Here is a 72089-nt window from a genome sequence, read left to right on the forward strand (position 1 = left end):
ATATGGAGTTACAACCTTGTGGGCTACTCCATATTTTTTCATGACATGTTCAAAGAATCAATTACAAAAATGTGACCCACCATCACTAATGATGGCTTTTGGAACACCAAATCTTGAAAAATGTTTTCTTTTATAAAAGACATTACAATTTTGTTATCATTGTTACGACATGGTATGACCTCGATCCACTTGGATACATAGTCTACGACGATAAGGATGTAGATGAAACCGTGAGATGTGGGAAAGGGTCCCATGAAATCGATGCCCCATACATCGAAAATATCCACTATGAGAATGGGATTTAAGGGCATCATGTTATGTTTAGAAATACAACCAAGATGTTGGCAACGAAGGCAAGCTTTACAATGATCAAAGGCATCACGAAAGAGTGTTGACCAATAGAAACCACATTGCAACACTTAAGATGTGGTTTTGTTAGCACTAAAATGTCATCCACAAAACTGTTTGTGACAAAAGAGAGAACAACAGATTGTTCCCAATCTGGAATGCAACGTCGGATAATCTAGTCAGGACAGTACTTGAAAGGGTAAGGATCATCCCAGTGGTAGTACTTTACTTGGGCTAAGAACTTCTTCCGCTGATTTCTATTCCACCAGGGTGGAGTGTCTTCAGTCATCAGATAGTTAACAATATTAGCATACCATGGTGCGGACAGAATAGCATAAAGGTGCTCATCAGGAAAAGAATCTGAAATGGACTCAGAATCACTGTCGCTATCATTTGTTAATCTAGAGAGGTGGTCAGCCACCACATTTTTAACTCCTTTTTTATCTTTAATCTCTAATGTGAACTCCTGTAGGAGAAAGATCCATCGGATTAATCTCTGCTTAGCATCCTTCTTTGCGAGAAGGTACATAAGTGTTGCATGATCGGTGTAAATTATGGTGTTTGAACCTACCAAATAAGGACAAAACTTGTCTAAAGCATAGACAATGGCTAAATTTTTTTTTGGTAGTTGTATAATTCCGTTGAGCTTCATTTAACATTATACTTGCATAGTAAATAACTGTCTGTGCATTATCATGTTTTTGACCCAGTACGGCGCCAATAGCATAGTCGCTAGCATCACACATGAGCTCGAATAGGTTCCACCAATCGAGGTTGAATTATAGGAGCAGTTATTAAGGTGATTTTCAAAGTTTCAAAAGCCTGTATGCAATCTGAATTAAACTTAAAGGGTGTATCTTTTATAAGAAGATTGGTTAAGGGTTTAACAGTTTTGGAGAAATTTTGAATGAATCTTCTAAAAAAACCAGCGTGGCATAAAAAGGCTCGTATATCACGGATAGTCTGACGGATTAGGTAGAGTAGAAATCTTATCTATTTTAGCTTTATCGACCTCTATACCATTTTTAGACACAATGTGACCTAACACTATTCATTTTTTTACCATGAAGTGACACTTCTCCCAATTGAGAACTAGATTCTTTTCCTAACAACGCGCCAATACTTTAGAAAGGTTGGAAAGACAATCATTGAAGGAATCCCCATAAAGAGAAAAATCATCTATAAAAACTTCCATGAATCTCTCCACCATATCACTGAAAATATGTAACATGCAGCGTTGAAATGTGGCAGGTACATTGCAGAGACTGAAGGGCATACGTGCATAAGCATAGGTTCCAAAAGGACAAGTGAAGGTGGTCTTTTCTTGATCAGTTTCATCAATTAAAATCTGAAAATATCCTGAGTACCCATCCAAGAAACAATAATAAGCATGTCCTGCTAGGCGTTCAAGTATCTGATCAATAAACGGTAGGGGAAAATGATCTTTCCTTGTGACAACATTCAATTTCCTGTAATCAATACAAATCCTCCACATGATAGGAATTCCTTCTGGAATTAACTCCTTATCTATGTTACGGACCATTGTAATCCCAGATTTCTTTGGTACTACATGGATAGGACTAACCACTCATTGTCCGATATAGGATAAATGATTCCGGCATCCAGTAATTGTAAGATCTTTTCTCACACTACTTCTTCCATAGCTAGATTTAAACGACGCTGTGGTTATCTAGAAGTCTTAGAATTCTTTTCTAGATGAATTTTGTGAGTGCAAATCTTTGGAACAATTCATTTTATATCATCAGGAGACCAACCAATTGCAGAACAATGTTTTTGAATTACCCTAATCAGACATTTTTCTTCCTTTTTTGTTAACTGGGATGAGATGATGATGGAATGGGTGCCATCAGAATCAAGATAAATGTATATTAAGTCAGGAGGGAGAGTTTTAGGTCAGATGTGGGTGGTTTAGGTAACAGGGTTTCCACAGGGTTTTGTTCTTCCATAGTGAACACTTGGGCTGGTGGGTTCTCTTTATGTTTGGGTAGATCATCATCCGAATTGTACAAGGGAACAGATGCCAAGTTGTTACTGGTCTCTTCCATATAATGATCCATGTCAAAATTAGAGTCTCCAAAGGATAAAAATTGATGCACATCATTTTCTGGGAAGGTCTTGTCGCAATATTCTTGGACGATATTATCTATCATACTCACTCTGCCTTCTAATTCCTCTTCCATATGCTGCTTCATCATCTTAAAAACATTCACTTCCACTAAAATATCTCCGAAAGACATGGTCATAGATCCATTGCGGCAATTGATAAAGGCATTGGCTGTTGCTAAAAAGGGACGCCCTAGAATGATAGGTATGAAATCATGAGCTACTTCGGTGTCTAGGATGATGAAATCCGCAGGGTAGTAAAAATCTTTTATGTTGACTAAAATATTTTCAACTATGCCTTTTGGGTATTTAATGGAGAGATCGGCTAATTGTAATATCATAGTTGCAGGTGCAAACTCACGGAAACCGAGTTGTTTGAATAGATAGTATAGAAGGGGATTAACACTTGCTCCAAGATCGAGTAAAGAAGTAGTTGTGTACTTATCTCCTATAGTGTAAGGAATGGTTAGATGACCAGGATCTTTATACTTGACGATTCCATTGGTTTCTGTGAGGGATGGAAATTGTTCTATATGGAAGGCATCTTTTAGAATGTTAGCTCTTCTTTTGTTGGTGCACATGTCCTTGAGAAATTTGGCATGTTTGGGTAAATGTTTGATGGCATCTAGAAATGGTAGATTTTTATGGTTAGATTCTTGAATGTCTCTCTGATTTCATCAAAATTTTCATCATCCTTGGGTGTCATTAGGCATGCGGGAAACGATGCCTTTGGTTTATATTTCTTCACTAGGTCAGGTGTGGGAGATGATAGTGTAAGAACTAGAATTGCTATAAGGACATTAGGAGGTATCAGTTTTTCAGATTCTTGCTCTGGTAATATAGGTACTGCAACGGGTATTTCTATAGGTGCAAGATCTTTAGGCAATACTACTCTATTGTCAACTATTTTGCCAGAATGCAAGGTTATGACTGCGTTGATCTCTTGTGTTTTAGTGTGATCATTGGTAGCGTGTTTTTGTCTTTGATGTAACATCTGGATTGTTTGTTTTATGGTTGCCATGATATGTGTTTGTTGTTTCATAAAAAATAGCATCATCTCTGATGTTTTATCTAATGGGACATTAGTAGGTTAGGCAACTAGAACTAAGTCTCTTTGGTTATTGATTGGTGGATTTTGGTAGTTTTGGTTAAAGTTGGATGGAACTATTGCTCTATTCTAATTATTGTAGGTACCTTGTCCTTGTCTAAACTGATTGAATGTATTTTGTGGTTTGACATGATTTGTGAACCATGGAGGTGGTTGGGTTTGTGGATTAGTATTCCATTGAAAATTTGGGTGTTGCCTCCATGGTGCATTTGGTACATTGAAAGCACAAACTTCTTCTAGTTGAAGTGATGTTATGTTGTTGAGCAAGGGATAGTGGGTAGATATGTGATTTAGATCGAGATAGAAAGTGCATGGTGCTACATTGATGTTCATGACTGGTTGGGGAGTATGGTCTTTTCGTTTGGTTGCAAGGCCATTTATCTTTCTTGTGAGGGTTTCGATTAGTGTTTTCATCTTTGGATCAGATTCTACCTCAAAGATACCATTGGCTTTAAAAGTACTGGGCTGGGATGTTTTGGAATTATTTGTGTCGCCCCAATAAGTACTCTTTTATGCTTGGTCTTCAAGAAAGGTTAGAGCTTCTATAGCACCTTTATCTAAAAAGTTTCCAATACTCATGATATCTAATGTGATTTTGTGTTCTTGGAGAAGACCTTTGAAAAAACATTGGACAAGAGTGGATTTTTCTAGTTTATGGTGAGGACATGAATGGAGCAGGTCAGAGAATCTATCCCATGCTTCGGAGAATGTCTCACTCAGACTCTGTCTGAATAACTGTATCTTGCTTACTATCTCCTCTGTTTTCTTCGGTGGAAAGTACTTTTCATGAAGGAGAACACTACCTTTTCCCATGTATCGAAAAATCGAGCTTCTGCGATAGAAGCCATGCATGGCTCTTGCCAGCTAGAGTGAAGGGAAACACTCTCAGTTTAACCTCATGTTCGAGACCGTGAAAAATGTGTAAGAGATTGACCACGTTTGGTGGGATGCGGAAATCGCTATTAAGTTGTGTGAGTCGTATACAAGATGGTCCATCTTGTAACGGTGTGTAGAAACTAGAGAAAGGCTCTTCAGCTTGAACTACTTCATCCGCCATCCTAGTATTTGGGGGATGAGAAATAGGAGTATGTCGAGATCGACGTGCTCTCCTACGTGGGTAAGTTTTAAACGTACTAAGCTTTGTACAGCCTGAGCGTAGTCTCATGCACGATTGCGAGACTATTTAGAATCTACTTATATGCGCACACAAATATATTGGATGCTCAAACAGCGAAATTCGTTTGTAGCTTTGAAGTTTTTGAAAAGTTTGCATGCAATGTATGTAGATTAGATACTATGCCCTGTTTGAATTTAACAGTGGGCGCGAAGCTGGGTTTTAGGAACTACATGCGTCAAGGGAGAAGATCAATACTTCACCAGATGGTGTCTCCAAGAATCTCACCCACAGTATTTCTGAGGGAGGGGAGTGAGGAAGGTGGTTGGTCCACTGGAATCTGGCAGTTTACTACTCTCTTTGTTCGTGCTAGATGTTTGTCCTGATAGACGTGGCTAGATTGGCTTTGCTTGATTGATTTTATCTTTTTAGTTTGGTATATGTAACAAACATTTCACGCAACGTCCGTTCTAAAGTGGGGCTTAATCCCACTTTTTGTTATTTAGGGCTCGGGTTTAGCCTTAGCGTTAATGTAAAGACGAGACTGAAACGTAAATCCCATAATCATCCAAGCATGCTTAGTAACACACAAGTATCCTCTTACACTTTATAGCGATGAGGTTTATAAATTACCACCCAAGGTGTGCGTACACAACCCTTGGGGTGAAGGCGGCGTGGTGGGGTTGACGAAGTGTTTTGTGTCTTGCGTGTCAACCTACCATTCGAGCTTTTCCTTACGGTTACAAGTTTAATCTAACTAAGACCCACAAGTCGGGTCGAAATGTGGCAAAGCCAATAAGATACAATTGGTTGCCTTCGTGGGCCTAAAACAAATTTGCCTTCGTGGGCTTAAAACTATGAAAGCAGTAAACACAAAAATTTAACTACATTTAGCTAATTAATTATTCACTACTAAACAAAATACGTAAAAGCTTGGAAAGTGTTCGTCAAATATTGAAACTTCAACCCCCAAGTTGGGTTGAGATGCGCGAGCGTGATGTTACACTATTCGCCTCGCACATCCAACAGGTCCAAGTTGGTTGAATCCCCAACTCTTGGTAAGTAAACTTAAACCAAAAGACTAAACTTCCAAAACTTAAACTATTTTGTATTTATCCTAATTAATGTTTTTGTATTTTGACTTAACTATATGATATTATCTTAATCTAATCATGCACAACAACACTTAATAGAAAATAAAAACTAAACATGCTACTAAACTAATTTTAATGTTTAATTTTACTGATGGGTTACTAATTCATTTGAATTAATAAACAATTTTAATTTTTAAATTGCCTTTTTTAATTGAATTTTTGGTTTTGAAAACTCAAAACTTTGCAAATCTATCTACTTTTTATCTACTAACAGTTGAATTAAAAAGACTATGGGGTATTACAGTAGACTTACACACGAAGATTCCGAGCCAACGGAATCTTCGTCGGAGAAAATTGAGGCACGGAATGGGTGAATAAGGCACGGACACGTGTCATATGTGGGAGTGGGTGAACGACTTGCGGGCGCGTGTCTGACATGTGTGGGCGCGTGGGTGACTGGCGCGGTGCTGGTTCTTTTGCTTCGTTTGCGCTCGTTTTTCTCCAGCAAGTTCCGGTGATTCATCTCGTGCTATTCTCGGGCTCCATTTGCGCAAAAGTGTGCTGGAAACATGCGAAAAAGAAACATCAGTAACGAAATCAAGGAAAAAAAACTAAAAAATTTGAAATTAAGATTGAGAAGGAGGGTTCAATGAGTGATTTTTTTCTCCATCTTCCTCTTCCCATTTGAATCCATGACGGCAGCGCCATTTGAAGAGGTAGCAATAATGGTGAAGTTTAAGGTTGTGTTGTTCATCTTGAATCCTTTGTTTGGAGGATGGTTTTGATGGTTGGAAAAATTAGACTTGTAACTCTTCTCTCCTACTTTCTAATGGGTATTTGAAATTACTTCTTAATGTGAAACTCTTGGTTGATTTGTAGATGGATTTAAACTTGCTTTTAACTTGTTGTTGAATCAAAACATGGAATGAAATTGGTTTTGATAGTTATCTTGCTCACAAAGTTATACTCATTTGAACTTGTCGAGTGAGTATGACTAGTGTTTTGGGATTGAATCAAAGATGAGATAAGTAGAGAAAACTTGTATTGAAGAAAAGAATGAAAACTTGTATTAAAGTTAATATTGAAAAGTTGTATTAACTCACTTAAAGCTTGAAGAACATAAAAATGGAAAACAAGTAAATAACAAATTACACTATTAAATTAAAACATTTTATCTACTCCTAATGACCAAAGATTAGCTCTAGGGTAATGTTCTTTCTCTACAACTTTGGTTTATATAGGACACCAATTACGTCTTTGCCCTTCCTTCTAGAAACAACCTTTAAGCTTTGTGGGCTTGACCTAAGCCCATACAATTGAATTCTTGATTTCGGCTTTAAGTCCCTGAGTCCATAGCTTTCAGCTTTTAGTCCTTGAGTCTTTGAGAGTTGACTTTAACTTTCCGGCACTTTTGCTCCTAAGCTAGAATCTTCCCAAGCAATGTCAATAGCAATCCTTTTTACGCTAAAATACACGTATTAGCATGTATCCTGCAAACGGTAGCAAAAGTTATAAGTTATCTGTTCATTAAGCATAAGGAGGGCATAATTGAAGTATTGTAAAGGTAATAAAACATACATTTGGGGACTGATCAGTTTCCTGGCCAAGCGGTCCCAAACCCTAAGCCCACAAACATAGCCTTTGAAGCTAGCAATACTCCAGGTACTAGTAATCCAAATCAGGGTGAGGTGAACGCAATCACCACTCTTCGTTCTGGCAGAACTGTTGACAATCAAATATGTATGCCAAAAGTTCAACCTTTTAAAGCTGAGACAGAACATGTACCTACATCTGCCGAGGAGCCGACAACAGAAGCAATACACCCTACTAAGTCTCAATCCAAGAAAAAGGACAAAGAGCACGTTGATTCATTTGAAAAATACATACCAAAAGCACCGTTTCCAGCACGGTTGGCCAAAGACAAAACTGATGAAAATTTTGATGAAATTTGAGAAACCTTGAAGAATTTGACAATAAATCTTCCATTTCTCGATGCTCTCAAACAATTGCCACCATGCTATGTTTCTTAAAGATATGTGCACTACCAAAAGATGAATGCATGTTCCTCAACAAACGTTCCTCACAGAACAATTTCCTTCTATCACAGAATTCAATGGTATAATAAAGTATAAGGACCCTTGACAACCCACCATTCCATGCACTTAAGGAGAAAAGTACACTGCTACTGCACTCTTAGACTAAGGAGCAAGTGTTAATTTACTTCCTTACTATCTGTTTAAACAGTTAGGTCTTCACGAGCTAAAACCTACCAACATGACATTGCAGTTAGTCGATCGATCTATCAAATATCCCAAAGGAATTGTCGAAAACATCCTTGTCAAAGTCCAAGACTTTTACTATCCCGTTGATTTTGTCATTCTTGACACCGAAGTTGTATGTGACTCGATTCATATCATTTTAAGGCGTCCCTTCCTTGCCACTGCAAATGCCCTCATCAACTGTTATGATGGTTCCATGACAATATCCTTCAGCAATTTCTCTATTGAGGTCAATGGTTTTAAGTTGATGCAACAAATCCCAGATGCTGACGTCGACGATAAGATTAGCATGGTTGAAGGTCTAACACACGAGTATTTCACCAGCATTTTTCCAGATGATGAAGTTCACCAATTTTTGTCTTTTGATGAATCCGATTTTGATGTTGACTCTTACATTCAAGAGGTTAACACGTTACTAGAGTCAATACCACTTTTTGACCCTACTACTGCAATATCAAGTGATATTGAAGACACTCAGTACGTCTGTTCAATTAATGACGACCCTTCATGAATCCTTGATTCCCACTTCTCCACCTCCAGATTTAAAACCACTTCCTCCCAATCTGAAATACGTCCATCTCGACACAGATGGTAGTCACCCAATCATTATTTCATCACAATTGACTGCAGATGAAGAAGTGTGTTTACTTCATGTCATTAGAGAACACCGTTCCGCCATAGGATGGTCTTTGGCTGAAATCAAAAGCATTGACCCTAGTATGTGAACTTATTGCATACATCTGGAGAAAGGAGCCAAGACATCACGTGAACCTCAACGTCATTTAAACCACCATAAAGAAGTGGTGCGGGAAGAAGTTTTACGCTTGCTTGATGCTGGTATCATTTACCCCATCTCTGATAGTGTTTGGGCAAGTCCTGTCCACGTTGTTCCAAAATAATCAGCCATTACAATTATGCATGATAAAAATTATGAATACATCTCCACTCGTATGCCCGTCAAATAGAGAATTAGCATCGATTACTGTAAACTTAATGTTGTAACTCGTAAAGATCACTTCACTCTTCCATTCGTTGACCAGATGCTAGAACGATTAGCCGGGCATGCTTATTATTATTTCCTTGATGGATATTCCGGCTACTTTCAAATTGTCATCGATCCAACAGACCAATAGAAAACCACTTTCACTTGTCCCTTTGGAACATTTGTATATAAACGTATGCCGCGCCATTCGATCTTTGTAATGCACTTGGAACTTTCCAGCGTGGTATACTTCATATTTTCAGTGACATGGTTGAACGTTTTATGGAAGTTTTCATGGATGCTTTCTCTATCTATGGAAATTCTTTTGACGACTGTCTTTCTCATATTTCCACAGTATTTAAGCGTTGTCAAGAGAAGAATCTGGTTCGGAATTGGGAAAAATGTCACTTCATAGTCCAAAAAGGAATAGTTTTAGGTCACATTGTGTCAAAAGGTTATATAGAGGTAGATACAACCAAGGTAGTTAAAATAGAATCTCTTCCCATTCCACAGACTGTCCATGATATTCGTGCCTTCTTAGGACACGCCGAGTTTTACAGAAGATTTATTCAGGATTTTTCAAAGATTGACAAGCCTATTATTACTAACTTACTGTTTAAGGATGCCATATTTGATTTCAACTTTGATTGCAAGTTGCCTTTGACATCCTAAAGGCCACTTTGACCTCAGCAACAATCATTCAACCTCCTGACTAGTCGAAACCTTTTGAGCTTATGTGCGATGCTAGCGACTATATCGTTGGTGCCGTGCTAGGCCAAAGACGAGAAGATAAGCCCACTGTCATATACTATGCCAACAAGACTTTGAATGATGCCCAAAGAAATTACACCACAACTAAAGAAGAATTTTTGGCCGTAGTCTATGCCCTTGAAAAATTTCGCCCTTATCTTGTAGGTTCTACAACCATTGTGTACACAGACCATGCAGCCTTTAGGTACCTTCTCGCGAAGAAGGATACTAAGCAGAGATTGATTCGTTGGATCCTTCTCCTACAAGAATTTAGCTTAGAAATAAAAGATAAAAAAAGGGTCAGACAAGGTGATAGCAGACCATCTTTCAAGGCTAGACCATGATTGTGATAGTGATTCCGAGTCGATCTCAGATTCTTTTCCTGGTGAACATTTATACTCCATCTTCTCCTCTCCTTGGTACGCTGACTGAAGAACTTCCTTCTTTTTGGCTACGCAATGCTCGAAAAAAGTTCTTATCTACAGTGAAATAGTACTTCTGGGATGACCCCTACCTTTCCAAGTACTGCGTTGATCAACTTATACGTCATTACATTCCCGACTGGGAACATCATGAGGTTCTATCCTTTTGCAATGAGCAATCTTGTTAAGGTCATTTTAGTGGTAAGAAAACCGCCGCCAAAGTTCTTCAATGCAGTTTTTACTAGTCCACTCTCTTTCGTGATGCGCATGACCATTGCAAAACATGCGTATGATGCCAACAACTTGGCCGCATTACTCAACAAAACATGATGCCCTTAAATCCTATTCTCATTGTCGAAATTTTTGATGTTTGGGGCATCGATTTCATGGGTCCTTTTTCCTAATTCTCATGGCTTTTTCTACATTCTAGTAGCTATTGACTACATGTCAAAATGGATTGAGGCAATGGCTTGTCAAACAAATGATCATAGAACCGTCGTGTTTTTTGTAAAGGAAAATATTTTTTCACGATTTGGCATCCCCAAAGGTATCATCAGTGATGGGGGCAAACATTTTTGCAACCGAATTTTTGAAACGTTAGTAAAACAATATGGAGTTACTCACAAGGTAGCCACTCCATATCATCCTCAGACCAGTGGACAAGTGGAAGTCTCTAATCGAGAGATTAAATCCATTTTAGAGAAAACAGTTAATCCATTTAGGAAAGACTAGTCTCTCCGACTTTGGGATGCCTTGTGGGTATACAGAACAACTTTTAAGACTCTTATTAGGATGTCTCCTAACCGCGTTGTATTTGGAAAACCTTGTCATCTGCCAGTTGAACTTGAGCATCGTGCTATATGGGCTATCAAAAGCCTATATTATAACATCAACACGGCAGGTGAGAAGTGCAAATTACAATTAAATGAGCTTGAGGAAATTCGGAGTGATGCTTATGATCTCTCGAAAACCTATAAAGCTAACATGAAAATAATGCATGACAAACATATTTTATGGAAGGATTTTTCAATTGGTCAAAAGGTTTTGCTTTATAACTCGAGGTTGCATCTTTTTCCTGGCAAACTTAAGACACGATGGTCTGGTCCTTTCATTGTCACCAATGTCACCCCTTACGGAGTAATATCCTTGCTAAATCCAAGAGATGATAGCGAATTTCAAGTCTATGCCTCTCTCAAGCATTTCCACAAGTTATGCTCTCCAGCTAGGATTGGGGGATTTTCATTTGCCAGTTGAAAATATAAGTTGAAGGGACAAGTTGGAAATATAAGTATGCAAACAAGTTGAAAACATCAGACAAGTTGGAAAAATCTTCTTTTACGATTATCATCTGTCAGTTGAAAGAAAGTATACAAAAATCAATGTTTACTCACCTGAATCATTCAATGTTGGCGTCGATTCCATCTCTCTTTATGGCTGGCGGGAAATTGGAGAGAGTTAATTCAGTTTGCTGGTTTGTTGGAGAAGTGAATGGAGGTTGTGAATCGCTGCTGGAGAAGAGAATGTGGGTTATGAAATAGAGGTTGCGATTTGATTGTTTCTTTTGGTTCTATTTCTTTTGGTTGTCGCGCGAAATGGAGAACGAAGGGTTGTTTTATTTCTTTGTTTTGTTTTGTTTTATTTCAGACCCTTAGATCTTGAGATGATCTCAGCGAGGTGAGTGGCTACGAAATGGAGTGGGTTGGGAGTGGGCAAAACTGGAGTGAGTGTATCCCTATATATATATTGGAAAAAATTGCTCAACGCCATCCAAAGCACTCTTTCCTATTAAAGAAAGGCATTGTGTCCCATGCTATCACCCTTGTTAAAGATAGGCATTGTAGGAAAAAAATTATAAACTTATGACAGTCAAGATTGGAGATGAAAGTTTGGACAACTCTTCTTAAAGTGGAGGGACTGAATAACTGCGAATGATTGACTGAATCATTGCAAACACAATATGACACACATTAGGACCAAAATTTTCTCATAATGGGACTTTGAAATGATTTTCAGTTATTGCTAGGAATGAAGGTGAATTGCAAAGCTTCTTGATTTATCACAGGTGGTAAATTTGTTACTGTATCCAAAACAGATATTCAATGATAAATATAAGATGGAACATACTAACTGAACTCATAAAATTTGAAAGCAGGAGGATGAGTAAGGATGTTTACAATCAAATGAATAAATTAATCAAGAACAAATGGATTGGAGCATCGTATAAGATTGCTGTTAAATTAAAGTTTTGTTCAAAGGACTACAATTTAAAAGATGAGTGACCATATTGTATTTATAAAATAATAAAGGGAAAGATACATACATGTTTATCAAAAGACCAAGTCCAAGCTTATGGGTTTATCTTCATCTACTAAGTCAAACACCTCCCAATGTTTCTTTTTCTTTCTTTTTTTTTCGATAACCACCACCATATCTATATATTAGAACATAGTAATATCAGTTACAGAGTTGGAAATACTAAGGGGAAGTTGAGTCCATGAGGCTCCTTTTATAGCCCAGGAAGCAATCTCATGTGCCAACTTATTCCCAGTTCGCCTAATCCAACAAAATTTGCATTCACTAATTCCTGCAACTAGAGTTTTAATATAACATACAATGGAAGAAACTTTCCAACCTACATCAGCTACATTATTATCAGCCAGTACTAGCATAACACTCCTGCAGTCACCCTCGAAAATGACATGTTGTAAACCCATCTGTATTGCCAGCATCACAGCTATCTCTGCTCCTATGTACTTGATAAGTGCTCAAAAAGTACAATTTAACCCTCGATTATGCCTCTTGTTTAGCCATCTTAGTGGACTAATAGTGTTTGTAAGTTATGTTTTAAGATTCTACAGGTGAAAAAGAGAGTTTTGTAGAATATTAGAGAAAAAGGGGTAAAACAGAGCAATACGGAGCATTAAGGATCACATGGGAAGCCTGTGGACAATCATGGAAAAGGCCAAGGAATTGAAGCTATTAAAGATGCGACTTGGACCTATTTTAAAGCCTATTTGGAAGCCCAAGGCTAAAGGATTCGTTGCTTGGACCAAAGCCCGCAAAAGAGGATAAAAGGATAGAGCAGAAGAGACAAAATAGGCTTACGCGTCTGGGACGCATAGATTGAGAGTCCAGACGTATTGATCAAGTCTGGGACGCATGAATAGTGCGTCTAGATGCATGAATCGACACTGTAATCAATTCCTTCTCAGTTTTGGAGATGAAGTTGGACTCTGGAAGAAGTCTATTTGTATTAGGAAACAAATGACGGTTTGGAATGCTTCTAGAGCTCATTGTAACCCCTATAAATAGAGGACCTAAGTGCCTCATGTAATTGGCCAATTCACTTATATTCTTGTCTCCAGAACTTGAGGCAGAGAGAGATTAATAATAAAAGATCGGTTTTAACTAGCTGAGTCTTAATAAATTAGTCTTTCTAGTCTTATGTTCTTCGACTCTTCTTCTTCTCGTTCTTCGTGTTCTTCCTTCTATATGGAAGGCTAATCTTCTCCTTCAAGGGAGGAGATGAAGCCAGTGCTTAAGGTTTAATGATTCTTCTGATTTATGGTGTTCTTCAATCAGGTTAGTTCTTTATGTTTTTAGTTATTAGTTCAATTGCCCACACCAGGGGATGGAAGTATAGATTAAGGTTTTTATTTATTATAATTGAATATTATGCTAGCTTAGGGTTTTATTTATTGCAATTGAATATTTGATAGTAACATGCTTTTATTTATTGCAATTGAATATAATGCTAGAATAGGGTTTTATTTATTGTAATTGAATATTATACTATTATTCTCTACTTTTCTTCTAGTTGTGTACTGTTTTAAAGTAAGGGAAGTATTCCTTGTGTTTGCCTTAGATGGTGATTCATTGAATAGCTGCCCAAGCTCATATAAAAGGAAAGAAGATACTCGTAACATGAACATATGAACAACCTTGAGTAGAGTTAATTGTTAACGATGTTTCATCCAAGAGGGCATCGACACTTTCGCTCGATTTGATTGGATTGTCTACTACTGAGAACAACATGAAGCAAAAGGTCATTGAATCAAAAGCATTGGTGGATTTGAATCTCTTGAATCTATCTCTCTCATATTCTCTCCCTATTTCCAATTCTTAGCTTTAGTATAAGTTTAGTTAGTTTAGTTTAGTTTAGCATTAGAATCTAAAATCTCTACAATTATAGTTTTTAATCCCTCAAACCCCCTTTCCAGTCATGTCCTTCATATAAACATGCACTTAAAAGTGGAATGATACCCTACTCATCATTTACTTATTGAGGGATAATTAGGTTTTGATACGCTTCTGTTTGTTTAACGACCATCATCTATTTACATCATCCATATACCATCTACACACACAAAAAAGAGGCGAGGTCAGTACTCAGCTTGCTCAGCATCCTCAGCAAGAAAATCACTTGTATGCAGTCCCTTGGATGCTCCCATCTCCAGAACAACAAATGGCCCCAGCAGCTCTGCGACCGGTATTCTTGTCGAAAGCACCATCAAAATTCAGCTTATACCAAGGGGGTGAAGGCGGAAACCAAATACTAGCTTCCTCATTCCGCGAGCCAAGTAACTGGCTATTATTGATATCGGAATCAAGCCTTGCATAAGCTGCTTCACATTTTGTACTTCTAAGAATTGTATTGTGTAGCATTCTATTCACCATTGGTTCATGGTGTTCCATCTTTGCCTTGTTGCGACTCTCCCAAATCTGGTACAACAATAAGAGGCTGTAAATACCTCTTCTTCTTAAATATTCTTCCGTGCTCTCACACTAGCAAATGAATTCTTGTAGCCAATCTCTGACAGACTAATCGCTATGAAGATCACCATTTATCATGGATTCAGAGACAAACCATACTCGTTTAGTCCACTCACATTTGAAAAATAAGTGCTCAGCTGTTTCGATAGCCTTGTTGCAGAGTATACATGAAACATCTCCCTTGAACTTGTGTTTATCCAGAATATCCCCAGAAGGCAACCCCCCATATACAATTTCCAGAGAAATAACTGAGTATTAGTAGCAACTTTAAGTTCCACAGCTTCTTGAGCACCTTAGGATTGAAGGAAGAATTAGTCACCAACTCATCTTGCTTAGTAAGAAACCTATATGCAGTTTTGACTGATAACTTGCCATTTTTGGATGCCAGCCATATGATTTGGTAAGTGATAAGGCTTGGTCTGATAATAATAAGGTTTATGGAGTTCTTGATTGGATCAGAAAACAATTCTCCCAATCGATTTTGATTCTATGAATGGGACAGAGAGTTGATAAGATGACTTACCGTAAGACCGGCTATAGATGGGTCAGGTTCTACGTAATCTTTAAACAAGATGGGTTTAGAAAGATGTGTAAGCCAGGGATCATGATATATAGACACCTTTGATCCGTTTCCAATTCTCCACAGATAACCCTCCTTGAAATCTTTCATGGTTCTGACTATACCTCTGAAAAAAATAAGAAGTACCCTTAGGCAACACCTTCATCTCCGTCATATTCCACCAATTAGGGTAAATACTTTTTAACAATTGCGACCATTTCGAAAGCTCATCTTTAATTAGTCGCCAACAATGCTTGCTGATGAGTGCCTTGTTCATATCTCTGCTGCTGCAGAACCCAAGGCCACCGTTATCTTTGCTTTTGCATAACCGTTCCCAACTCAGAGTGTGATATGAGTTGGACGTGTCAGTCCCGTTCCACCAAAAAGTCCTGCAGATTTTGTCCAACTTGTCGGTGATTTTACAAGGCAACCTGTAGTACTCATGGCATAAATTGGAATTGCTTGAGCTACTGATTTAACAAGTGTAGTCCTGCCTGCTTGGGACAAGACTTTAGCCTTCCACCCTGTAATTTTTCTTTGAACTCTTTCAACCAGATATTCAAAATCAACACTCTTCTTCGGACCCAAAAGAACAAGTACGCCAAGATACATTTCCTTTTCATCAAAACCTCTAACCTTCCATCTTTTCATGAGCATTTTCTTGTGTCTAGGATGAACATTTCCACTAAAATAGGCTCTAGATTTTTCAAAATTTACCGTTTGGCCAGAGGCACGGCAATAAGTCTCCACTATTCCCTTCATTTTTGTAGATTCCGCTAGATTAGCTTTACAGAATATTATAGAGTCGTCGACATAGAAAAGATGGCTTATCCCTGGTGCATTCCTCCTTATTTTTATGCCTGTTAAAATCTTTTCATCTTCAGCTTGATCTAGTAGTTGATAAGAGCCCAAAACTGTAGTTTTAACCCCTTAACAATAATACTTTTAGACCAATTATGCGAGTAATAAATAAGAGTTAATGCTGATTACGTGCTTTTATGTATTTCAGGCATTGAAGTCAATTATGTGCAGAAATGTGCCACTTTGGCGAGATAAAGGAGCAAGGGTTGGTTGCTGAGAAGTTCTATGATTAAAGGCCATGATTCAAGGAGAAAAAGCCTTTGTAAAACCCGGTCAAAAGCTGAAAAGTCAAAGTCAACGCGGGCAGAAACAACACACAAAAGTCAGCAGAACTTCCAAAGACTGTATCTTTGGACTCAAGCCTCAAAATTGGGCCTACCTTATGTCAAAACGACCGGCTCGGAAAGAGATTTCCAATGATCTAAACCTTAACCTAATCAGAGGAGCAAAAGTGGACGAAAAGCTAACTGAAGTCAGATCTAGCTGAAAAGGGCCCTGTGGACTGAAGAGATTGGGTTTTGGGCTCGATTTTCTGGCCCAAAACATGGCTCCTCAGCCCATGCACGAAAATGTGGATCTGGTCTCCTCTATATGAATAGAGAAGACTTAACTCTGAAGAAAGAATTAGGTTAGGTAGCAGGTAGCCATTAGAGATAGTTCTAGATCTAGTTTTGAATTTTATTCCATTAATTAGTTTTCAATTATTTTTTTATATCTAGTTTTACCTTTCAATTAATAAGTGTTAGAACAAGTAGATTATTATTTTAGAATCAAATATTAGTTCATAATAAAGTATTCATTTTCATCTTAATTTAGTTTATTAATTAAATTCTTATTAGTTTTAGAATTGTCAAATTCATATTTAGTTGTTAATCATTTCTTAGTTGTTAAGTTAGATTTGAATTATTGATTAGTTCAATTTAGTAAAGTTAGAATCTTTATATGATCTCTTGTTTGAATTCCATGAGAAATCCATTAGGGGGGTTTGATGAAGCCTTGATGAAAACTTGATTGTGTAGTGTAGAATCGTTGTAAGAGTCTATTCCACTCAAGAAGGTAATTGATTCGCCATGAGAATGGGTAGAACTTCCTCACATGGTAGTCATTAGTTGGTAGAGATTGTCATGAATGATTAGGGATTAGAACAACCAATTCTTATCGTAAGAACGTAAGAATTTGATTACAAAAATCTATGCTAGTTTATTAAGTTGGATTCAAGGTGGATTCAATCCCCCCTAATTCTTTATCTAGATTCAAACCTTAGTATTTCCGTCATTTCGTTATTCGTATCTTGTTAGTTGAATTCACATCATAGTATAAATTCCCACCATTACTCTCACTAACTTTAGCTAGGACTGATAATATTAGGAAACATCGAATGCTAAAGAACTAGGAGTGGATTGAATCTTTTACTCCACTCTATTTCGATAGATTCGAGAGTAAAATAAACTTTGATAACACAATCAGAATTAGTTTTAGTTTTACTTGCGACTGAGTCTTGTAGCTTATTCGTAGGTAAAACTATCATTTTTACGTTTATCAGTAGTCTGGAGAAAGCTTCAGCAACTAGAATATAAAGGTATGGAGAAAGAGGGTCTCCCTGCCGAATACCCCTCTCAGGATAAACCTTATCAAGTGGGGCACCATTTAATAACACATTATATGATACTATGTTAATACATTGTTGGATTAATCTCCTCCATTTTGCTGAGAAGCCTAACTTGCCCATAATCTGATCCACAAAGCACCACTCTACCCTGTCAAAAGCTTTTGCCATATCGAGTTTTACAGCCATCCAACCCTACTTCTATTTCTTCATCCTCTTCATGTTATGTAGGACTTCACTAGCTAACCCTATATTATCACCTATAGATCTGCCTTTCACAAAGGCACCTTGAAGCGAGGAGATAAATTTATGTAGGAGAGATTTGAGTCGAGTAGCAAGGATTTTTGAACAAATCTTATAGGTGGAGTTACATAAACTGATAGGTCTGAATTTCGATATATGGTCTGGGTTGGGAATTTTAGGTATCAAGGTGATGAAAGACTCATTAATGCAAGGGGTTAAGGTTGCAAAGGTGAAAAAATATTTGACTGCATTACTGATATCTTCCCTAATAATATCCCAATACTTTTGAAAAAAAAACCCCCTTGAAATCCATCCAGACCAGGGGCCTTAAGAGTTCCCATACTTTTCACAGTGTTCCAAATCTCTACATCAGTAGGGGCTTCAGTGAGATTAAGATTTTCACGGGGAGTGATACAAGGTTTGAAAAAGCTAAGAAGGTCTACATTTGGAAGAGGTTTATAAGAAGTAAAAATAGTTCAAAAATAGTCATTAACATTTGCACCCACCGCTTTTTCGTCAGTATGCCAATTCCCTACATCATCTTTCAGTTTTTCTATCTTATTCTTCCTTCGCCTATAAACATTGGGGAGATGAAAAAATCGTGTGTTTCTGCCTCCTTTAATCCAATTGAATCCTGCCTTTTGTTGCCAAAAACTTTCTTCTTTTTCTAGTAACTTTTGGAGTTGTTGTGTCAGTTCTTCAGCTTTGTAATAGTTCGCTGCATCATTCATATTACCAGAGCAAACAAGCTCCAACTCCTTTCGAACCTTTTTTATCTACTGTGTGATAATCCCACACTTCCACATTCCATTTTTGCAACTTGGTACTTGTGTTCTTCATCTTATAATGGACATTTAAAATAGGAGAACCAGATGATTTCTCTTTCCAAGCTAAGTCTATTATGTCCTTGCAAGTAGGGTCCATGGTCCACATATCAAAAAAAAAAAAAAGGTTTCTTTGAGTTGGTTGTGGTGCCAGATAGATTAATAGAGAGGTATAAATAATCAGAATAGTTAATATGAATGTTTTGTACTGAGGCATGGGGAAATAATTCAAACCAATCCGCATTTACAAGTGCTCGGTCTAAACGTTCAAGGATATGATCACTAAACAAACGATGGTTAGACCATGTGTAATTAGAGGCCTCTATATCCCAAATCAATGAGCCCCAAGTCGCTAATCATATCATTGAATTCAATCATGCTACAACTTAGATGACCATTTCCACCAATCTTCTCAGTTGATGACGATATGGCATTAAAATCACCGAACAAAAGCCAAGGTCCTAGAATGAGGGTGGCCATATCTCGCAATTCATCCCATACTCTCTTCCTCCGAGAGGAAACATGTTCACCATAAATGAATGAGAAAAGCCAATCACAATGAGAAGGATAAACACTGATTTTACCTGTTATATGATTAGAAGTAGCACCTAAAATGTCTAACTGCACACCGTCCTTCCAAAAGATAGCCAATCTGCCCTTCTTACCCACCGCTGGAACAATACATTGACCCCCGAACTTAATTCTTTTGCGAACCATCTCCATTTTTTTTTCTTGGACCATAGTTTCAGCCAAGCAAATCACATCCGGTTGACTTACTCGAATCAGGTCTGTTAGAGATTGAATTGCCGAGTGGGAACCCATACCTCGGCAGTTCCATGCTGTAATCATGGAGATAGAGGAAATATAGCTAAAAACTCAGCATGCTCCTTTCCTATTCCAAATACATAACTATCCAACAGAAGAAATTAATAGCCCCACCCATAGTACAAAATATCAGGATATGGCAAAATATCGACTTCTGATTTATGGATATGTATCGTGGATATATCCCCCTGTGTGGGGATATATTACATTGGGGCATCTGCAAATATCGTGGATATATCGCGATATATCGACAAATATCCACAGACTATGTGTGGGTATTTCTGACTGCAAATATCGTGGATATATCGACAAATATCGATAAATATCCACAAATGTCGACAAATATATATATATTTTCTTTGAATGTGGTCATTGTAAAGGTTGAATTTGATCAGTCCTTACAAGTGTGAATAATGGGGAAGATTGTGATGAGTCGAGTTTTGACTGAGCTTGCTTTGGGATGAGCTGCCTACATATCAAGTTTTTGTGATGAACTTGAATCAAGTCAGACGTAGTTCCTCTCCTCTGTTTTATAGGTAAGGACCCAATGCTTCCCCCCTTTCCTCCGTCAGCTCAGGTCTCTGTCTTGATGAGAATAAATGAGCTTTTAGACAGTGTATTCATGAGCACGACTGATGCTACGACTTTAACTAACACAACTACGTTGAGCGTTACTGCCCGTTGCGTGCATGTGACAGGTTGTCACCTCGTTTTGGACGAGGTGTTATGTTGTAACGATCTGTCATGAGTCCTGGAGGTTGTCACCTCGTTCTGGATGAGGTGTTATGTTGTAACAATCTTCCATGAGTTTTCCTAATTCGTGTTGGACACGTGCATAATATATATAACTATATTATTCCCTCACAGTCGTACTTTTAATATAAAGTACTTTTAATATAAATTACTCTCTAATGTTCAAAAATACACCTCAGAATTCCTACATATTACATTGACTTTTCATTCTTTAACAATGAATCTTGAATTTTTTTTCTACATATTACAATACTTGTTGCACTTGCACTAAGCGTTCAATCATATAACGCATCTATTAGATCTTCTGTTGTGATTGAATCCATGATGAGAGCGTGAAGGCATGTAACCCTGATGTCCATAGATGCCTCGCCTATAAAGTCTATCCAACACTCTAACGTCTTTAGGAGACGACCAACACAACTCCAATCCACTTCATCAGTTGTCAATATGACGTGTTCAATTACATCACTTGCCAAAACTATGCTCACACTAGTATCCTCCCCATCACTGCCATAAACCGCATCCATCATCTTGATCAGGCAATCTACAACATATTGCAGTCCTTTGGTTGAAGCCAGGATTTTACATCCTTCAATGGAGGTTGTTATTTGGGACAATAGGGGAAGCATAAATAAAACAGAATAGAATGGTCTTGGTTCATCCTCACCCTTGATGGAAAGAAGGTACTCAAGAAGATCCAGAACCTTTAGCATGCAGGCAAAGGGTGATTCCGCCAAGTACTTCCCAACAAACAACACTGAATCAAGAAGATCCTTTCCTTTTCTATGATCATGATCCTTTGCCTCTTGCAAGAACTCTAGAACCTTACCCATCGTCTCATTCGGACCATTGACCATCATTATTCCCATGCTTTTATCAATATAACTCTCATTGATTTTAGAGACGTTTTCTGTTGAGACCGATTTCATCATCTTTTCTGTTGAGACTAATTTCATCATCTTTTCTTATGATGATTCCTTCACGTATGAATCTTCAGCACAGATGCACACACACAAGAACAACTAGCCCTAGCATTTCCAGAGAGATAAGAGAACGAAGATAACAATAAAACAGTCACTGAATACCAAAGACACGTGGCATCTTTAATTATTACAAAACTCAAGACGTGATATAGACCAACTAAGCAAAACCTAAACTACACAGAGACAGAAAAATCCTACAAAAATTTCGGCAGAGTTTCCTCTGTATTTTCGACATTTCATAAATTTAAATCCTGTCATAACCTTGAAATCCAATAAAACTACACCCAACTACTAAAAGAAATACTAATTCGCAGAACCGGCTACTTAACCATCTCGACTAGTGCCAGTTAAGTCAAGTAACCAATCCTCGAATCAAAAAAATCCTACAAAAATTTCGGCAGAATTTCCTCTGTATTTTCAACATTTCATAAACTTAAATCCTGTCATAACTTGGAAATCCAATAAAACTACACCCACCTACTAAAAGATATACTGATTCGTAGAACCGGCTACTTAACCATCTTGACTAGTGCCAGTTAAGTCAAGTAACCAACCCTCAAATCAAAAGAAAACAATTTATATACAAACAAATCCCAGAAACCCTAATATAGGTCTTATACAATACAAACTAACATACATACATCTCTACGTTATCATAACAGCCTCAACAATATACATCACGTCCTCCACACTACTTATACATCAAAACCCATCTTCCAAAACAAAAGAGCTCAAATATGATACAACTTCATCATAAAAAAAATAAAATTGATCAAATACAATACCTTCTAGTCAGCGATTAGGTCTCCCATCGCTTTGTTCTCCATCCGTGTTCCAACACAGAACGCACCCCCATGCAAAAAACATATTACGAGGGGGTAAGCATAAAGCTGGTGTGAGTGATTTAGGGATAAGGTAGGTAGTTCCTCCCTCATAGGCATCATAGTTCCTTATTCCCCTTAACAAAATAATCAAAGTATCATATACGCGATTATACAAAATAACTATATTTAACTTTTCTTTTACCTTTACCCAAGTTAGTTTTTCATAGGGTAGACAGCATACCGCACAAAGAGTTAGTAGGATCTACCCTCTTGCAAATCACAATTCAATCAAGCTTAATATAACTAATACTTAAGACATTCGTAACTTAACTATATCATCATATTTTATTTATAACATTGCGGACAAATATCCTTAGCCACTTCGACCACGATAGTTACTTCTACACACTATTGTGGATCGATACATATATCCAGAACGACAATGCCGGTGGGATCTAAACATCGCCAACATTCCTGTGTACTTCCTCCTCGGTGTACCTAGGCCCGCTCTCGATTCCACTTCAATAGAAGGTAGGTCGTTTCTAGGTCCTCATATTTGTCGAAAGTTGTATGCATCCCGTGCTTTCCTTGGCAATGGCCTTGCATTTCTTGGCATACTTTCGATTCTGGCAGCCGGCTCCTCCTTCAACTTTTTGCGCGTTCAGACTGCCAATGTCATCCTCTCCAAACGCGCCATCATTACTCTTCTTCGACGTTCCTCCGCCTCCCTCTTCTCTATCTCCTGGACAGCCCGGAGATTCGCCAACTCATCCTTCACCTTTTGCAGCTCGCCACTCTCCAACTCAGCGATCCGTGCTATCCGCTTCAACTTTTGATATCCCGGTCAACAAATGTGCATAATAACACATAACATCTAAGTTCAGATCGCTCATCAAAAATAAATCAACACCTCACGAACATCAAAGCTTGCCAAGCATTGAGCCGGATCTATCGCTCTTAGATTCTCGCCTTTAAGCTCTTGGTGTCCATCTCCCTCCCGTCCCCATCCAAGATGAAACATCCAGATACCGCGGCCGCGATCGGGGCCACCTTGAAGCTGCATCCGTTTTCTTCACAGAGCACTTTCGTCCCCGGACCGCCATCAACGTAGACCAGGTGGCGATCCGGTTCATCACCGGACCGCGTGGTGTTACGCTTCTTTCCGCCTCCCTTGGTAAAAGCGGCAGCCTTCCCCCTTTCCAAAGAAGTGTCCATTCCAAAACCCGTGCCTACATCCACTCCCTCCAAGACGGGCATCCTCAAGTTCAGTCCCAGCTTGACGCTTTCTCCCGCTTTTTCCCCCGGTTAAACTCGGTGAAGTTTGCAGAAGATGCAAGATGCGACTTGGCCACCTTGGCCGCCTCTCCTCGAGGCACCCGCCTTCAAACCACTGAACTTCCAGAACAAACTTCACCTCCTCCAGCTCAAGCGGAGGCCCTCCCTCCTATTCCCCGAGGAGGGCCGAGTACCAGCCCCTCCTCTCAAGGGCAGTTAAGAAAAGCAGAAATCATAATCCCCGACAACTGCGCGTCCCCTCCAGGCTGCTTCGACGACCTCACAAATTCCACTTCACTTGCAGGACGCTTTCCTGAACTAGATGCCCCCGCATCACTACGTTCTTTCACCATCTTTTTCCTCTCCTCCCTGGTCACCAGTTCGCCACCATCCTTTACAAAATCCGATATACAATACTTTCTGTTAACGTGATAGGGAAAAGAAAATGACTAGATTACACTTGCCGGCAACATATATTGAAATAGTTTAGTTCCATTACATTCCCTTGCTACCATCAAAACCCCTCTCTTACAAACATATATCGTCAGTGTCATACCTATATTCCATTATAAATGCCCCTATGTAGGGCTGGTCATCGAGTCGAGCTATTCGTGAATAACTCGAGCTCGGCTCGTCGAAGGCTCGACTCAAACTCGTTCGCACAAAAGTATGAGTCGAGCTTGAGCTTAATTTAAAGCTCATTCTAGATAGCGAGTAGTTCGAGTAGCTCGCCAGTTACTCGTGAGCTACTCGAGTCGAGCTCGAGCTTGAGTAGCTCGCGAGCTACTCGTTTTATAAGCACATACGTAGTATATAATTTATAATTTATACGACATTTTATACTTTATACCCAATTATAATTTACAATTTATACTAGTTTTAATGTTTTATATACATTTTTTTCAAGTTTGAGCTCGAGTTCGAGTTCGAACGAGCATAACTGAACTCGAGTTCGAACCTGAGCTCGAGCTCAAAGTGTAAAACAAGTCGAGCTCGAGCTATTAGTATAACTAGGCGAGTCGAGCTTGAGCTTCAATATTAAGCTCGAATCACGAGTTTCGAAGTCGAAGCCAGATGTTGCGAAGTCGAGCTCGAGTATAGCAAAACTCGACTCGGGTAGCTCGATGACCAGCCCTACCCCTATGAAAACTACAGTTAAAATAGAGGTCAATCGGCCACAACTGTAAAGATCTAAAGCTAGTACATAAAACGGAAGGTCAGAATTTAGAAATACCACTTCTGGCTGAGTGCTTCTTCGCCGAGATATATAATAGGATGGAACTACTTTCTAACTGATAAAGATTACAGAAACCCCTTCCTCGAAGAAAATCGTCAGTTTTCCCTCGCAAACATGTCTCACACGCCGCATTCTAGCTAGTAGGAAAAACTTGTGCCTCAAAGTACTTCAAACATTGTCACACCATTTCGTAACTAATGCCGAAAGTGAATGTCGAAAACATCTAGAATGCGTCAACATAAGCATGCTGAAGTAAGTGTGCTATTTATTTTCATCCAGTTGAAACCGATACCTTAATAGATTTTTAAAGCTTTTGCAAGCTCAAGTTAGAGAACTGAATTTTGACCAGTTCAAGTTACCATCACGGTAGTGCTTGTTGAAATTCTTATTGTTGGTAAAGTGCCCTTGCCAACTTTTTGTATCAGATTGGGCAAATAGGTGCTGCAGGTATTTCACAGGTATTACTAGGTTCACTAATTACTAAACTAATTCTTTTAACAAAATTCATATGCATTTTCTCTTACTTTAAAATATTAACAATTCAATTTTATCAAGCAACAATTGAAAAGAAACAAAAACGACAACAATAAATATAGCAAAATTAATTAAAAATCTCAATTTCATTTCTACAAAACAACACATTCTAACTGATGACTAATCAAATATCAGATATTTAGATCATACAACATAAATAGCCATGTTCAAGTGTTAAAAAACAATACAATTAAACTCACTTGTTAAGTTTGAGAGGTGTGCGAGAGACCGAGAGTGGAGAAGAATGAACTTTTATAGCCATCTTCATTTCGCGTGGGAGAGGGTAGAGTCGCTCGCGTGGGAGAGGGTAGGACTGTAGGAGTAGCCTTTTTTTATTTTCCTTCGTCGGTTTGCAATCACCAGCACCAATTATCTCCGACAATATCGGGTACAAAACATATCGTCGAAATATCGTGATATATCAAAAAATATCGTCGATATTTACACTGGTATGTATCCAAATTAGTATAGTGATATTTCGATACTCTTCTCTGAAATCTCAATATATATCGAGATATTTTGTACTATGCCCCACCAATCAGTCTATTAAAGCAACCACACAGACCTCACCACAAAATTACCACCGACAACAGAAAATTTTAGAGAAACAGCAGCCACCAACTCTAATCTAGAATCCTGAAAATGCAAATTCCGTAATCCAAAACCCAAGTTGTCTCCAACAAAACAAGGACCAAGATCAGCTTAAAAAGAGGATGATCTGTACCTGTACCGACTACAAAGAAGTGATATGGAATTTTATCTGGTAAAAGCTGATCTTTACCTAAAACTCCCACAGAAGCACCACTTTAATCGCCCACAGAGAACAGGCACAAACTATTTCAAACTTCAAAACTTGAATCCCTTAACCGGACTTTCACCACCGAATTTGACTAGCAATTTGAATTGGAACCAAAATATCACAAGAGAGGGGAGGCTTCTGTAACCTAAAGTTCACTGTATCAGGTAGAGTAATACATCGAGGAGGATATGTTCTACTGAAGATGGTCGGAGTTGACCTAGATCTCGTCGGAATCACTCTGGACAGGCCGTAACATTGGGATAAACCACCACCTTAGGCAGGCACCGCCATCAAACTGGGCTCAAACACTAACCAAACTCAACTGTAAAAGATGAGAAGAATCACACTAATCAGTTTAGTTACCTCAAATAAGATTATGCTCAGTTGTCTTCTTCCCAAAGCTCATTCCTTTTTCACCTCACAAGCTGACTATCCGAGCACAAACTAGTCGACTTGAGTTCTGATCTTCTTCTCCACCTCTCAATTGATGAATTACACTCGAAAAACAGTGCCAATCGGTTAAAACTCGGTGCGTGACTCAGCCTGAATCGGCACTGACTCGGTCTGATTCAGCCCCAACTCAGTGCGTGACTCAGCCCTAACTCAGTGCGTGCTATATTTGGGTTACAGTATTTGGATAAGAGGGATGCAAAAATATCATAAAAAACTTTATGTCAAGATATTTATTAGTAACTAACTAACTCACCCTAAACTATTGAGATGCTCTTTTCTTTTGTGCCATGCTTTTTAGAGCCAGTATCACATCTCTATTCTCCCAATGTTTCTTAGACCTACCAATCTGGTCCAAGGAAGTTGCCGTTGTTTTGATCTACAATTGAATTTAGATACAAAGACATCAACCAACCTTATGAATTTGAGTTTGATAAATCTAAATTAGAAACAATATAACCTTTTTAAACTTCCGTCTATTGTAGATAAGAACAATATGACGGGTTCTGTAGTTGATCAGTATGACATTTGTGAAGCAGTAGAGCGGCAAAAACATGTTAAGAAAATATAAAATGGAAAAAGGAACATTTGGGGAACATTCTCAACAAAAGGGCGTTCTATACTTCTATCAAACACTTTGGGAACTGATTCTGAAGCAGCATAGGGGTTTTTAAGTAAAATTAAAGAGCATTTCATCGAACGTTTTATGAAGAGTTTGTCAGTCAGCATAACATATAAGAAAAAGAGAATGGAATGGAAAGAGAAGAGAAAGAGCATCTGAAGAGATCGAATGTTTTTTTTGTTCTATTGGGAGGAAACTGTCTGAAATGAAATGACTAAGAAGTTTGAAGAGTTGCAAGTTGCAACGGTTAAGAACACATGCCGTTGGTTTTGTATTTTGGGGGCAAAGTTTTAATACTCAACTTTTGGAGTAAAATTCTAAATTTTGGGTATAACTATTTTTTATTTTTATTTTTTGACGTGGAGGCTGAAGCACTGAGAAAACAGAAAAGGACAGCGTCTTTAGTAGAGTTAAATCGAAATGTCCTAGGAGCATAATTATTTCTACCCTTCTTTAAATCCGAAATTACCATTCTAACAGTACACGTCCTTTTTAATAGGTTATGGTAAATCCGGAATTACCATTCTTTAAACTCATAATAATTTTTGCTTTACCTTTGAACCTAAATGATCTCCTCTCTTAAGATAGGAACTCTCACCCCTTGTTAGCAACTAGCTAATTGGCCCGGCTATTGCCAGGCTTGCTACATTAATAGTGGATGATCTTATAATTAAGTGACCCAAAAATTGTATATCATTGATTTTGTTAGAAATTTATAGTTTAGATTAATTGATCATTTTTGTTAGCAATTTATAGTTTAGATTAATTGATCATTTTTTTTTCTATTAGTTTAGATGAAATGTGATCATTTGAGTTCAATTGTTTAATGATAATCAAGTGCGTGGGAATAAAATTTCTAGAAGTTGGATATACGAAACTTTAGTAATTTAATTTGTTGAACATGTTTTTAGTAAGTGCAAAATTAAATTGATAAGTTTTTGATTAAATCTAAACAATTCAAGTCTGAATATCTTTGCCAAAAAAACAAACTCGTACTTCGAAAACCACAATGCAAAGATATATGCTTGATCTCAAATCTTAATTGCTTAATATCACAACTATTTAGCTAGATTTGAAGTTACTCACCAACACTGAAACATCCATATCATAGGAAAGTTACATGCAACAAACAACCTGAATGACAATGTAAAGAAAACTACAAACATATGACTTGTATTCCAATAATTTTATATTCTGCTTCAAAGGTTGAGAATACACATGCACCTCGTAGGTTATGTTGCTCCTTCTCACGATCATATGCACCTCGTAGGTTATGTTGCTCCTTCTCACGATCATATCCTCCACAACCCACAACTTCAACTCCTTTCTATCACTGCTGCTAGAGAAAAGAAGTTCTATATTACACTGAATGGTGAGCTCATCATGTCTATCCCTGCCTCTTTTATCACAGACGCTTTTAGGAGTTCTTTCCCAAATTAGTGAAAGACAATTTAAATTTCCCTGGAAGAAGTATTTAGTGTGTATCAAGTAACATAAATTGCAAGATCAAATCTAAGAGAAGTAAGATTGTTACCTTCAGCTGGTAGTGAACATCACTTCCACCTACAACTTTTATTTTGATCTTAACATCATTCGGACTTGCAATCAGATCAAGTAAATTAAATGTCAAAAACACATGACTATGTTAAGTATACATGATCATGAAAAATGGTTGGATGCATGAAATAGAAGATCATATAGTTGGGCTAAAAAGAAAAAGAAAGAGAGTCAGTACATACCAACAACAGAAGGTTTGAATGGTTGAATTTTTTAGATTGTCAACACCTAGAAGCCATTCAACATTGTTTACTTCTTCAAGTACTCCTGCTTATGCAGTTGAATATCTTCTCTATTATGGTTTGTTGAACCTGCTGAATTTTGTGTGTCGTTAAACTGTTGAGGTCGAAGGATGTCAAGATAGCACTACTTGAAGAAAGAGAAATGGTAATAAAAATAATAATAAACATAACTAAGAATATATTTGTCGCCACTTCTAAGATAATGGGTGACACCTATTAGGACCTTTGCAAATTGAAATGAAAGTAGATAAATTAGTTCATATTCCTACTTTTTCTTTCTTTCCAGCAGTGTATTCAAAAATAGAACTTCAAATCATAAAAATTGAAGTTAGGGGGGGGTACCTTTAGTCTATGTCATTCAACTTTCTTGCAAATGAGTAAGCGATAGCTGATGAAGGCATGAATTGAAATGGAAATATTCAATCAAAATATTTTTAACGCATTGAAATGAAAAATTTGTAATGAAATAAACTTGAACAAAGTGTATAGGATCTTCCGCGTATCCGAGAATTCGATAGCAGTCATCAATCTACAATACACGATTTAAGATATAGCCATTTCAGATGATGAAGTAGATAAAATGAACCTAAAAAACACCAAAGCAAGGAATATAAGTAGATTATTCAAACTGGTGCAACAACTTCACACTTCACCTGATGCCCATGGTAAATATACTAAATGCAATCAATAATATACGTAGAACGTTTTTTTTTTTCCAGATTTTAGTCTAAAGAGGGGCGGGTACTCAGCGAGGGAGTTCTTGCTTGGTCATAAGGATTTGATTAAAGACGGGGTAGCTGTCTCTTTGATCTGAACAAAAAGAAGAACAACCCAATTAACGATTATGGGTGGGAGATTACCTGAGAGTAGTGGAGCAACAACTGTTTGATCTATTTGTGAAATACTTATTACATACACTGATACACGACACCTGTTCTCAAAAATTGCTTCTATATTTTATCTCATATAGAAGATCTTCTTAAATCACGCTCACTTTGCAAGAGCGTTTGCACATGGAACATGTATCAAACTAAGTAGAGTTGTGCTATCATCACTCACCTTGACACCTTCAGAAAGCCTTGAGCGCGCAAGCAATTTTTTTCAGTTCCCCATTGCATCATTGCATCATTGAAAGTGTTCCATCTACATAGTCATGAACTTGAAAAGTATTACAGTCACATGCTTCACACCCAAGTTAAGCACTATACCACCGTTAACTAATCATCTAGAGGAGTTCATGAGGTTCATTCAATTCATGGGAATATGTGGAAGTTAAGATGTGTTAGGACTTAAGGTTGGTTTTGGTGAATATGCACCAAACAAAATGTACATGCTGAAATCAAAGGAAGCTAATAATCAAACATTATTTGCAAAGCTATTTTTTTTATGTCATTGAGGAATAAGAAATAAGAAATATTCTAGTATATAGTAAGTCACTAAAACTACCAGCAGAAATATATAGTAATCTACTAAAACTACCAGGAAGGACAAAGATGAAAATAGAAAAGCATAACCGAATTAAATTATCCCCTACTAGTCACTTAAACTAATGTATCAAGAGATTCAGTTTGTTACTTCAACTGATACTCGGCTTCACTTAATCTATTATATTCTTGAGAACAATTACGTAGTTCATGGTCGAGTTGTAAGAACAAATAAAATCAAAATTTTAAATAGCAAGTAAAGACCAACTGTTATTTGATTGGAAATTCGTAATGCATCACCTGAATATGGTTCTAGTTTTGCACTATCTCTACTCATCCAAAAAAAAAATCTGCTCTATCTCTCTTCCTATTACTCGAGTCTTAGTTTATATGAACGGAAAGTGCGAAAAAAAACTGGAGTCTAAATAGAAATATGTAAATTCCAAACTGAATTTATCACTACCAGAAATCTTCCATACTCATACCCCTCGAGCAAAACATTTGAAAAAGAACAAAGTAAAAAGTAATACAGAAACATGTCAATGCTAACCATTAAAATGATAGCCTCAGACACTCGAGCTACAATCTGTAGATAAGTGTATGTACCATTCCGTCTGTAGTATTGTTACCAGCATCAAGATCATCCTTTAGGCTGGGCATTCCAGACAATAACAAACTAAGGAAGCTTACCAAGACCCAGGGACCATCTTGCTTTGCTATGTAATTAAAGAACCCAAAAGCTACAAAACATAAACATCAGTGAGAAATCACTACATTCAAAATTCTTGTAACGTGATTAATTATCATCTACTGGAATTTCTCCGATTGGATAAAAGGGGAAAAAATACAAAACAAAACATTATGACAAAAAAATAATAATGATAAAAAATTTAAGAAAGCATTTAATTGTTTTTTTTTTCATACTACCACTTTTAAGGAGGTGAAATTTGATGTCAAATTCAATATGGTTTGTTTAATCATAGAATAATGAGTGTAATATCATCAAAATTTTAGATCCACTCTGCCTAAGAGGCAACTCCTAAACACAACTTCCATATAAGTTTCTCAAATAGTGAGCATATTATGTAATCATCGTAATACTAACTACACTTAGTTATGTAGGGCTTGCTCAACAAACCACTACACTAGAAAAGGTGTTTACTAACAGCTATATCCGTTACTTATAATTTTACTAACGCTTATATCCGTTAGCTCTGTGGTGTTACAGTCACTTAGGCTAAATTTAGTAACGGATATAACCGTTACTTAAATTAATCTTAGTAATACTTATATCCGTTACTATAATTCTTTGTAACGGATAGCCAATTGTTGAATCTATTCATTTCTAACGGATGTAAGTGTTAGTAACGTTTGGCGCTTCTTTAGTTACTTTTCTAGCGGGAAATCAATTTTCATATGTCACGGATATATCCGTTAGTAATAGGTGTGCCACTTGCTATTAATATCGATTAGTGTAACGGATATATCCGTTAGTAATAGATGTGTCACTTGCTATTTATATCGATGTTTGTAACGGATATATCCGTTAGTAATAGATGTGTCACTTGCTATTTATATCGATGTTTGTAATAGATATATCCGTTACTAAAGTTTTGTTAGTAAAAAAAAATAAATATTTATTTATTTCCCCGGTCAAAATGTCAAAAAAAGTTCACCCTGCATATCTAACTCTAGCGCATATGAATATTCCATCTTATAGAGATATCACATTCCACAAACTTAATCAACATATAATAACAAAAAACAAAACCACTAATCAATTAAACATTAATCAGTATAAAAATATAGACACCAATTCAAATCCCAATTTACAAATATAGAAATGACTTCACCTAACCTAATCTTGGGATGTCTAATATGTCGTCATAGAATATCCCATTGTATTGGTCGCCATCGCCAGCCTATTATTGCTCTCTCTCGAGGGTTCCCCATCGGTTTTTGGGTGCACATCTGCAATTCCCATAACTTCTCCCACGATATCACCACTTATTTGACAAAGCCCGGCAAGAACTGAAAAAGTGAGAGAAACATTACAAAATTTCTTAAGAAACTTTTCATCGGGTTGTGAGAATTGAAGAAATGATGAGTGGGTTAGTGTGGTGGGCTAATGTCACTCTTTGCAAAGAGCACTTCCTCAGCTATTAGACCACTATTTGAATAAAGCTTATGGATAAGAACAACTAATTTCTATAGATCGAAGACATACTTTAAGCCCATACAAATCACTTCAAAGTGACCCCACAATGGTTTTTGTGACTTTACTAGCTCTAGTAAAATGTTTTTTAACAAAGGCATTAGGATAGAATACTGGTAAAAAAATGTCATAGAAGTTAACTAAACGGATGGTATTAGACAAAGATAAACACCTGGAAGAGAAGAGACCGCTGCTTTGTCTCCAGATCAAATTGCTTAGTTACCCGGTAGCCAGGCCGTCCAATTTTGACTGCAAGTGAAAGAAATAAGTCAAGATTATGTTAAGAATACAAATAAATAAAGGTTTATTCATGAACCACACAAGGGTTACAAGTATACACCTACTTATGCCGACCAATTTTTTTGCATTGGGATTATGACCTATAATCTCATTATTGTCCTGAAAAAAGCATGTACTCGATTTGAATGGTGCACTGGTAGCTCCAATAATAGTGCTGAAAGCAACATCTTGAAAAGGACCATGCTGATGGGGTCATTTTTGCTTATAAAACGTGGCTCAAGGAAGCAATAAGATCCTATGGTCCATCATAAACAGCTACTGATGCTATCTCACCGGCTGGTGACGGCGTCCCTGGTGACTATTTAATCTAAGACATAGAAAATGCACTCACCTTTAAGATCCCCAGCAAGAAGAAAACAACTCTGCAAACTATGGACAAACTTAAGGCAATCAACAGTCTTTGATGCTGCAGCCAAGGCTTGCAAATCACAGAATATTTTAGAGATACAGTGCATTAAGAATTCTGCGAAAAAAACTATCTATTAATAAAACATCAACTAGATATTAATGTATTGGTAGCGTTGATCACTGAGGCAAATTCATTTGAGAAATTATCGCTGCCATGTGCACCTTATGCAAAGAATCACTAAATCTACTACTGGCTCACTATAGTTTACTAGATATATGTATAGTATTCTTCTTCTATTTTAAGGATCTCTTTGTTTCTACCACAAATCTTTGGCGGATGATCTAAAATGGATGTTGTTGTAGATAAAAGCAAAAAAAGAGTTTGTTGCATTTGTAGTTGTTCCTGATCTAGGATTTGAAAGAAATGGGAGGCACTCTAAAGGAAGGTTCAAAAAGAATCTTATTGTGTCCATTCAAGCGCTGAAGTTGTCATTCTTGTGAAAGTTAACTCTTCAACAAGTTTAAGTATTTTTATATCAAAATTTTCGGTTCTTAGATGGAAAATGGATTATTTTCTTTGTTAGATTTTGAAAGCTACTTGCATGTTTTTAAATTTTAATATCGAGTTTCTTCTTAGATCAGACTATACTCCAAAAGATAAGATTGAAAAGAGAGATATACAGAGTTGAGACAAACTGAAGTAACAAAAACGAAGACTAGAACGGACACCTTGACCAACCAGTTGTCCTCCAAAAACTTGTGCAAACCTCGGAGCATCTCGCAAAGTGAATCCATGTAAAGTGTTGACCTTAAAAAAGACAGAAACAAAAAGGATGAGTACAAATCACAATACTGGTAAATTATATCTTACTCATGAAAAAGTTGTGTTCATCTAATATATGAATTAATTAGATTGTGGTTTTTTTTTGTATCCTCTCCTAATACCAAGATGGTAAAAGAATCGAATAATGAAACTTACGTCTATTGGCTCCAACTGCAGTAAATGTTCCAACATTGAGCATAGTGTACCATCAACGTTCCATATCGATTTTGGCTTCATTAAAGAACTGTATCTATTAGGCAACACCAAGCAGGTGAGCTGCCATCATCAAATTACAATGCATCAGAATCTAATCTATCTCGTCCTTGCTTTTCGGTGTGTGCATGTGTTGGTAGGGGGTGTAAATATGCTAAAATTGACACAATAACACTGGTATTTAAGAAGGTAAATACCTTAGACAAAACAATTACATCTGCCTCGTGAACAGGAGTTACAGTACCTACAAGATCATTGATTTAGCAACATCAATAAACTTGAACAATTACATCAATAAACAACAACATGTTACCTCTCCATCCCATATGAAGTAAGTTCCATCCCCATTATCTCCTTCTCGAACAACGAGATCACTGCGGTCTACAACAACACAACATCCCAATCAAACAGTTACAAATTCAAAACAAATTAATCTAAATTTTATTGTTTTTCTATATTCTTACTGAAATGTTTGAATTGAACAACACGTGCAATCTTCTTGAGAGATGAACTAGGGAGTCTCTCAGAGCAACGGAATGTGTCCCAAAACTCCGATCTTCAATCTGAAAAAATGGTAAGCATCAATTGAATCAAGCAATAATAATGGCAACGACGGAAGTAAATTCTTAGATCCTCAATACCCAAATCAACGAAGCGGCGTCTCAAAGCCACCGTTTCCCAACATCTCCTAATGGTGATATCAAGATGATGTTTCCAATCATGTACCCTGCATTTTGTGCCGGCTTAATTCCTATGCAAAATCAAGAACAACAGACTAACCTTGGTGCTGGTCTTTATGCTGTGCCCACTTTCCCATTTATGCCTCCGATGTCTGGAATTCCTTCCAACACACTAATTCCTCTTAACTACACTGTACCCACAAGGAGAACTACTACTGAGGATGGAGCGATGGCTGATGAGCATGGACAAGAGGGGCGGCAACAACATGCACCACAAAGACAAGTTGTTGTAAGGAGGAGATTTCACTTCATTCCAACTTGACTTGTTGCCGATCATCGGTTGGCGGTATCATTTTTTTGTGTTCAACCAAGATGGATCAAAACAGACTTGCCCCCGCTTCGGTTTTGTAGCACCGGGTTTATTTCTATCGGACTAGAGCTCTCACTCCTTTGATACGGTGGCTTTCACAAGGCATGCATAGGGCAGCGACACCTCCACAACCACAACCTCCCCGTTAGGGGCTGAGAATGCTCTTGGTGCCGCTAGACCGGATGGTGAAAATGCTTTGCCGAAATGAGGGCAACCCGGAGATGAGAATCGGGGAGAGAATGAAAATCGACTAGTTGAACATGATAACCAGGTGGAACCCACTGAACAGAACGGCTTCAACTGGAGGGTAATTGTAAAGGAGATTCAGACTATCATTGTTGGCTTCATCACTTCTCTTCTCCTAGGGTTTCATAATGTGGATTAGTGTTGCATTTATGAAGTCCTGATACCTCATGGAACCTGCTGTGAGCAGAAAAAATACAATGTAGACTGATATAGAAGAGGGAGTTTCAAATTTTTATATCCCCTTTACTTTCTTTGTTTCAATCTTGAGCTTTGTATCACAGTGTAATGTGTTCGGTTGAACCATAGTTTGAAAGTTACAAGTTGACAATTTAAAAAAAAAAAAATTGAATCAGCAATTGTAACGTGTCGAAAAAAAAATTCAATGAATGTTTAATTAAATTCACCTGCATTCGTGTCCATGATTAATTTTCCCTATCTTTCTCACACTCTTGACTTTTTGGTCAAGATGTGGAGACCTTCTGTTATCACGCTCATTGACTTTCATGCGTGGTTCTGAAATTCTGAAATGACTTTATCCCATAAACAATTGAAATTAGGGTTTTAATTGAAATTGAAACTTGCCCTGTCATCAATCATCAGATGCACTGAAAAATTAAACTCTTCAAACACAAGCAGAGAGAGGAGAGAGTCCTTACATTGTACTTCAGGATGTAGAAGGATGTGTCGCTAGCAATAGCCACTAAGTCACCACTATCGGCCCAATACAGATTCTGATATAGATAAGACGAGTACAGAGAATTTTGATTTCTTGTGTTCAAGAAAAAAACTATTACTTGTGTTGGAAGGTTGACACTCAACAAAGCATTTCTCCAACATTATGAACCTCACATGCATCAAAAAATTACACATTTATTAGTGATATAAATGAAAATAAGAACTTCATATTAAAATAGATAATAAAAAGAAGAAGAAAAAAATAAACAAAAACTAACCAGGGGGTTTACGATCCCCTACCGACTACTAATTGCTCCAAGTATCTCGACATCCGCCATCTGCACTTAAACTTAAATACACAAAAGGCCTTGGTTTGTTTACAACAAGGCAAGTCACGACATAAAACCAATAAAAAGATTTGACAGCTAAAGAGTTTGTTATATTATTACAACTACACAAGACTAACCATGTAAAAATTTCAAGGCATGACAACGCACCCAAAAAGTTCCAAGTCATGGCAACCACAACCACATAAAAATATGTCTTGAGCTTAAATTAAAGCAGGAAGAGAAAAAAGTAGAGAAATTCAAAAAAGGTCTAAAACCTACAAACATCAATCCTACAAACATCAATCATACTTCAATCGCCCATCAAGCCAAGCTATACACCCTCCTTCAAGCCAAGCATTCAAAGTTTCATTACCATCTTGTGGACCATCATAAACAACAGCATCGGGAACCATTACTTCATCAATATACACTCTTCTCTCTCCACCAACCAGAATTCTACTATGACAAATTTTTACACTTACATCAATAGACCCTTTAGCAACTTCTGTACCAAACTTATCTAGTAATGTGACTCTAGGCTGTTCAAGCGACCCAAAAGCAGGAGTCAAGTTTTGAGGGGTTGTTGGAGAATGGTGTTGAGCGGAACTAGAACCAATTTCAGTTCTAGGTGTAGCCACACCCATATGTGGTTCGGCATTGGCTGTCACGTTATTACCTGCCGTAGTATTGCCTAGTTGTTGTTGAAGGAGAACCTGTGCGGGTATAGATGATGACATGATAATTTTAAAGTGTGGATTACATATTACTAACTCTAACCATTAACCGTAATTGCCAAGAAAAAACTGACCTTGAGCATTGATTTGACCTCAGACATGTCTGTCTCGACCTTTGATTTAAATGTAGCCACATCGGCCTCAACCTTTGCAACTGATGTAGTAGCCATTTGGTTGAGTAAAGTGTTTGCGACAGCAGCATGTTGTAGCTGCTTCCTAGTGATATTAGAACCAACTCCATGAACACAGTTCTTCTTATCCTTGCCAAGTACTTCAGCCAATGCATCGGAGTCGATGTCTCCCGTGTCAGTCTCTCCAGATGCTAATCTTCTTTCTTTAACTGCTTTCACTTGATCCTGCATTTATTTGTTTTTTTTTAAAAGAGCAATCAAATAGCCCAAAATATACCCGGTAGCAATCAAAAACTGAAGTTATCAAATAGATAGCAGTAAAACTTCTACTCACATATTTTTCCCAAGCACTTTCCAAAACTGTTCCATCACTGCGTTCACGGCCCTTAAGCTAATCATCAACTTGAGTTATTTTTGCTTGAGGGTTTTGTTGTTGCTACAGGCAAATAATCATTGCTTAGTAATAGTGGTTCAAAAAGGACAACAATAGTATTCATATCTATATACATAATCAAAAGGCTTAATAATTTAGAAAATGATACGTACCAGATCGTTATGCCTTTGGGAGAAGGTTCTCCTACCATTAGTACTACCAATAGTATTCATGGCCCTATTTGCCGCATTTTTCGCATTCCTTTCTTTTACTTTAGTTTGAAGCTCATAGTCGACAAAATCTACCCAAAGAGCTGGATTAATAGCAGGTGGGCAGTTTGCCTTAGTTGCTTCAATGTTTTCAGCTTTCTCCAAAAACTTTGACCTATACGTCGCTTTCTGTGTCCTAAGTTTTTAAGAATAATTTGTCTCGACCAACGGACGAGCTTCAAAGTTTTCGACATTAAATTCGAATTCCTCCTATCATGAGTACAGTTGATAAGAAATAATATATTAAGACAAAGCTGAATGGTAAAGTTGATTATTTAATTAACACATTAAATAAATAAATAAAAATAATTACCGTCAAGGCTTTCCAAATTGCATCCTTAAAGCCATCATCCACTAGTCTCCAATCCTTGGTGTTGATAGGGATATTAAGCCTCACTTCATTCCCTATTACAGTTTTGAACTTGCTTGCATTTTGTCCAACAATTTGGCCATTAGGCCATAACTCAACAAGCACTTTCCCGGAGGGACCCATTAATTGTGTCTTCTTGGATGACTGAGAAGTGCATTGACCTGTGGGAGAAGAGGCATCTGATGCACTAGGGTGTGCACTTGTACCACCTGATTCCATTATTTAAAAATAGCCTAACAATTTCCAACAACATTTGAAAATAAATTATTAAGGATTTCATAACACTTAAAATATGACATAACCAATTATTCAAAAAGAACAAAAAGAAATAAAAGAATATGCACTATCAAATTAACCATAATATCCAAAATTAATTTTCCAAACTACTAGAAAATCTTAAGATGATCATCAAAAAAGGAAGGCAGACATTTGAACATGTTTTTAAAATTATTGCACACTACAATCAACGACGTGGTTCTAACAGTGATCTCAAATGAGGTTGCTCTGCAAGAGTAGATTGGAAGTCTTCTAGTTCTGGTGCTTCTAGCTTGTCCACTTCGCTAGTCATTTGCCTTGGTGAATGTATGACCACCCACCAATCAGGATATTTCAAATCCCTTGAATAGAACACTTGATGGGCTTCTTTGGCACAAATGGCCGACTCATCTAACATTTTGTCGGAACTCTTGAGCCGATTAAAATTTACCACCACCAAGTTAGAGTCTGGGCATAGCTTACATCCATTGGTCTTATCTTCCACCCTAACCCAGTCACAATAAAACACCACTTCCTTGAAATTTGTATAATTCACCTCTAGTATCTGTTTGATGACTCCATACCACCTAGCAGACACATCGATAGGATTTTTATCTTTCCTACCTGATGTAAATATAGTAATTCCACTCATGCAAACACCACAGTCTTGCGTAAGAACGGTTTCATCATGAGACTTAGTAAAAAATACATAACCATTGATGTGATACTTTCGAAAAGTTTTAGCTTTGAACAAGGGCCCTCTAGCAAAGAACCACAATTCAGATGAAGTGTCGCCATTCTCCAACAACTACAGAGAGAACATACCACAATTCAAAAAGTGAAAATAACATAAAAGCATAACTTACTATCCTAATTAACAAAGACCTTATTATATAACCAGTCGATAAAATCTGTTTGTATCTATTACTGCCTTTTTGCTATTCCTTTTCTGCTACCTCGGGAACTAGATTGCAAAGACTCACGATACTCACTACAATTTATTCAAAGAAGTTAGTATATATGTGTGAATTTATTAATAGGGAAGTAAACATTCATGCCAAAAACTAACACCTGTAGTGATCATCAAGTCCATCGACTTCCAAACGGAAAAGTAGCCATCTACGGATTTGTACAAATTGCTCCTTCGACAAAATCACATCTTTACCTTCAAGCATAGAACCCTCATCGTTATATTCATTTTCATCTAGAAACACTTGACCAGTGGTTTTGTGATTCTTGGGCTGTGAATTTGGAATGTACTCCATTGCATACCTAACAGACTCTAAGACAAGATACGACTCTGCAATCGATCTTTCAACAAATCGTTTGTTACCGGATATATCTTTGCACTCCTTCATTGACCTAATTAAGTGATAAACCCATGAATGCATTAATTAATTTAATTTAAAAGCAAGGAAAAAAAATTGGGATTGAAAGAAGAATTATTTACCTCTCAAACGGATACATCCAACGATCTCGAGCTGGTCCACACATCAATGCCTCATCAGCTAGATGCACAACAAGGTGAATGCTAATATCAAAAAATGATGGTAGAAAGTACTTTTCCAACACGCACAACGCCTCTGCAACCATGTACTTTGCATCTTGGATTTCTTTCCGAATTACAACTTTCGAACACAAAAGGTTAAAAAATAAGCTTATCTGATGAAGAGCTTTCCGCAAAGCAGGATGAGTTGGAAAAGCATGTTGAAGTAGCACGGGCAAAAGATATTGCATAATCACATGATAGTCGTGTGACTTCATTACAAGCAAACCGGGTGGATCAAGACTGACAATGTTACTCAAATTAGATGAAAAACCTGAAGGGAGCCTCAAAGTTTTCAAAGTTTTAAGGAAATCCATCTTCTCTGCCTTATCTAGGAAGAACGGTGCTGTAGGTTTAACTTGTTTCCCACTTGCAGGGTCAGTTTGCATCCACTGATCCCGGTGTATGCCAAGTTCCCTCATATCCTCTCGTGCCTGGACTGTATCTTTCGATTTGTCTTTCTTATTAAGGATCGTGTCTAGTATGTGCTCTGCAACATTCTTTTCAATGTGCATCACATCAATAACATGACGAACTTTGTGATAGATCTAGTAAACAAGGAAAAACAATATGGACTTTCTATACCATGCCGATGTAACTTCATTACCTTCATTGTCGTCAACCACAATTTGACCACCTCTCTTTCGCTTCTGACCAGGTTTATACATAACTCAATGTTTGCAAAAGTACATCGCCATTTAATCGTTGAGGAGGAGTTATACGCTCTTCTTTCTTGCTACCCACTAGTCCCAAGTACTTGCCGTTCCTGAACGGGTGATTACCTTTAAGGAATATACGGTAATCTAAGTATACATTTTTCCTACTAGACTTCAAATATATGGAAGAAGTATTGTCACCACAAACAGGACAAGCTTTGTAACCATGTGTTACGCAGCCCGCTGAGTTTCCATATGCAGGCAAATCATGGATACCCCACATTAGCATAGCCTTCAAAGTGAAGTTTTCTCTTTTGTTCATGTCATAAGCCGGCACTCCTTTCCACAACTCTTTCAACTCATCGTACAATGGTTCAAGAAAAACATCGATGTCTCCTTTTGGTGCCTTTGGACCGGGTATAAGTAAAGACAACATCTGAAACTCTGCTTTCATGCACATAGAAGGGGGGAGATTGTAAGGCATAGTGATAACAGGCCAACAACTATAACTAGTAGACCAATGCCACGCTGGATTAAACCCATCGGTTGCAATTGCAAGCCAAACATTGCGCTGCTCATTAGCAAAGTTTGGCCACTTTTCTTTACAAATTTTCCACTGACCTGAATCAATTGGATGACGCATATAAGCCGCAGAAGTCTCTGCTCGTGCATGCCATGTCATCTCATGCGCTATCCACGGTATAGTATACAACCGCTTGAGTCTTGGAATTAAAGGAAAATGTCTCAATTACCTTGTTAGGCTCCTTGGAATTCTTCTTCCCTTTACTCCCTCCTTAACTTTAAACCTTGGTGCTTGGCACTTGGGACATTCTGTCAAATCTTTGTTCGTCTTCCAATATAAGATACAATTGTTCTCACATGCATGAATGCACGTAGCCTTCATTCCTAAGTCTTTCAACATCTCCTTCATTACCGGATACTTCTAAGGGACGGTGTTACCTTTAGGCAACCATCGCCTCAACAAGGATAAGAGTCTTGTCATACCGGGTTCGGACCAACCAAATTCCTTTTTTACGTTATGAAGTTCTACAAGTGCTGAGAGAGTTGTCTCAGGACCCTCACATGTAGGATACAATTTTTCAGTTTCTTTTTTCTTATAATCATAATACCTCTTTCCTAAGTCTGGTTCAGGAACATAAGGTTCATCAAATTCAATTCCCAAACTACCATCACATGTCACCGCATCACCGTGTAATCCAAAAGCAGAGTCGACAAAGTTTCCCATCCCAATCCCGACATCCCCAATGGTTTCTTCCTCAGTGTCCCCCATCTCAAACCCATCATCAACCGAGGTTTTTTCCCCAATATTTGCAACCAATGAAGGATGAACAGTAGCGTTAGATAAGTCCTCACCGTGTAAAGTCCATACACGATAGGACTTCTCTATACCTTTTGAGATTAAATGGTATCCAACCTCTTTATAAGTCAACCAATACCTATTCTGGCACTTCTTGCACGAACAAGGACACTTCTTCCCGCCCAACTTCCACAATGCAAATTTAAGAAAAACCGCAACTCCCAATGAATAGACTACGCCGCCTCTTTCGTTTTCACTCATCCATTCTTTGTCTATTGGTTCTGACATTCTATACTATATTTACAAACCAAGGAAAATAATAGTCAACATAAATACCAATTAGCTAGTTTTCCAACTATGTATAAACAAAAAACAAGAAAGAAGCGGCATCATAAATATAAATAATATACACTTTACATGCGTAAAATAAAAAACTAAATAAAAACAAGTAAATAAATCCATCCAATCCTAAATTAGACATGTTTATTATAGAACTAAGGAATAATACTCTTCAAAGAAATATACATGGTCCCCTTCACCAAGTAAATATTTTTTCAGTTGAAAAGATAAGATTCAAATGCAGGTAACATTGTTTTCAATCCATATGGGCAAAGAATAGTTAGAACACTAAAATTTGTAGGTGTATAGCTCGTCGCTTAATGCAACATATAATTTCCACCATATCTACAACTCAAAACTAACAAATACAATGAATATATATCATGCGCCCATATTTTCAGAATGAAAGAGCCACTAGGAAATTGTATTTGTGAGTACAGATGCTACTTTAGCACTACCTATTGATTTGCTTTATTCTAGTGCAAGGCAACTAATGCAATTAAATATGCACAGACCTAAAAGAAAAGGTCTAGCCTAGTTATATTCTTATATCCTCAACAACTAATTATCACATTTCAAGTAGTATGTAATCCAGGAGCTATGTACATAACCTACAAGGAAGCAAACTTTTATAACCACATCTATTAAACCAATAAAGATTAATATTTTACCTCAAAATTAGACTTAGCTGCAACAAGTGAAACTTTTGAGAAAAATCACAACCCTTCAAAAGGAAACATATCAAGTATGAGAAAAAACAGATACACAATGGATAAGTGTCATACACCAACATTTTTAGAAAATTGTATCCACGACTCCACTAACACATCTATCTTTCTCAATGAATAAAAAATAATAATTACGAATCACTAACTAAAAGAAATTCTATCTTACGGTTGTTTCTCTAAGCCAACTCATTTAGTATGCACTACTCCCACTTACAAATCACGCATAAACAACAAATTGAGGGTGCTATGAATAGATTAACATACAATCAATCAGTATTTTCCAAATGAATTCTCAATCAAATCATGCATACATTCGACTAATCTGAGCAACAATCAACAGTTAACTTAACAGTATTCTCTAAACATGAAGTCTGTTGAGTATTTCAGTATTAATTTCTATTTAATACTGAAATTAGCTCGAAACACTAACAAGGATCTCTATTAGAAAAATAAAAACAAAGATTTCATTATAGTTTATCATTAGTGCAAAAATATGTTTATAAACAACCAAGAGGAGAGAGAGAAAGAGAGAGTCAGCAAAAAAGTAACATTTTTTAATCGAGAATCTGTGAAGAGATTGACTTGGTTCGTCGAGAATGAGAAATTGGAGAAGATGCGAATAGAAGCTAGGGTTCTTCAAAGAGAGAGAGAGAGTTTTTTTTTTTTTTTTTTGTTTCTGGCCATACAAAAAAAGAGGCTAGATTAGAATTTCTTTCTAAGTGTTAGCCGAAAAAAATAAGAAAAAAGAAGGGGGAAATGTGACCGCGTTACCAAATTTGCCCACTTGTGATATTTTTTTTATTTTTCAATTTATTATGCATATTTGTTTCCTTTTCTAATGGATATAAATGTTAGCATATCCCAAAATAACCGTGAAAACATTATTAAATATTAATTCAAGATTTTAAGTAACGCTTGTTGTAGTAACGGATATAACTGTTACTGCTTACTGCATCAGTAACAGTTATATCCGTTACTTATTGAAAATTTGCACTGTTACAAAATAGCTATTATGGTGTAGTGAACTAACAACCAATGTACCTAGGAAGCATAAAACTATTGAAAATCGATTATACTGGACAAAGTTGTTAGAGTGTTACCATGTAAGAAAGAATATAGGCTCTTTCTAAAGAAAAAATAAATAAAAAAAGTAAGAGTAAAGTTTAGTGATCCTTCTATACTTTAGAGCTTCAAATTCATCATCATCTAATGATTGGTAATATTCACAACTTACAATAAACTATAACCAAGAATCCTACAACTGCAGAAGTTAATAGAGTCGTTGATACTTGGACGATTAAATTATTGATTTATAAAAACGGTGGAAGGAACTAACCCAAAGACAGTCATAACAACATGTAAAAATATAAATAAACCGAGACAATAAATATTTCAGCTACGACTCACTTTCAATTTATTCTCCTCCAAGTATTCCCCAACTTCTTCTCTGAGATGCAACCTGATCTCAGTTCCACATCCTAGTGGTTCGTTCCATGAATCTTCAGAGATAGCAAATGATCCATCAGCTATAAAGGTCCAAAAAAGATAACATAATCGTTAACATTGATACAAAACCACAAAAGAAGTTGAGACAAACTTCACAAAAACTTAAACGAAGAGAAAGTCCTATTGTTTGTGTCGTAGATGTGGTGAAATCATAGCTAAGATGAAAGAAGCAAGCTTAATGGAAAAGGATATTAGTTTAAGGGTGTCACTTAAACGAAGAGAAAGTCATATTGTTTGTGTCTTAGGATTAGAGAAGTTCACCACATTTCAAGGCACTAGATCTCTTCAAATGGCCAAGGACATTTGGTACCAAAAGCAATAAACTTATACGATATCAAATGTCGAGTAGGACATTTGATAGCAGTAAACTACTTGTATGAATTTTTTAACCACCTAAAGCCAAATCAGGTGCTTAGCAGAAGCAAAGAGGAACTTCATAATATCTGATATTATCTAAAAAGGAAAAAAAAAAATCAACAACAAATTATATTCAAAAATATTTTAACGCCAAAATAAAAATAATAAATTGGATTGAAAAAGAAATAAATAGAACATAGTTTCTCAAAAAAGTGAGATTCAGAGAGGAAATGACCTTACTAAACATAACGTTCTCTTGCTGAAAATCAACTAAACCATCTAAGAACACCTTGCATTAAAAAGTCTCTTTTCTCTTAGAAAGTTCTACCGGCAAGTCGAGACATTCAAAGCATCCTTCATTGTTTACATTCCATGTAGTTTACCGTTTAAGTTCCATGAATTACCATACTATCTGTGGAAGAAAATGAAAACAAAGAACCTATTCCACTATTAGGAAAACATATTAGACATCCAATGCAAAGTGTTTATATATGTAGGAATGTAAAAAATTAATAGAGTTTAGTATCCCCTGTTTTAGGACCTATTTTGTAGTCATGATGAAATCTAAACTGTTCACCATTGTAAATAATGTTGCACTGTTAGTGTACGCATGAAAAGAATGATACACATTGCCTTTGTCTAATAAAAAAAGTAATTAAAGCTCTAAAGGTGACCAATACATTCTTTTCTAATAATCTGAAATAATCTCTGCATATAATTTGAACTTTAGCTAGAGAGAGGGTGACGTGTCCACATAATAGAGAAAACCCTTAATGAAGAAGAATTTTTTTTTTTTTTGTTTTAACCAAGGGTGTGTTGTTGTTTTATTTGGGTTACCCTAAATCCGATTCCTTCAACAGTTTATGTAATAAAAATTGCATGTTGGCAACATCATTTTCAGTGAGATTCCAAATAAGACTCATTTAATGTGTTGTTTTTTGATTCATTCTTGCACTTTTACCTAGGCTGTATACATTACAATCAAATGTCTTTGCTATGAAGTTCTCATGACTAACCTAATACATATTGTAGTGGAAATCCATAGTGTTTTTCCCTTATATGCTGGTTTTGCATACCTATGGTCCCTTTGAAGGATGCAAGGCATATAACTTTGTAGTCTAAACATGGTGTTTGACTATTGCAGTTTATAATATTTGCCAACGAACGGATTGACATCATCTTGTATTTGAGATTGGAGGATCACCATAGCTACTTAGACTGACCAACGCACATCAAAAGGAAAAGGACAGACTAAAAACTTTAACTTAAGCCCAAAGAAACACAAAATAAAAATGGAATACATAAACATGAAAATTAAAATAGACTAACATCACATAACACGCATAAATCAATTAAGGGGTAAAAAAGGAACATACCTGATTTGAAAAAAGTTCTTTGGGTAATTTTTTTTTTTCAAATTTTTGGCATATATGAATTATGCTGAATTCTCAGCATCTCTGTGTCATGAGACCTTAGTGCATTCTACATGTAGAAGTTTCAAAATGTAAGACATATAACACACACAAAACAGACGTCCACCAAATAAAATATATATTACCATAAGAAAACATCAACAAAAGAGAAATATATAGAAATTTACAAATTTGCAACCAAGAGAAAGAACAGTTGTGAAATTCCATCAAACCTCCATGTTACAGCAGCAAACGACCGTCTTGTCTTGCGCTTCTTCCTACTATCAAAAGACGATTTCATATTGTTGAAGGAAATACCTAACATAGATTTGAAATATTATATATTTAAGCCTAAACAAATAACTTCTATTGCAGTATAAGTTTATGCATAAAATACATGTTCCTCAATATGAGATTTAAAATTGAAGTGCCAAAACGTAAACGTTGGTGAAGAGAAATCATAATAGAACTCCAAGCACATATTTACTGCTTCGATGAAATCTCGCATTGTAAAATGTTGCTCCCTGATGACCTTGTCTCCCATGGACTTCAGACTCATTACAGACAGAGGGCAAGCATTGTGAATCTAGGGAAGAAAATAAACTGAAATTAGTGAGAGAGCGTAAGAGGAGGGTGGCAGGGTTACATTAATCATACTTTGCTAGAAATCCAAATAGAAATAAGAGCAATGAGCTGGATATTGCATTATCTCAAGGGTTGTTACAAAAGCAAATTTGTTGTTCGACTATTTTCCACTATGAAGCTGAAACGGAGGACGACAATGAATCCCTAGTAGATTGAAACAAACTTGATGACTTTGAGCTGCTTCCAACCCATTTTCTCCTTTCTTCTACACTTGCTCATTGTGAAAGAAAAAAAAATCAATTTAATAGAATCAATTTTCAAATCAAAGAGAGAAAAAGAGTTGTCCATCATGTTTTCAAATTTAAATCAGTAATTTAAATAGAAAAATGTTAGAATTAAGTTAGGGTTTTCACATACCTAGTTTGTCTTAAGCGCTCTAAGAAATCCCATGTCTCTCTATGAACATGGGGAACCACAACTAAAATCATCTCGAGACTGCAGAGATACATTCAAGGAAAATCTTATCAAGTCGTTGCTCTATGGTTGTTGAATCCATTTATCTTAGATTTGGTCCCTGCAACTCTTAGATACGGTGGAGTCTTAGTTTTTGAGAATGACTGCTACATGCAGACCCTGCAACATTAAAAAAACCCTTAAGACTATTCCTTTTATTTCGAATCAAATAGATATACAGCAAGTTAGCTAAGCTAGATATATAAACATATACAGAGGAATAAAAATGAGAAAGTTAGCTGAGTTACATAGTGAAATCTCTACCATATGCTGCAATGCTGAAGATTTGGTTATTTCTTTTTTATTATTTTATGCTGAAGATTTGGTTATTTAGGACTCTAAGTGCCAATAAAAAGCCAAGAAGTTGATTGTCGAACCTAATGTCAGGTAACATAAGTAAAATTGAACAAACTACAACCCCATAAAACCCATGACAACACGAATTGGTGAAAAGAATAACATGATCGCAATAGCTTAGAGAACATACTACAAAGATAAAGAACTGTGATTTTGAATAGCCATAGAAAACCCCATTTAGGTGATTGTCAACCAAATGCCAAGTTGCCAACTAACACAAATAAAACAAAAACGACATAATAAAGTTTGGCCTATATACAATGGGTAAGAGAATGTAACGCAAAGGTAAAGAATCTACGACCTACAATAGTAATTAATCATCACTCGAAATATTTGTTCTATACATACACTTGCGAATCACTATAACTTGAAACTCAGTGGTAGGTATATACAATAGATTTATGTATATATGAAATAGAAAGATAAATATGAAACTTCAGGGAACTGTCATAGATGTAAATGACGTTGAAAAAATCATAATACGTATCACACATAGTAAAGTTGCAACTGAGCAAAAACAATTATGGTGAGGCTGAAATTATGCACCTTGAAGTAAGTCTCATGGCAAAGAAAGTTTAAGATTAAAAAAGGACGAAACTATACATATATTTCTTAATCGCCATGAGAAAAACTACATTCAAAGAGTCGAGTTCTAAGAAATTGGTGAGTTTCAAGAAAAACTTAAAGCGAAACAATTAATGAATCTAGAGACGCTTTATTATTGGCTTATCGTAGAATGAATTTAGCACAATGTACTAAGAAATAACTGTTGACACACTTCTTCCAAAAACCTTAGTCTCTTCAAGTATTTTACTCACCGGCTCAAAGTCAAACATATTGATTGCAAAATTGTGACCGGTTTAAGCTTCTCCAAACTATGGTGTATTCCAATGTGCTGCAAATCCTCATTTGTTATAACCCTAACCCTTCTTATGCTACCTAATTAGCATAGCATAAAAGTAAAAGAAGATCCGCACTACCTTACGACAAAAAAATTCAAATTACAAATCCTGGAAAGATAGTTCAATTAAGCATCAAACTCACCTTGGTCTTAAATATAAGAAGAAGGGGATTAAACATACCTGAGTCTTCTTGAGTTCAAGCTTTCAGAACACCCAATGAGACAGTAACAACAACATGATCAGCAACCATGGTTGAACCATCCTCAAAATGGAGCTTCACAGGGCTAGGTTCACCACAGTTCTACATATCTGTTGACTGAACATCGTTTTGCCACTTGATTTTGATAACCTTTTTGCCCAACTGGATCAAGCCAATTGGGAATATCAACGCTATGGATTCAATAATACTTGAGTATCCCTTAGCAATGGTAATCACTTTGTGGTAGAGTATATACAAAGGCGTATATATAGAGATAAACACTAAGCGACCACTTACATTGGATTTGAGCGTACAAAAGCCATTGTATGTTGGTCAAAATGATCTGGACCATCCTTTGTTATAATTTTGTTCTGTACTGATCAAGCAATTATGAGTTACCTCAAAGATTGATAAAGCTACTATTTAAAAAATTAAATAAACGAATATATGGTACCTCCAATCGATTAGATTGAAGCAATCTATCAATCGAAGGAACTTCAGCAGCTACTTGTTTTCCCATAGTTGGGTAAGATGAAAGGCCGCTCCACTTTATTTTATTTAAAGGACCTGCAGTGGACATACGTAAGTAGTTATAAATGTATCTTATCTAACTCACCTTAGCTTATCAATCACTCAATCAGTATGCATCTCCCTGACCCACCAAGCGTTGCACGATATAACCCTCTGTTGCAAGAATATATTCTAAGACACCACATTAAGAAATGATCAATAGTGCTCAAAACATTCACCTTTAGTTCAAGTTGGGAAGAATCAGGAAGTATAACAGGTTTAAATGATAAAGAGCGTTGGTAGATTGGTGTAAACAGCATGCACATAAACAAACAGCATGCACAGAACATTTGGATGCACCTATAAAAAACAAAGAAACTTATACATCTTTCTCCAACTATCATTACTCTAAAGTTGGTATGCAAACTGTTGTTGTTCTAAGTTTCTACAACACTATCACCAAGATACACTGTAGGAGACTGGCCTAGTTTATTTCATGGGGTAAACTTTCAAACCAAAGACTTGCTCCAAAAAAAAAAGACCCAACCCTAAGGTTCCTAATCTACTAATTCGTTAATATGTAATGCATAGGCACATTCATGTAAAACTATATAAGTAGTAGTACATCATTAGTCATCTCTAATAAAAAACACACTGTACTTGGCTACATTTAACTAAGAGTCTGAGATAATGTCTTTGTCTCTAATAGCCACCCACACCATTCATTCATCTTCCTCAAGTAATCCTCTTCATAGTATGTACTATCTACATCAACCTCATCTCATCTATAAAGCAAAAGGTTCTTCAAAAAGTGGAGTGTCTTTCGTAATCAGTGTTGTCAAAATCGTACGACTTACGAGTTGAATCGTCCGATTCAAGTCGAGTCGAAGTTCAATAGATCTAAATTGCAGGTTTGAATCGGAGGGTAGTAAAATTGTTGGAAAATCGCGATTCGAACCAGCAAAATCGTTAAAAATCGCACGATTCAACGATCCGATTCAGTGAAAAAGGGAAAAAAGAAAAAAAAAAAAGAAAGAAAGAAGAGAAATTACGTTTTTAAACTTTACTTCCTGTCTTATTCGGTTTTTCTTCTTCTGCGATAATCAGTTCTTACCTTTGAGAGAGAGAGACAGCTGCGGCGCCTTTTGTTTTGGTTTGGAGATTAGGTTTGGTTAAAGAAGGCACGTGACTACTTTATAAAAATGGATGGTTTAAGAACTGGGCGAGTTGTAATAAGTTACCTGATTTGGGCTTCATTCATTTGGGCCCTGTTTTAAATTTTCAGTATGACAATTGCAAATGGCTCATTTAAACTTGGGCCACCTCTATTCATGGACCTCAAAATATTCATTAACTGTCCATATTAATGTAAAATATACAAGAAAAAAAATATATATATATATATATATATATATATATATATATATATATATATATATATATATATATATATATATATATAAAAAACGATTTATATGTTTGTGAATCTTACGATTTGCGACTCGATCTGATTCTCGACTCACCTAAAAATAAAAACGATTCGCTATGCAATTCAAGAGTTGACAACTATGTTCGTAATATCCTCAGTATAACATAGTTCCCCCAGTGTAGAAGTTTCTCTATAATTGTCATTTTCTTTCTTCTGATAAGTTTTTGAACTGTGTTAATTGTATGAGTTTTGGAAGAATGTACCGTAGTCAGCACTACAGACAGTATTAATTCCGCTTGCATTTTTGCAAAAAAAAAAAAAAAAAACAAAAACAAAAAAAAAATAATCTTTTTATTTTTTGGGTACCATGCTTACAATCCCAAACTTCGGTGGAATTGGTGCTATTAACCTATTAGGATCAATATTTATTTATTTACAAATTAGGATCATTACAAGCTAGCTATATATGCATGCAATACATGTACATGCTTCATTGCTTCTTCTCTCTCTTTTTTAACAAATTATTTTTTCTGATCTCTTTAAGATTTTCCTTTATTTATTTTTTTAAGTGCCAAAAAGTTGGAGAGAACCACAGCCCATACACCACTAAGGTGTCATGTGTAGCATTGTAACACCTCGAGATAATTAGGTGTAACATCTTGTATTTTTAGTTAAAATGTTCTAATAACCAGTGTTCTTTGGTTCTTTCGAAGTAAAATAGCTTGGTTTTTTGAAGTTGTTATATTAGACGGGCAAGGGCAAGGAGAAAACACTTTTGGCATAATCAAATGGTGAAGTGAGATTAACAATTAAGAAAATAAAGGATTATCCGTAAGGTTTTCTTAACACTTTGTGCATCTATCATATCTTGCGATAAAAATTATGCCTCCACAAACTCTTCATTCATTCCTCAAAAGCAGTCAATACTTTTTTTTTTTTTTTTTTTTTTTTTTTTTTTTTTTTGAAATCAATCTTCATTCAATGGAGTGGATCTTGAGTTCTATTCATTCATTTTCTTCCAATAGTTGTGTCTCCTCTCCTACTCAAAAACACAGCTAAGAACCTTAAGAACATACACACTATTAAAAATAATGACATGGCCTCAAAACTCTACGATAGCTAAAAAAATTTGGTCACCCTCAAAACTCAGGGATAATGTAATGACTTAGGTAGTGACCCGAAGTTGTGAGAGTATGTTACTTCTCATACAAAGTTCAACCACTAGAGTAACCAGCGAATGGTATATAGACCCCCTCTCAAAACAGGAGCTTCTTTTATAATTTAATTTATTCTTTTGTTGTTAAACATACGTAGAATTTTTTGTATTCTCTACCTTTTCTCTTATAATTTGGCTTTGTATGGAAATACATGATTGACAATGGAGTAATTGCTTCATATATTTGGGGAGCCATGCGCTATAAAGTTAGGATTTGTGAGAGCCCCCCATGTTAAGTCTATACTTTGTTCAAAACAAAATTTGAGCTTAGTTAAAAAATTGAGCACACATAACATAGGAGCAGCATACAATATGTAGAAAACTAACAATGAAAAATGTAGAAAGCTAACAATGATTGGCCATCCTAAGCATAGCGCATGAGTTGCTAAGGTCTTTGTGTAAGCAATTGTTTCTTGCAAAGAAATTAGTGTAAAATGATAAATTTAGACATGCGTTTATTTCACTAAATTTACCCCTAATGACAATCCAATGGCATTGCCACCGGTTAAATTCTAGCATGCTTACATGCTACATACCTGAAGTTTGTGTGACATCCTACACCATTCCAGTCACCCCGTCAAACATGAAGCCAGGATATTTTAGTCTTAGATCGCCCAAATGCATATCTACACAGACAATAAAAAAGGAATCGGGGATGTTAAGTACCTCTATTGGTTTTGGATCAAGAGTCAATAGCACGCGCAATATTTGCAGTATTGGTATTGGAAGTCCCACATTGTTGACTACAATTTTTCAATCTCCCTCTATGCACATTAACTGTTATTCTACAGTAAGACCTGTCAACAATTAGTTGTGAGTTGTGATTATGCCACCTCATATTGTCTCTCTATCACAAATAAGCCTATTATTGACTCACAGAATAAGCATTGCCCTTTTTTTTTTTTAAACCGTGGTCGTTTCACTTCTTTTGTTTAAAACAATCTATTTGTGATATATCTCAACCTGTTACCATGCTAAACCTACGGAAGTAAAATGTATCAGAAAAGTAGACTTGAGGAAAAAGAAAAATAGAAAATTGTAGAACATGGACATGTACAAATGGATTGCGTTACTCGGTTGAAGGAAGAGCACAAAATGGAAATGGTTTCAAAATAACTGCTTTTCCAATCCAAGTCAAAGTTGTCATTGTGCAAAAAAATGCCAACCATATGACCGACAACGTATTTTGAAAATATGGAATGTTGGAATTACGTAATAGCACGGGTTAAGGTAGACCAAAACAGTTTGAAAACAAAGATTAACACATGTAGATAAGATAAGAGAAGTTTTCGAAACTGGAGAAATACATGGGCTTTGTAGAGAGGAAAAAAAAACCATTTATTCTTCCTAAAGGACCTGTTGATATAAATTATATGTCCATCAAATGTTCGCCAATCAAAGAATACATCAACAAACTCCATCTATTGTCCTTTCTTGGTCGCTAGTACATCATTTAACAAATGCGAACAATCAAGAACTAAAAGAAAAAATAAAAAAATGATATAGTGTAGTAACTGATACACTCACTAATTGATTTTTTACTATGCAATGAATGACTAAGAAATTGATTAAGAATTAAGGCACCGCAGAAGATCCATCAACCGATTGACAATAATATAATATGCAATCGCTAAATAATAATTACTTAAACATTGAGAAAGGTGATATAAAATGATATAATAACTGGGTGTCAAAGAAAATAACTGAGTGAAAAGAGAGATATGTAACCTTGTGCTTTTTGGAAGTGGAGATTGTTTGCTCAATCTACAATAGCAGCAAATCATTTGGCTATGGACTCAGTACAAACGTATTCTTTTCTTCCATGCAAATAAAAAATAGAAGACTATCAGAGATGTGTTTTGGGTTGCGTGACTTTAGTAGATGTCAAGTATGGGAATAAAAATAGAATCCATCCCAACCATCGATTTTTGCGATTTAGATGCTCGCCACGTGGTAAGTTAAATCGATTTCAACGAAAACATAATTTACCGGAATTTCAAGTCGAAATAACACAAAACGGTATTTAAGAGCTATCAATGTAGCATGCTTTTTGGAAGTGGAGATTGTATACTAATCACTTCTGACAAAGTCGGTGTTAGTTTTATGACTTTCTTAACCCATAGCTTCATAGCTTTCACTTAAGCAACCAACATTTGTAGAGTACACAACTATTGTTGAGTTTCAACTACACAAATTAAGAGAACCAAAGATATATACAACTCTTAAGATTTCGTCAAACATCCTTTTGAGAATCTTCAAGTCCAACAAATTCAACTAAATTTAACCAAAAAAAAAACAAAATAACACCATGGCAACTGGCCAACCATTCCAGGTATATAGATCGAGGAAGTAAATAATGAGTAAGTGAACCTAGATAAAGTTTCATTAAGCCAAACCTCACTCGAATACCCAAACACACAAATGTATGCCAAAGAAGCAATATAGAAACTTCAATGGGAACAATAGATGTTCAGTATCATTCGGATCCATATTAATAGATTACACATATATACATACATAAACATCAAAGAAATGACAATCAAATTAAACCATAAGGAAGCACCAACGTTTATATAGTCAGAAATAGTAAGCAAATATCAAAGCATTGACAACAGAAAAGTAAAAACATATACAACAGAGCATATTGATTCCTTAATAGAATATGTTAATAAGATGAGAGAATAAACAGACCTACAGAAGCACATATAAAAAAAAAATATCACTAATCATTAGGGGAGGGAGAGAGTGAAAGAAAAGTACCTTTGACATATACAGATCTCGACTTTCTTGTATGGCCCTTAAACTTCTTAGTTCAAAGCTACATAAAACAATCTTGGTTAATACTCAAAATTATAACACCCCGACTAACAGAATATATACACCAAGTGATCACAACCATCTGTTCATAGTTTCTACCAAAGGTTTGAATATAACAAATTTACTTATCAAGTGATGCTGTGAATCTACTTCGTTAAGTACATAGATAAGAAGTTAAGAACATATATTTGAGATAGTATATGTTAAATCTCATCACTCCAAGACAAACCTAACTTCCCTATATGATCACCATATGATCCGTTTATTTGAAGAATGACAGACTTAAAAATTCGGGTAAGAGTATGTATGGCAAGAAATCAAAGAACATACATTACCCACAAAACAAACTAACCAAAAAGAAACATGCAAGACTTAAAGAAATGAAGAACAACATCGAGTTGTTAGTACTTGTGACAAAAAGGAAAAAGAAAAACAAATGAAAATCAAATATAGGAACGTCATATATTAGTCTAATAAACCAAGCAATGAAGCACAAAAGTGTTCAAAGGTGCCGACACAGTAAGAAGTCAAATAAAAATGCAAAATGAACATACAATAAAGAAATTTATCACAAATATGACTCTAAGTGTACCTGAGAACTATTCTCAAATGGTTGGTCTTGAGTACGTAAATGAAGGTCCTATTGTCTGATGATCATGCCTAAGCTGTCGAGTCTTCAAATTAATGCCTTCTCAGGGCATGGGAGAACCTATCATACACATGGACCACCAGAGTCTGAATAAGAACTCTGGGATGGAGCAAGAGCCTATGAGGCCCCCACACAATTGTGACTTCATACGGCTCCTCCATGGCTACAAATGAATCCAAGGACTGGTTCAATATTATCTCGATTAATAAGGATTTCAGATTAATTAGCAACAATAAAAACGATAAAAAACAGACAATTTGCATGGGCTCACGGGAGAATTTATTCAGGATGCTCTACTACTTGAGTATCCCCTATATTCTCGATGAAGATTACTCCTTCAGAGAGCAGAGAAGGATGATTATCTTTACCTAACTCATAATAGAAATACTTAAAGAAACTCCTTGTATGTTTGGTACGCGAAATACTTATGGAATAATTTAAACAAAAAAAATATATAAGATCAAATATGTTGAAACCAAGAAATCTGTCAGAGGATGGTTTCTTGATTTCAAAACGAGGATAACACTTTAACTCTACCAAATTTCCAATATCTCTATATTTCATAGCTCATATGATAAAAACATGGTGCAGACCACAGAGACAAACCAATTATTTTAGAATTCTTATCTTTGTGGCAAACTGGAACAGACCTAAGGCTAAAGTCAGCAGAGGACTAAAAAATTTACCCTCTATCTAAAATCTTGACATGTTCATGAGGTTAGCAAAAGTTAAATGTCTCTACATACTTAGAAATAAGGATTTTAGACTTGTCATTGGCTTTACCAAGACAAATGATGGTGGTAAAAACAGCCCTTCTTGAGCATTTATAAATATAAGTAAACAATAAGCAGTGTCAGAATGACATCCACAAAATATCAAAAAAACAATACACATAAAATTCATGCACAAACTGAAAATGACACACAAACATAATATCTGACGGCGTTACGTTGACCACGAAGTTCAAGAGGGAGTTTACGATCATTAACAACGTCAATAACAGAATACAAACGATCAGCAAGCTTCTTTTCAAACTCATTAATTTCTCACCTTTGTACGTAATAATTTATTTGTGTTTTAATGACAAAGAAAAATTGAGAGGGTTGAAAGTAGAATTAAAATGACACAAACTAAATTCATAAGTTTCATCTTACAGATAGCAGTACAGAAGGAACCCACCTCTAAATCATTATTATCATTTTTTTCCTGGTTATCTGCTTCTATGCAAGTGTCTGCTAGGAACTTCAGCCCTCCCGAATCTTCATCCTTGCTAGTGTTTAGAGTTTCCCTCATTTGTGAAGAGTGTATTGATTGTATGTCTTTAGAAATATCTTTCTCTTTCTTAAATTCAACCAGTTCGACTTCCCGCTTCGGCATGGTCCGAAATTCACAAACCTTGCATTTCCAATGATGTTTTCTTTGTTACGCCAAACTTGTCCAATCTTTTCAGCCTTTCTTCACTTAAAATATGAAAAAAACCCAAGTTGAAAAAGCATCGCCTCTAGGTAGTCCCCAAACTATATGGTCAACATCTGCGGTTTCCTCGGGCATCTTGTCACCTATCCTTACATAGAAATCAAACCCCAGCTGCTAGTATTGAAAGTTTCACTCGTGTTTCTTTTCCACAGCAATCTCATTATAACGATCACTTATCTCCAAAAAAAATTTGCAAATTCCTTTGAGTTGGGGGAGCTCCTAGGAGGTAGATGCATAGATGAGTTTGGTCCAAGCCGATCTCCTTAGGTGAAACACCAAGAAGACCGTGTAATTTGCTCACGCATATGTTGTCACCATATTCACATGTAATTGCCATAAGTGCTTTATTGAACAAAAGCTCTTGTAATATATTCTCAATCGTTCTAGACTCGTAGCACTTCGAATCGCAAACTTGAGATTTCGGATAACTTCGGTGAGAAGAAATATCCCCTAGCCCACCTCTTGGGATTATATTCAATTAATTCAAAACTCTCATTGCTGCTATCCTCCAAGTCCGACTCAGATTTATTACGCGTGGATGACGGCCGTTTCCAATGCTCTACAAGTCCTTCCCTTTACAGAAATATCTACGGGTTCCCACGTTCCTTTGGTAATAATATTAATCCAATCGCAATCAACTCTAAGAGAACAATCTAAGCTATGTTTAACTCGATAATCTTTTAAAGTGAATTCTCCAAATATGTTCCAAATGCTTGTAAGAATCGGGGAAATTTCTCATCACAAACAACAACTCCCGAATTCCCATTTCTTATATTCATCAAAAATAAGAATGGCTCAAATATAACCTCATTTGCCAAATTATCGTCTAAAGAACTGAAATGAGACCTAAGATCAAGAGGACGCACATTGAGGAAATTCAGCATCTCATCAGTATTCAAAGATTCCCACTAAAGGCTTACCTTCTTCTTCTTGCATTCATTAATAAGACATACAAATTGATCTTTTGTAGAACAAATTCTTTCTTCAGGGTCTTCTATCCTTATTTCACTTTCACTTTCCATCTTATCTTCAGATGGATCATTGGGGTTTTCAACTGCGAGCGCGTAGTTACATACTTGAATAGCTTCATTATACCCTTCTGCATCCTTAGAACGTTGGAAAATCAAATAAGTCTTTTGCTTTTCTTTTTTCTTTTTTTTTTTGGGTCGGTAGGTTTAGGCGGTGTTTGGCAACTAACAAAAAGTCATAAGTTACCAAGCTTAAAAGTCCTTATCTGATTTTTCGCTTAATGCAAAGTATAAGTATGTTTGTCAAAAACACAATTTCTAAAGCAGAAATACGAAATTTAAAAGCCAAGAAGTTAAAAGTTTGTTTGGCATAAACAGTAAAAAAATGCTTCTTAATTAGCAAATATTACAATACCCATAAAAAAATTACAACGGTAGTCTATAAAACATACTCATCCCCCTACAAATACCATCTCTCGCTATCCCCATGTCTCCTTGTACTTCACTCGCACTTGTTGAACTTTGTCCCGCTTCATGACTACTACCCACACCTTGCACAACAATTGATCACATACTATTTTCTTGACAATGAATCATTGTGATATGGTTGCTTATTGATATAGTTAGCATACTAAATAATAGCCTCTGTTGCAATCAATTCGGCAACTTCCCATTCTTTGTCACTTGTATCGGTAGAGGTAGAACTTGTTGAACTCATATCTTTATCCTGTTGAATTTGAAAAAGAAATATAATGTTAATTTCTATTTGTTTGTTTAAATGGAGTAAGTACAAGCATTCTCTACTTTATCTTCTTGTTGATACTACGATAAACCGATGATGCACCAATTTTAGCAATGTGAGAAAAACTGATGATGGAAAGTAACAAAGATGATACACATGACCAAAGAAAAACACTCAACTGCAATCACATGTGATAACTATAAAATAAATAGTTTACCTACGAAATGAACTATTAATTCACAACGTAAGTAAACTAAAACTATCCTTTTACGCTCAATTATCAAATCTTCTACTCTCAATGCGAATTGCACTAAATGGAGTACGAAGTTCGTTCCACTCCTAGTTCCCTAGCATGGATTGTTTTCTAAGTCTAACTAGTCGCTCTTAAGTCAATGAGAGCTTTACTTAAAATATTATACTACGATACTTAATTAAGATGATTACTAGAAATCAACTACAAATGCTATGGAAATACTATTGTTTGACTCTAGATAAAGGAATTAGAGGGGAATTGAATCCACCTCGAATCCAACTTAATGACCTAGTACAGATTGTGGTATCTCGATTCTTACGTTTTCCACGGCAAAATTTCGAAGTCTAATCCCTAGTGTTCATGGCATTTCTACCAAGTACTAACTAGCATGTGAGGTCGCCCACCCATTCTCATGGCCGAAACCACGACCTTCTAGAGTGGAATAGATGCTCAACGTTTCTATACTAAACAACTAAGTTTTCATCAAGGCTTCATCAACCCCTCTAATGGAGGTTTAGCCTTGAATCATCAATCTAACATTTCCCATTAAATCTAAACTAAACGTAATGTAAGAAATTTAGATTTACTTAATTTGAACAATAATGAATCTAATTTAATGGTTTGGAATGAAACAAGAACAAGAATTGAAATTAGATCTAGAATGGAAATGACAAATTGAAATTGACAAACTATCTATTTTATTTATCTAATCAATCAAGAACAATGATTCGAGATTTAATCTAAAACAAGAATTTAAATGGAACTAAAACTTAATTTAATTAATAAAACTAGATCTATAATTCTATATCTTAATTTAGGTCTAACTAGCTACCATTAACAAAGAGCTAAGCTTTTGTTTTTATACATCCAGATCCAAAATTCGTGCATGGGCTTGGAGCCATGGTTTGGGCAGAGAGAATCGGGCCCAAAACCCATTCTTTTCGATCCAAAAGGCCTCTTCAGCTGCAGTTGGCTTCCACAGACTTTTTGTCCATTTCTGCTCCTCTGATTGGGTCAAGGCTTGGACCATTGGAAAGCTCTTTCCGAGCCGGTCGTTTTGACATAAGGTAGGCCTCAATCGATGTCCGAGTCCAAAGATATGGCATTCGGAAGTTCTGGCGGATGTTATTCCTTTATCTCATTAACGTTAGCACATTTCATTACATAATGGACTTTGAAGCCCGAAATGCATAGAAACACGTAATCAGTATTAACTCTTACTTATTATTCACATAATTGGTCTAACAAGATGATTATTAAGGGGTTAAAACTACAGTTTTGGGCTCTTATCAAACCACCCCAAGCGGCAAAGATTTTGCTTGTCCTCAAGCAAAGATGAGAAATTAGAATAAGTGACAAAAATGGAGTTCTAACTACTCTCGTTTTATTTGAGTCGCGATTGCATTGACCATATGCAACAAGGCCTTAAACCACTAGGAATTCCCTAGTGGGACGAGTTATAGCCTCGTGAGAGTTTTCGATGAAGGTACTCACTCACTTCTTCATCTATACTACAACGACTAAGAGAATAAAACTATTGTTTCCTTATTCATGCTCAACTATCTATACATCTCTCTAGCAATTACATAAGAATAACCGTCAAAACCTAAGTTAATATATGCATAATAAACAATCATCTACAATAAACATCTAACAATGAGTAATACTTATGAAATGTAATAGCGGTCCGTTTGAAACTTCGAATAAGCGTCCCCAAGTAGGTCCTCACATAAATGTCAAGACAAAACCCTCTCTGATTTTTCCACTCAAGTTTAGCTACTCGGTGTCGCGGTGGGCACACTTTACCTTACAATCTCAATGACATCAAAGGAAGCGGTCGATCAAACACATCTGCACTTACTATCACACTAACCTATTCCTAATTGAGCTAGAGGTCTTTTTATTAGGTATTCACGAGGATTAGGAGATGGTTTAAGAAGGAAGGAAATGGATATTCTAGAGGACAAGTCCGGAGATAATAGAGTCTTCATATTATGTAACTAGAGAAAACCTTGTTATTTACTTTTGCTTCTACACTTTGTTTCCATCCTTAGCCATATTTTTCTTTTTCTTTTCTTTGGCCTTTGACTCCCTTTTATTCTATTTTTTTGGAGTTTTTTTTTTTTTTTTTTTTTTTTTTTTTTTTTTTTTTTTTTTTTTTATGGAAACTTCTTTTCTTTATTTTTAAGCAACTAACTAATTTTTGTTTACACGGTTTTTCTCTTCTTCTTTCTTCCTCATTCTATTCTCCGGACTTATTCTAAATTGGGTAGGTTGATTTTTTATTTTGTTTTGTTTTTGTAACGAGGGTAAAAGGAATTGTGGTTTATGGAAGGCTAAAAAGAAAGGCTCGGAGGGGCTGACTAGTGGAATATAATTCATAGGTTTGAATTTACTCTATGTCGATCCAAAGAGACCCTAAATTCTCGCTTAGGATATGGTTTAGTGATCAAGCAAGTGGACATGTGATTTCTCTATCCAGATTTTACTTCTCCCTTGTGTCATTTCTCACATTTTAGCTCATATAAAGGCTTTAGGCTATATTCTCACAGGATTTGTAGAATAAGTACTCTAGCCTAGATTTGAAAACTTACTTCTAACAATCATAGATACTTCATGTAATAAATTTATAGATAGATGCAAAGATTATTACCTACATATTAACCTAAGTTTCTAACAATTATTACGATCTGTGACTCATTGAGACTTCTAGATTGTTAAGAGCATGGAGAAAGAAAAACAATACTAATATTCCTAAGTGTATAGCATACTTTTTATTTATATTTTTGATTTTTTTTTTTTTTTTTTTAAAAATTTTAACTAGAAAACAAGTGCACATTATACATATCTCTATCCTAACAGATGTCTTAATTACACGTGTTTCTATCGCCCCAACAAAAAGCATGCTTTGTCCTCAAAGCGTTTAAATAAAGAGGGTAGGAAAAAAATACCATTGAAGCGCGGAAATTGAAACATCCGCAAAACAATGTTAGAGCGTCTAAATATAGGAAATAAAACCCGGCCGCGAACACTATAAGAGTTCCACCCATTATGGGGTTAACAATTAAATTGCTTGGGGACATAAGCGGACACTAACTTAACTAAAACTTACCTGCGCTGACATCAACATCTACGTCATCCTCCTCCTCTTCTATATGAGGTTCTTTAAGATCCCGCCATGCCATAACAACTTGCCGCTTTACGCCGTGTATCATCAACTAATGCTAACCTCTCTAGTGTTATTTGGTCTGATGGGGTGTAAGGAGCAACCAAATGTGGTTGCACTGCCATCCCGCCAAGTCATGGCTCGGAATGATCTTACCACCGATTTGGTGGGTCTCATGATTTCGACCACTTTCCAATCTGTTAATGCGTATCTGAGAATCTGGGTAGGCAAGCGTAAAGGCGGCAAACCAAGGCCGGGCATAAGAAGGTACTTATGCCTCGAGGTATGGGCTCGCTTCGAGGTAGCAACTAAAACTTCGGGGAATGTCATACCCTACGGCGTCCCTAACTAAAGCAAAGAAAACGTCACCGGTATTATTGGCGTAAAAACCTGCCGTTCCCTATAATGTTCATCATGATGAACAACATGGTTGTGCCTACATTCGATGATAGGCTACTTTCCGGCGATGTTATATTGGTCTTGGTCCATGATCTGAAATACCCTCCCCCATAATACTCATGGAAATAGGCATATTCATATAGGTATGAGTTATCATATATATCCCCGCGTGTGCATAGGGTCGGGTAATGGCAATCCCGAAACCAAAGCTATCAAGTGTTTATTGAATTCCATAGTCGCACCATCAATAGTAAGGGAAATTTTTGTTCTCCTTCTTGGGTACAAAAAAAAGTAATATTATTATAGAAGAATTCAGTTAAGCAGGTGAAAAAGAATCGTCATCACTCACCGAAAGATGCGCCATCCTAATTGCCACGATCCGCTTTTAACGATGCTCCATAGGTATAGGTTCCCATCAAGTCTTCAAAAGATGTTCGGGAATCACTATAGGTGGTGTCATCTCAACACTACTTGTAGAATAGCTGCGAAAACTGGAAGAACCTCAAAAATCGAAAATTTACGTGATTCTTGAGATTCGTATAAATGATAGGCGAAGTCTCTTTAATTATCGAAATTACGATGTTTTAAGCAGTCGGTGGCTTACTTGAAGCCGGGCGCTCGGTGATTTTTTGATTTCGATTGTGATGGTCGCGTTATTCTACTTGGGCTGCGTATTTCAAAGGATTTTTCGATTCTACCGATAATAATAGAAGTCGCTTGAAGCTCTAGAAGCTGGCCTAAATGGAAAAAGTGAGTTTCTAAGAAAAACAAGAAAAAGGTTGGAGTGAAAAGTGAAAGATGATTGTGGTGTGTAGTGTGGGTTGTGAGTGTAGTATAATGGAAGTTTAAATAGGTTCGGGTTTCCAAGCGAATCGGCAAATTGCCAAATTGTTTTAAAACAATTTTGAAATAGAAAAGCTACTTAGAAACCAGAACCGGAAACTAACCATTGTTTTGATTTCCTAACAACCACGGTATCTTTTTACTTGGTTTAGAACAAAGAATCTAAACTCTCCTACATATCATGCTACCACTACAAAAATCATAGGTATGCCGGTATCGCCCATTTTCAACTTTACTTCCAAGACAACTACTATCAAAGTCGATAAAAATAAATTATATTAAAATAATATGAAATCCAAGCAATCTAAAACAAACAACTTAATACTCAAATCTAACTACTGAAATAAAATTCCACTAAGAAAACAATAAAACAATGTAATTAAAGGACACAACTGATGGTGAACACCTAGGCGTGAAGAAGATGGTCCCCGAGATGGAGCTCTCTGTGGTGACGAATGGCTTGAGCCATCCGCCTCCGCGGGCGACGACGGCTCATGCCTCTCTGAACTTCGGTGAGACGGACTCATCCACGAGTGGCATCGTCATAGCATCTCTATCCCTCAACAAAAGCTGCCGTACTTCCATCTCAGTCTTGAGTACGGCATATTGGGCTTGGTGATTATTGTGGATAACCTCCATGTTAGACAAGATATCGTCCCCGCCCTTCTGAGCAGCATTTCAACTATCGTCGAAGGTTCGCTAGGTTTGCTTATTCCGAATAATTTGTCTATGTCAATATCTTCCACCGGATATGATAAGCTGCATCGCAACCAGTTTCGCGACATTATCAATCGTTCTAAATTAGAAGTATGACTATCAAAAATTATCCTCAACCAACCATGTCATATCTTCCCCTACATTATCCGACTCAACTTCGGCTTCTCTGCAGGAAACGGCCAAGTCTTTTTTAATGCATTCCTTATAAATACTTGGATTAGAAGGCAATTTGATCTTAATAGGAGCAGATCTAGCGACGGCTCTAAATGAGAGCATAATCTTAGTGATCAATCTGGGAAGAGGCGGGGCTCTTTCCCCACTCCTCTAATCACATTCAAAATTAAATCAAGGATGCATAAATTATACTCCTTCGTTTGCAAATTCCGTTCGAGAACGCGTCGCGGAATCGAAGTCCGATGTCATTTAACTTTGTCTTTCCCGAGGGCGTTCTTACCAATCCAGCTGACTACAAAATGGTTGATTGGTTCGAGTCGTCTGGCGAACGCAATGAGATATCGTGTTGTATTCACCCCTCTATGACCGGTATCTTTCATCAAAACAGGAACTGCGATATCGGGATTCTGTTTGGTCGTCATATAGGTTGGTTCTGGGGGTGATTCCTAATAGCTCGATCAACAACTGTCCTCGTAACTTCCCTCCGCTCCTCCTGCTATCCTAATGAAAATCCTATTTCCCTCCACTTCTCGTTTCTTATAAAACTGTTTCTACCAAATCATAGTGATAGAAATCCTCTGTCGAATACCACAGTCCGTTCCAATGTCTTAAACATCTCCGTCTGTCATAAAATGGCGCTGAAACTATCGGGGAACAAACGGCGTTTTCCGCCCGAGAATTCTCACGTCGTTAGCGCCATTGAAGTTTGAACCGATTTGGGGTTTGTAGATGGTGGTGGATCACGAGTTTGATGAACTCTAACTAAACCAACAGTGGTTATGGTAGAATACGACGGTGGGTATGAAAACTTGAATTGGTGGATGGTTTAATGGTGGAAGCGGTTGGATTGTGGAAGATTGGTGTTTCACATAAGGTGAGTGTCGATTATTGTGATGTATTCTATTTTTATTATATATATATTTTTTATTTTGGTTGATAGGGTTTGGATTAAAATTTGTGTCAAGCGGCTGGAGAAGAAGAAGATCGCGATTTGGTTTTGGAAAGGCGCTGGATGTGTCTAGGTGAGTAAAGTCGCCCAAGCCCATTCGTATTTTTCGACTTTTTATCGATTTTTAGCGCAATTTCAAACTAGATTTCCGCCGTTATCGGTCCGATTCTTTCGAATGAGATATGGAAATGATCGGGAGAGAATTTCCAATCAATGATCCATACAACACTCGATTCCGACCATGGGTGAATAATGAGAGGGGTGGAAGGACGCCTCGAAGTCATCGTGTGTGGCGTAAGTTATCGCGAACGAATGAACACTAAATTAGATGACGTCAAACCCAATGAACTATACTAATGGACCTAAACAACGCAAAGGAAGGTTCGAGCAATCGGATGCAAGGATGATTGCCCTTTGAAACCCAAATTTTTAAACACAAAATTTGTTTACAAGCGTGGATGGTTTAAAGTCGATTCCCCACGACTTGTTGGATTGCTATGTCTATGATTTTTAAGAATTTTAATTTTAATTTTATTTGTTAAGAAACCACGAAAAACAATAAATACACAATTCACTCCATAGAGGAATATGACTCAAAGATCGAGAAAACATGCGAAAGTGGAAAAGCGTGAATTGTGTGAATCGGACTTAGGATCCGGTACTTACAGCCACACACTCCACAGGAGGGCCGGTTACCTGAATGGTGTACTTATCGGTATATGGAATTGAAAGTAAGTACACCAATGACAAAGGTCGATCCTCATAGACGAGGGTCTGTAAAAGGACTTCCTCCACATCGGGGGGACAAAGTTCGTGAAAATGTTTTAACCGTTGACCATTAACTTGAAAAGGTACTGTTGTCCTTAGATTTACCAAGGTAATTGCCCGTAAAGGGTGACTTGATAACGAGAAAAGGACCGGACCAATGGGTTTTAGTTTCCACTGGGAAAATATGTAGGCGGAGTTGTAAAGCAAAACCTTTTGTCCGACCACAAACTCTTTCGCGAAGATATGCTTATCATGAACCGCGTTTCATGTTGGCTTTATAATCCTTCATGAGATCGTAAGAATCGCCACAGTTCTTCAAGCTCATTTAATTGTAACTGCGTTTGGCCTTGCCTCATCATCAATATTGAAGTTAAGGCTTTTATAGCCCACGAGCACGGTGCTTTCAATTCCAGGGGCAAATGACATGGTTTCCCAAATACAAGTCTAAAGGGGAGACATACCTATAGGAGTTTTGAAAGCGGTTCTATATGCCCATAAGGCATCCGATAGGCTCGACCGGTCTTTCCTATCGGGGTTCTTGTTGTTTCTAAAATCTTTTGATTTCCTATTAGAAACTTCTACTTGTCCGCTAGTTTGTGGATGATAAGGAGTTGCTATTTTGTGTAACTAACTCAGCACTTTTTAACTAGGGATGCAACAACTCAATTTGCAAAATGTTTCCACCATCACTAATGATGGCTTTAGGAATGCCAAACCGACTGTATTCTTTAATAAAAATACAACGGTCTTATGGTCATTGCTCTGGCAAAAATAGGGCCTCTATCCATTTAGACACATAGTCCACGGCAACTAGAATATAAATATAACCGGGGAAACGAGGGAAAAGGCCCATGAAATCAATACCCCAAACATCAAAATTTCTACTATTAAGATTGGATTTAATGGCATCATATTACGCCACGCCTGATTAAGTTATTGTTGGCAAAATACCGTCTTGCAATGCACTTGGGCATCCTTAAAAGGGTAGGCCAATAAAATCCACATTGAAGAAACCTTGTGGATGATAAGGAGTTGCTATTTTGTGTAACTCCGTTCTTTTTAACTAGGGATGCAACAACTCTGTTTTTAAAATGTGTTCCACCATCACTAATGATGGCTTTAGGAATGCCAAACCGATTTAAAATGTATTCTTTAATAAAAAATACAACGGTCTTATGGTCATTGCTACGGCAAGCTAGGGCCTCTATCCATTTAGACACATAGTCCACGCAACTAGAATATAAATATAACCATGGGAAACAGGGAAAGGGCCCATGAAATCAATACCCCAAACATCAAAAATTTCTACTATTAAGATTGGATTTAATGGCATCATATTACGCTTGCCGGATTTGCCCAAGTTGTTGGCAATTACCGCCTTCGCGATGCACTTGGGCATCCTTAAAAGGGTAGGCCAATAAAATCCACATTGAAGAACCTTAGCGCTCTTTTCATTCCACTAAAGTGGCCACCACACTCTTTGTCATGGCAGAGCGATAGAACTTCATTATATTCCCACCGGGAATCAACAACGAATAATCGATCTTCACAATACTTAAAAGGTAGGGCTCATCCCAATAGTATAACTTGACTCACGGCGAAAACTTTACGTTCATTTCTTGACCAATTATAAGGCATAACATCCGCCGCTAAATAATTCTACGATGTCCATACCATGGTGATGAAAAAATAGCATAAAGATGCTCATCGGGGAAAAGAGTCGCATGGACTCGGAATCACTACTATCGTCATTTGTAAGTCTAGATAAGTGGTCGGCAACTACGTTTCGACCCCTCTTTTTTGTCCTTTATTTCTAATGTGAACTCTTTGCGGGAGAAGAATCCATCGGATTAATCTGCTTAGCATCCTTCTTTGCAAGAAGGTACCTAAGGCTGCGTGCATGGTCCGTGTAAACTAAAGTTTTAGAACCAACCAAATAAGGACGAAACTTATCTAAAGCATAAATGACCCTAAAATTCTTTTTTCAGGTTGTTGTAATTCCGTTGAGCGTCGTTTAATGTTTTACTAGCATAATAAATAACATGGACTTATTATCTATTTTACGTCCCAAAGGCGGCACTAAGCTGCATAGTCACTAGCATCACACATGAGTTCAAAAGGTTTTTGACCAATCGGGAGGCTGTATAAATAGGTCGCGATGGTTAGGCTTTAAGGTGTCAAAAGCCTGTTTCACGGTTAAAATTAAAATCAAAGATTGCATCCTTCAAAAGCAAGTTAGTTAAAGGCCTAGCTATTTTCAAAAATCTTTAATGAACCGCCTATAAAACCACAGAGAAAGGCTCTAATCTCCGCGGACAGTCCATGGTTTAGGTAGCCATTATTTATCTTATCTAGTTTGGCTTTATCTACTTGATGCCATCACTAGATACAATATGACCTAATCTTATGCCCTTTTGACCATGAAATGACACTTTTCCCAATTTAAAGCGAGGCTCTTTTCTTCACACCGGTGTCAAAACCTTAAACGCAGGTTAGACAAAGCGATCTGTGAAGGAGTCTCCATAGATAGAAAAATCATCCATGAAAACTTCCATAAAGCTCTACCATGTCACTAAATATATGAAGCATACATTTGGAAGGTACCGGGAGCATTACAAAGGCCAAAAACATTAGTTTATAGGCATATGTTCGAAGGGACATGTGAATGTTATCTTTCTTGGTCATCAATATCAATAATAATCTGAAAATAGCCGAGGTAGCCATCCGGGGAAACAATAAAAGGCATGACCAGCTAGGCGTTCTAGCATCGATCTATAAATGGTAAGGGGAAAGTGATCCTTTCGTGTCATAGCATTTAAGCGTCATAATCAATCTGATTCTCCATTTCATAGGACCTTGGTGACAACATAGTCACCCCTTCCCCGTTCGATACCATGGTAATTCCGATTTCTTAGAACTACATGAATGGGACTTACCCATTATTTATCGGAGATTGGGTATATAATACCGCATCGATGTCGCCAAAACTTCTTCCCTAACCACCTCTTTCATGGCGGGGTTCAAAAGCGCGACGAGGTTAGCGAGAAGTCTTAGCGTTATCCTCGAAATGGATCACGATGAGTGCAAACATTAGAAATTGATGCCCTTAATGTCATAGGGACGACCAATCGCCAGACCGATGTTCCCTAATCACCCTTATTAAATATGTCTCCTCATCCTTAGTTAACGAGAAGATATAATTATCGGGTGACTACCATCGGATCAAGTTGAATATATTTTAACTCGGGGGAAGAGGTTTTAGCACTTAATGGACAGACCGTCCGTTGATGTTTCATAAGTGTCCTTATCTTGCGTAATGAATACTTGCTTAGGTAGCAAGTCTTCATACTCGATATATGGAGCAACCCCATCGGTTCCACAATTGGTATGGATTCGGGATGGTGTTGACCTCTCTAAGTAGGAGTCATTCACAAAATCGAAGTTCGAAAAAAAGGAATTTGTACATATTGTTTTCGGAAACGTGTTGTTAAAATAATCTTGAGTTAAACTCTCGATCATCTTAACCTCCCCATCTATAGACGAATCTGTAAAAGCTGTTTCATCATTTTAAAACATTTACCTCGGCGGAAAAGATGGCCAAAGATAAGGACATCTTTCCATAGCGACAATTTATAAAAGCCGTTGGCGGTTAGTTACCAAGAAGGCGTCAAAGATGATCGGTGCAAGAGTCGTTAAGCGATACAGCGTATCGAGGATAACAAAATCAGCGGGATAGTAGAAATCCGAACCTTAACAAACGTTTTCCACTACACCTTTAGGATACTTAATTGACACCGTAAAGCTAATTGCAACGTTATTTTTGTAGGTTGCATTTCACATGAGACCTATTTGTTTATACAAGTATCACGGGGAGTAAGTTAACACTTCGCCCCAGTCTAATAAAGCTAAATTAGTCGTGTAGGGATCTCTAAGGTGCATTTTCTGATGGGGCGACCGAGTCCTTGTATTTAACAATTCCATTATTTTTCAGGATAAAGTTGGGGCTATTGACGGGTTAAAAGGCGTCTTTGGGTATGTTAATCTTAAGCCTAGTAGTGCACAACTCTTTAAGAAACTTAAGCGTGGTTAGGAAGCTTTTAATAGCCGAGAAAATGAAGGTTTATCGTTAGATTCTTGAAAGCGTTCCTAATTTCCTCAAAGTTAGTATCCACGGTTAGCATGGCTAATTTTTGAGAGACTAGAAATTTTCCAGTTTCGCGCGTAGTTTCCGGATCATTCGCAGCTATTCCAAAGCTAATTTAGAGATGACATCTCCAATATTGATACCTAAACAGTCTTTCAAGATTTGTTCCAAAGCATTACTTTGCTTGGTTTTACTCTCATGAGGTGATCACATATGTTGGTCGAACCTCTTATGGGTAAGCACCGGGTGAACTTTATTCTCCAAAGACTTGCATCTTATTTTTATAATAACTGCATTTTCTTTGAGACCGGACGGAGAACAAGTGTTCTCCATCAACATTGACAATGAACCAAATGGAGATTACCGTGTTCTTGCTAGCATTTGTTCTTTCGACTTGCTATGCCAATGAGATACAAGACCCATGGTGCTATTGGGGTCGATAATATGCATGTCTACACTTATGAGTCTTTGCACGGGCTTATGGGGCAGGCATTTTCCTCAGATTGAGGACCAAGGGACTATAACGCTGCCCTTTGGTAGCCCGTCCATGAACATAGAACCGTTATGTTTTGGATAATGCTAAACATTTTAGGGGAATGGCGCTTTTTTTCCTCGTGAATGACGCCACTTGCAGCTTTCCCTTGCTTTTAGCCAATGGACGTATCTTCTATGACCTTCCCGTGACTTTGATGTCTAGTTTAGCAATTCGAGCCCATACTATGAGGCATAAGTACCTTCTTATGCCTGTTCTAATTTCAATGATTATGCTATGTTTCTTTCCCTCGCTTTTGTACACGCTTTCACGGATTGGATTAAGGTAGACACGGTGCGCACCCACCAATAGTATTATCCGATCTTCCTTCGTAATGACTTGGCATGGGTGGCGGATACAACCTCACCAAAAATGACCCTACACCCCATCAGACCAAGTGGCACTTAATAGGTTAGCAACCATGATGATAAATGGCGAAGCCCGGCAAATTATCATAGCATGGCAGATCGCCAAGGAACCTCACTTCTTTATAGAAGTAGAGGATGACGAAGATGACCTAATAACAACCCGGAGTGGAGGTAAGTTTTAGTTTACGTAAATCCGCTATGTCCCAAGCAATTTAATTATGTTAACCCCATAATGGGTGGAACTCTTATAAAGTTATACGGGCTTTTATTTCCTATATTAGTACGCTCTAACATTGTTTTTTGCGATGTTTCTGCATTTCACGCCAGCTAATAGTATTTTTCTTACCCTTTTTATTTACAATGCTTTGAGGACAAAGCATGCTTCTTTGTTTGGGGCATAGAATCAATGGTAATTAAGACATCCGTTAGATATAGATATATATAATATGCATTTGTTTTCTAGTTAAAATTTCAAAAATTTAAAAATATAAATAAATAAGTTTATGCTATACACTTAGGAATATTGGTATTGTTTTCTTTCCATGCCTTAACAATCTAGAAGTCTCACATAGTTGTTGCATCGGAATAATTGTTAGAAACTTAGGTTA

The 72089-nt window shown here is 36.8% G+C and overlaps 3 protein-coding genes, 3 long non-coding RNA genes and 1 pseudogene across 6 annotated transcripts; 1 reads left to right on the forward strand and 6 right to left on the reverse strand.

Annotated features, from left to right (window-relative positions):
• Window positions 1-15892: 15892 nt before the first annotated feature.
• Window positions 15893-16315, reverse strand: LOC147475540 (uncharacterized). Its single transcript, XM_086585441.1, has one exon. It carries the CDS (start codon window positions 16313-16315, stop codon window positions 15893-15895), a length of 423 nt encoding a protein of 140 aa, XP_086441567.1.
• A 4625-nt stretch (window positions 16316-20940) lies between these two features.
• On the reverse strand, window positions 20941-21624 carry LOC147475541 (uncharacterized). Its single transcript, XM_086585442.1, has one exon. The coding sequence runs from the start codon at window positions 21622-21624 to the stop codon at window positions 20941-20943; it is 684 nt and encodes a 227-aa protein (XP_086441568.1).
• A 10963-nt stretch (window positions 21625-32587) lies between these two features.
• On the reverse strand, window positions 32588-33546 carry LOC147475542 (uncharacterized). Its single transcript, XR_015207253.1, has 3 exons — window positions 33459-33546; window positions 33000-33076; window positions 32588-32643 (listed from the first exon to the last, which is right to left on the reverse strand). It is a non-coding gene; the product is annotated as an uncharacterized LOC147475542 (long non-coding RNA).
• A 906-nt stretch (window positions 33547-34452) lies between these two features.
• On the reverse strand, window positions 34453-35001 carry LOC147475543 (uncharacterized). The gene is made up of 3 exons (XR_015207673.1): window positions 34825-35001; window positions 34709-34755; window positions 34453-34574 (listed from the first exon to the last, which is right to left on the reverse strand). It is a non-coding gene; the product is annotated as an uncharacterized LOC147475543 (long non-coding RNA).
• Window positions 35002-35047: 46 nt separating this feature from the next.
• Window positions 35048-36119, forward strand: LOC147475544 (uncharacterized; annotated as a pseudogene).
• A 3032-nt stretch (window positions 36120-39151) lies between these two features.
• Window positions 39152-41827, reverse strand: LOC147475545 (uncharacterized). The gene is made up of 4 exons (XM_086585444.1): window positions 41156-41827; window positions 40394-41037; window positions 40077-40305; window positions 39152-39751 (listed from the first exon to the last, which is right to left on the reverse strand). The coding sequence occupies exons 1-4, from the start codon at window positions 41825-41827 to the stop codon at window positions 39152-39154; spliced, it is 2145 nt and encodes a 714-aa protein (XP_086441570.1).
• A 6565-nt stretch (window positions 41828-48392) lies between these two features.
• Window positions 48393-49963, reverse strand: LOC147475546 (uncharacterized). Its single transcript, XR_015209515.1, has 3 exons — window positions 49816-49963; window positions 49343-49732; window positions 48393-48471 (listed from the first exon to the last, which is right to left on the reverse strand). It is a non-coding gene; the product is annotated as an uncharacterized LOC147475546 (long non-coding RNA).
• Between the last annotated feature and the right edge of the window lie 22126 nt (window positions 49964-72089).

This window comes from Coptis chinensis, chromosome 9 (assembly GCF_015680905.1).
Source record: "Coptis chinensis isolate HL-2020 chromosome 9, ASM1568090v1, whole genome shotgun sequence".
In the NCBI taxonomy this organism is placed as follows: Eukaryota; Viridiplantae; Streptophyta; class Magnoliopsida; order Ranunculales; family Ranunculaceae; genus Coptis; species Coptis chinensis.

Coding starts and splice junctions, on each gene's coding strand:
- LOC147475541 (XM_086585442.1), bottom strand. CDS start 21,624: ATGATGAAATTAGTCTCAACAGAAAAGATGATGAAATCGGTCTCAACA.
- LOC147475545 (XM_086585444.1), bottom strand. CDS start 41,827: ATGACATGGCATGCACGAGCAGAGACTTCTGCGGCTTATATGCGTCAT. Junction 41,038..41,155: donor TTTTGCAAACATTGAGTTAT/GTATAAACCTGG, acceptor CTTGTTTACTAG/ATCTATCACAAAGTTCGTCA. Junction 39,752..40,076: donor TTTTGTCGAAGGAGCAATTT/GTACAAATCCGT, acceptor TTCTCTCTGTAG/TTGTTGGAGAATGGCGACAC.
- LOC147475540 (XM_086585441.1), bottom strand. CDS start 16,315: ATGAAGGGAATAGTGGAGACTTATTGCCGTGCCTCTGGCCAAACGGTA.